The 72,089-nt window shown below is 31.3% G+C and overlaps 1 protein-coding gene across 1 annotated transcript; it reads left to right on the top strand.

Annotated features, from left to right (window-relative positions):
- The first annotated feature begins 30,844 nt into the window (after positions 1–30,844).
- LOC145839212 (RIB43A-like with coiled-coils protein 2) lies at positions 30,845–54,491 on the top strand. The gene is made up of 9 exons (XM_082946818.1): positions 30,845–30,850; positions 31,250–31,331; positions 33,895–34,072; positions 34,526–34,692; positions 38,765–38,883; positions 39,589–39,728; positions 40,844–40,931; positions 41,413–41,579; positions 54,269–54,491. The coding sequence occupies exons 1-9, from the start codon at positions 30,845–30,847 to the stop codon at positions 54,348–54,350; spliced, it is 1,029 nt and encodes a 342-aa protein (XP_082802944.1). The 3' UTR covers positions 54,351–54,491.
- The last annotated feature ends 17,598 nt before the right edge of the window (positions 54,492–72,089 follow it).

Raw genomic sequence — 72,089 nt, 5'->3', positions numbered from 1 at the left:
GGTATTTGATATTAATAATACTTTTTAAGTTTTGCCTGCATTATTATTAAATAAAATAGAAAAAGTTTACAGTTTAAATACTTGTTTTTCGCATAGTACATTTATTACTTTTTTAAGTAACAAGTTAGTGTTTTTGAATTTTTTTTTATTTTTTTTTAGTAACTTAATACAGTATTTTTTAAGGTAACAAATTTTTGTTAGGTTAAACTATATTGTGACCTAATGGCTAGGTTTTGGAAAACAACACTTATGATCATATTTGTTTGGTTTGTACAATCTTTTTTTTATTAATTAGTTATTATTAACTAGACACTTTCAGTAAAGAAAAATATAGTTTTAAGCGTTTTAAAATATTATAACTTATATATAGAGTTTAAATATTTTAATAAAAGCCCTTACACTTTTTTCTTTGTTCTAAATAACTTTTTTCAAGTTTAAACAACGTTCTTTTTCTCTTACTTTGTTTAGTTTTTTAGTTTATATTGCCCATATTAATAATTGCCCATATTATATTGCCCATACAATTACACCGCGGCAAAATTGCTTGAAATTCTTCTGCTCGGCGATGTACTTTTCGTGGTGCTTTCTGACGTTGCTCAGTTTCTCGCACCGGATCAGCAGCGACTCGAGGTACCTCTTGAACGCCCGTCGCCTGCCCCATTCCCGCTCTATTTCAACCAATCCGGACGCCGCTTTGTCGAAGAAACTCCCTTCGATGAAACTCGTTTCTGCGCAGTCGATTTCACTAACTCTTTCAGGTGTAGGCTCAAAATCATTAAAAAATTGTGTCCGAAAATTTGCATAATTCTCTTCTTTTCGAATATATGAGCTCTCTTTCTCTGGACTTTTTGCACACAAATTCACACTTGCAACCGAACTGACGCGTATATATACTAGCTTCGGCATAGCTACTTCGATAAGAAAACAAGAGGCGTTTATGAACATACGACCTCGAAACAGTGTCGAAACGCATTGATTTCTTATGAGTTCTAATGAATTTCTATAGCAACATAAAATCAATAGACAATGCGACTTGGCGACTTGGCGCACTTGGCCACCTTGGCGCATGATAAGTTCTTATTGCAAAAATCTAAATACTTACTTAGCTTATCATTGATGAAATTTAGTTATTAATTAAATAAAAAAAACTTTGAAAGTTATTGTTTTAATTCAACTTAATGTTTTCAAAATCATATTTGTTGTTCAGCAAATTCAACTCTCGTTCTGCTTCACTCAAGCAAATTTTGCAGTTGTTACCTGCAGCGATCTTCCTGCTCACCCGCTGAACCTCAGGCACCATGGACTTCATTCCGCTCTCCCCGTTGACGAAACGGACCATGTTTCGAACGTCGAACTCGTAGTCGGGCGAATAGTTGCTCACGTTCGCCACACGGTGGTTGAAAAAGTTGCGTACGTTGCCGGCGTTTATCTCATAACCTAGCAGTTCGTCCACTAAAAAGTTCGGCTTGATGGCGGCGTTGTTTAAAAAGAACTCGTTGTCCGAACTGAACTTTTTAAACGCTTCCGAAGCCGCGTCTAACTCGTTGTTGATCTTCACAGAATAACCATTTGGCGCGATCCTGTCTTCTTCTCTCAAGCTGCTCAGCACGAAGAAAATTTTTCGAAAAAACGAAAAGTACCCGATGAACACGTTCTCCAGCTTGGCTTCCCCTCCTTCCTGTAAACCCACTCCCAAGCGACTTTCTGCATTCGATTGTGCTCTTCCTTCAGCGCCACGCCGCGGCAAAGTTGCTTGAAATTCTTTTGCTCGGCGATGTACTTTTCGTGGTGCTTTCTGACGTTGTTCAGTTTCTCGCACTGGATCAGCAGCGACTCGAGGTACCTCTTGAACGCCCGTTGCCTGCCCCACTCCCGCTCTATTTCAACCAATCCGGACGCCGCTTTGTCGAAGAAACTCCCTTCGGTGAAACTCGTTTCTGCGCAGTCGATTTCACTAACTCTTTCAGGTGTAGACTCAAAATCATTCAAAAATTGTGTCCGAAAATTTGCATAATTCTCTTCTTTTCGAATATATGAGCTCTCTTTCTGTGGAATTTTGCACACAAATTCACACTTCCAACCGAACTGACGCGTATATATACTAGCTTCGGCATAGCTACTTCGATAAGAAAACAAGAGGCGTTTATGAAAACGATGAACATACGACCTCGAAACAGTGTCGAAACGCATTGATTTCTTATGAGTTCTAATGAATTTCTATAGCAACATAAAATCAATAGACAATGCGACTTGGCGCACTTGGCCACCTTGGCGCATGATAAGTTCTTATTGCAAAAATCTAAATACTTACTTAGCTTATCATTGATGAAATTTAGTTATTAATTAAATAAAAAAAACTTTGAAAGTTATTGTTTTAATTCAACTTAATGTTTTCAAAGTCGTATTTGCTGTTCAGCAAGTTCAACTCCCGTTCTGCTTCACTCAAGCAAATTTTGCAGTTATTACCTGCAGTGAGCTTCCTGCTCACCCGCTGCACCTAAGGCACCATGGACTTCATTCCGCTCTCCCCGTTGACGAAACGGACCATGTTTCGAACGTCGAACTCGTAGTCGGGTGAATAGTTGCTCACGTGCGCCACACGGTGGTTGAAAAAGTTGCGTACGTTGCCGGCGTTTATCTCATAACCTAGCAGTTCGTCCACTAAAAAGTTCGGCTTGATTGCGGCGTTGTTCAAAAAGAACTCGTTGTCCGAACTGAACTTTTTAAACGCTTCCGAAGCCGCGTCCAACTCGTTGTTGATCTTCACAGAATAACCATTGGGCGCGATCCTGTCTTCTTCTCTCAAGCTGCTCTGCACAAAGAAAATTTTTTGAAAAAACGAAAAGTACCCGATGAACACGTTCTCCAGCTTGGCTTCCCCCTCCTTCCTGTAAACCTACTCCCAAGCGACTTTCTGCATTCGATTGTGCTCTTCCTTCAGCGCCACGCCGCGGCAAAACTGCTTGAAATTCTTCTGCTCGGCAATGTACTTTTCGTGGTGCTTTCTGACGTTGTTCAGTTTCTCGCACCGGATCAGCAGCGACTCGAGGTACCTCTTGAACGCCCGTTGCCTGCCCCACTCGCGCTCTATTTCAACCAATCCGGACGCCGTTTTGTCGAAGAAACTCCCTTCGGTGAACCTCATTTCAACTGAGTCGACGCTGTTCGTGAGCTCGTGCATCTTTTGAAGATCTTCTGACGAGATGAGAGTCTTGCAGCCGCTGAAGTCGAAGCTGACTCGGAACCGCTCGAAACCGAACGTAACGCCGACCCCGCTGAAACTCCTCACAGATTTTATCCTGTTGCAGTAATCCAGCATGGAAGACATGACTTCGCGCATCTGCTTCTCCAGGTAAAATTTCATCGTTCCGGAGCTGGCTCGCACTTCGGAGTGAATTTTCAGCACCAGTTCGAAGTACTTTGCGATTGTTTCGTACAGTTCTTCCATGCCTCGTTCGTGGAAGGATCTGAAGACTTTTTGGATTGTGTCCGTTCGTTCGATTAGGAGAAGAGCTTCTAGTTTGTCTTTGACGTTCATTTTACGCTTTTGTTGTATAGAGTTTGCTACGTAGTTTATAAGTTTTACTAAAAACAAAAAAGCTAAAAATATTGCTTTTTAACTATAATTAGAGCTAGAAGTACGCTTTTTATAAAACTTCAGTAATTGTCAAAAACAGCTTTGGTGTTATTTTTACTGTTCTTCTTTAAGAAATAGATGTTTATTCAATTTTTTTCTTTTAACTAATAAGCTTGTTTTTTTTTTTCTTAACAAAACTTTAGATAATAACACTTTAAAATTATATGTACTTTTTAGCAAAAATGTCAATATTTATTTTTACTACGATGCACTTTTTAAAAACAACTATTAAAAATATTTAATATATAGATGTATAAAGTTCATTGAACGACAAAGAAAGAGCTGAAAATATTTGATCCTAGGACCTGGTGCACGAAAAACCCTTGGTGATTGAATACAGTTTAACGTCTTGCCCAGGACGCTTAAGCTTTATAAGTTTTATTCTTTTATATTGTACTGTACTAGATGAAAAAATATTTGTCTACGTTTTTTTTTAATGTATAGCAACATATTTACCAAAAACTCTTTAGTTTTTAGATCATCCAGGTAGTATAGTAAAACTTTACTTGTTAATCTGTTTAATGCTATTTTTTCACAGAAATAAAGCTTTAAGCATTAATCTAACTGTAGTATTATTGATACTAATAGACTGTGGATTTCAAATTCTAAATAACTTTAAAAAGAACATAAAAATTAAATAAAATAAACTCTATTAATTCTAATTTATCAATATACTAGTCATATAACTTTTATTTCTCAACGTTAACTCATTAAATTAACTAAAAACGACATAAGATTTATACTTATATCACTTTAATTTTTAAATAGTATCACACAAGTAGTGCTTTAATCTCAAAATAATATGAAAGATTAAAAAAGATTGTTTTTCTTTGTACTCTGTAGTACAAAATGTTACGCAAAACGTACAAAAATTTACAGTATTTTTTAATAAATTTGTAGAAAGTACTAATGTAAAAAAAGTACTTAAACGTAATTAGAAATATCATTGTTATCGTAAATTGTATAAAACATTATGTGTATTATTTCTCAGTTATTCAAAGTATCTAAATAAGAAAGTTTAACAGTTAATTTTAGTTTGTTTTCACACACTTCTGCGTAAATAAGTGTTTTTTGAATTAAAACATACAAAATACTTTCAAAACAACACTTTTATTTACTAATTAGATATTCATAATAGTCATAAATATTATTTATTAAGCAATAGTCTTAAACTAAATAGTTTCAAATAATAGTTAACTTACGTTAAAAACTCTTTTTATTACTATCAAAGTACTTAGTGCTGCTAAAATTTAAATTAAATTTTTTAAAAGTGAAATGTAGGAAAAAATATTTCAAATTTTTATAACTCTAGACGAATAATCACTTCAATTCTATTAAGTTACAAGCAAAATAAGTCAAAGGTTTACAATTATTTATATACAAACTTCAACAACTAACAAAATTAAAATATATTGAAAAAACATGTTGTCTTTACATAAACAAGAGCTTTTTATACCATGACAACTTTAACCAGTAAACCCGTATATGTATTTCAAGTTTGTGGTCTATTGATACGTATCTATGGCTTGTTAACTTAGTAAAAAATATTTGCGGTTTCGGTAAAGTTATATTTATACATTTTTATATTAACTAACCATAAAATTAATAATTTTCAAAACCGTAGAAAGACTTTGATGTTTAAAGTAAATTTTGTGTAAAAAAGTTTTTTTACCACTTACTGTGTTTTGAAATGAAAAATTACTAATGAGAACTCTTCTATCAGTGCAGGGGAAATTTATTTGACCATCTGGTAATAAGATAACTGCAAAGTGGTTCAAACAGAGTTGAAAAATTCTGGTTAACATAAAGAAAATAAAACAATCATTTTCAAGTTTTGTTTGCTTTGTTTATGTCTTTAAACTCTTAAAAACAGTTTTAAGAGCGAAACAAAATTAAACAAATTTTTTGCAAAGCTAATTACTTGATATTTTGAGGTTTTTAAGTTTAATTTAAAACCGTCCAGCTGTATAAAATAGTTTCGTATTTTAAATAAATACTGCAATTATTGTCTTAATAGAAATATACTAATCAAAGTATTAACTATAAGCTTTCAAGCAATTTACTTTAACAACTGGCAAATGTTGTAAGCGTTCGGTCAAGGATTTTTTCAAATACAAGACTTTTCATTGTTTGTAAACTGGTGTAAATTGTACTTAAACGAAAGTTAATCTTTAAAACAATCTCAAAATTCCAAAGGTGCGATAATTTTAAAGGTCAACTCCAACGTTTTAAATTTGCAAATTGCTTTTATCAAAACTTAATGTCATTTTTATAGTTTTATATCTAAAAAATTAAGAACATTTACTTTATGCTGAAATTCATTTTGTACTAGAAAATGTATTATACATTTTGTAAATTACTATGTATAAGAAAGTAGCAAAACTTATAGTTTGATATAGCATTTATAAATCAATTTTTAAATGTTTATTTAAAATAAGTGTATGTTTTAAAAAATTAAGCCACAGCTAAAAAATATGCAATGTCAAAGTAAATATTTAAAATAAGTTTTACAATTAATTTAAATTTCAAAAACAACCTCTGTATTAATGTATTGTATGCTGACATAAAATCAGTTAAAATGTAAACATCTTACAGCATTAAGGATAAAAGCAATAATGAAAAACGTATTATACTATTTCCTAATGAAAAACGAAATTTAAAATTATAGTATTTTATTTTACACCTTATTACACCTTACTTATTTAAGGGGCTTACTTATAATATATTTGCCGCGGTATGTTATTTTCGATGTAATTTAGTTTGTAATGTTTAAGCTATTTCAAATAAACTTACTTTATTTAAAACAAACTTTTGTTTAAAAATCATGTTCTATTAATATAAAGCCAAAGTAAAACGATAAAAATTAAATTATGTTTTACTTATATGTAGTAGGTTAAAAACTCATTAATCAAGTAAATTAAAAATCAAAATAAAATTAATTAAGTAAAAATCATTTTTGTGAGTTTATATAAATATCACATTGTAACATTTAATCATAAAAATAATAAGTAGGTAGACAAGTTCAGTTTTTATAAAACTTCAAATTTATAGAAGTGTTAACATCGAAATAATTATAAATTATAAACAAAAACAGTTGAATGTTGAATTTACTTCTACAAAGTTTGTTTGTTGCAACAAGAAAACAATTTTAACGGATGTCTTTCTTTTACTCAGTTTAAATGCTACACTAAGTATTTAAAAAATGTTATAAAATATAATTAAGCTGTTTGTAGACTGACGAACAAAATGTTTTTAGATGTAACTGGCTGACATTTAGGTGTGACTGACAGTATTCAATAAAAACGAAATCCAAGTTACAGTTTACCAAAAGCTTACTTAAACTTGCTTCTAACTAACAACTTGAGTTTGTCTCGTGGCACAGGCTTGGCTCTAAAAAACTTTTACCGACTTTTTCATTTTTTTACCGAATATTTCAAACTAAAATAAAACAAAGTTTCGCGTTATTTTTTTTCTAGCCATTTGACAACAATTTTATAAAAAGTTCAATTTTTTTAGGATATTATTATTGCTTTTGTCGTCTGTACAAAATTTTTGAATTTTTTTTGAGTCAGCATGGTTTATTTAAATTAAAATACAACAAATGTACTGCGTTTTTAGCGTTTTCAAATTCTAGTGTTTCAAACTTCAAACTAATCATTAATAATATATTTTAGAAAAACGTAAAAAGAAAAAACGTAAAACATTTAACTTTTATGCAATTGTTATACGGTCGTAAATTTTTTACAACTCAGTTTAGTAACTTATTCTAGAGTAATCAGTTGAACATTAAAGAACTTAAATTGCATGTAAAAAATTGTTTCAAATTATTATTTTAATTTAAACATGTACAAAAAATGGTTTATCCTAATTGACAAGCTAATATTTTTAGTTTATGGTTTGTTAAAACATAAAAATAATTTATTTTCTATCCTTGAAGTACCTAGTTTATCACGACTGCTTTGAGACTATTTGTTATTTCCCACATATTTTCTAGTCTAAATATTGTAAATAGACTTAAAATAGGTGCCATCCATTTTATATCTGTGACAAAGGTAAGTATTATCATTGTATTTAATATTAATGATAACAAAAATATTGTGATATGGTAATGTTTTCTATAATTTAATAGTAAATATCATTATAATGTACTTTAAATCTTTATTTGATACACACAATTGATAAAATAATTTTATTTGAATAATTTTATCAAAATTTTTTATAAATTAATCATAACTGTTTTATATTTTAATATTAATTAGCCTCGTATTTAAATTTAGAAATGGTCAGAAAAAATTCCTAGTTGTTTTGCAAATTTAAATCAATTTTAATGGCTGATACTAATCAAGTTACATGCCACAATTATTCAGAAAATATATTTTCTCTGTAAAAACAATAATAGTCAAAAAGTTTATGTCTTTTTATAACCACTATGCTAAAACATTTAATGAACAAGAAAATGACAGGTTGGCCACACATTTAGGGTACTCAGGATATTTTATAATCCTAGTAAATCTCAGAATGACTTATGGTAACTCAGAATATTTTAACTTTTTTAAAATCCAGGATGACTGAGGACAGTTATGATTTTTTATGAAAACCTCACAGGGTTGCCACTTTACCTGGAAACCTTGAAAAACCTGGAATTTGACAATTTGGGCAAAAAAAAAGCTGGAATATTAAGCAAAAAACCTGGAATTTTAAACAGTTTTAACATGTTTAATTTAAAACAAAAAATATTTTGCATAGATAAACATTTTTTGTCATCATAAAAAATTTCTATATTAAATAAGGGAATAAAAGTAGCTTTCAGTATCTTTTTGATGTTTTTATACAATTTAACACAGTTTTCTTACCTTACTTACTTAACTTAAAACTAAAAATAGACCCAAAAATATGTACTTTTAAAAACCTGGAAGAAACTTGGAAAACCTGAAAAAAAATTAAAAAAACAAGTGGCAATCCTGATCTCAGGATAGTTTCAGGACTTTTAAAATTCTCAGGACAGACTTTTTTCTACATCAAGAATTAGGGTTGCCACTTAACCTGGAATCCTAGAAAAATGTTGAATGTGACAGTTAAGGCTAAAAAAACCTGAAAGTTGAGAAATCTTGAAGGAAATTTTAAACTTATATCACTAAAAAACCTGGAAATTAAAAAATTGTTAACATGTAAAGTAGTAAAACTTCAGTTTGATAAAAAAACCTATGGTCTAGATAACAAAATTTCTTATCATCAAAAGCTTTTTTCATCAAAAAATACATTTGAAGTAGGTTTAACACATCTTTTCAATAATGATAGACAGTTCTTTACCCTAAACTTTATTTCAAACTTAAAATATACAAAAAATTGTGTACTTTTAAGAACCTTGAAGAAATTTCAAAAAAAAAACTTGTGGCCAAACTGTTTTTTAAGTTTTTTGTTCAACTAATAATTATTTCATTAATTAGTTTGGCAGAGACATATACTCATAAGAAAGTTTTATATAGTCGATAATTCTGTATACTAATATTTTTTATTGAATAAAAGACTGAGCTGAAGTTTAAACGATATATAAATATCGGATATATACAATATATAACTGTCTTCTTATCTTCCACGACAAACCTTCATTTTATGTTCTTTTGTTTTAATAAATTATAATTATGTTCTTGTAAGTCGTCTTAGATGACCAAATAATTTGCAAACTAAACAAACTAATATTGACGTCATAATCGACTTATAAAAACGAAAAACCCGTATAAATCGTAAATCTACGTCTTACCTTCTTCGACAAACCTTTATTTTATGTTCTTGTGTTTTAATAAATTATAATTACGTTCTTGTAAGTCGTCTTAAATGACCAAATAATTTTCAAACTAAATAAACCAATATTGACGTCATCATCGACTTATAAAACCGAAAAACCCGTATAAATCGTAAATCTACGTCTTAACTTCTTCGACAAACCTTTATTTTATGTTCTTTTGTTTTAATAAATTATAATTATGTTCTTGTAAGTCGTCTTAGATGACCAAATAATTTGCAAACTAAATAAACCAATATTGACGTCATAATCAACTAATAAAAACGAAAAACCCGTATAAATCGTAAATCTACGTCTTACCTTCTTCGACAAACTTTTATTTTATGTTCTTTTGTTTTAATAAATTATAATTACGTTCTTGTAAGTCGTCTTAGATGACCAAATAAATTGCAAACTAAATAAACCAATATTGACGTCATAATCGACTTAAAAAAACGAAAAACCCGTATAAATCGTAAATCTACGTCTTACCTTCTTCGACAAACCTTTATTTTATGTTCTTTTGTTTTAATAAATTATAATTACGTTCTTGTAAGTCGTCTTAGATGACCAAATAATTTGCAAACTAAATAAACCAATATTGACGTCACAATCGACTTATAAAAACGAAAAATCCGTATAAATCGTAAATCTACGTCTTACCTTCTTCGACAAACCTTTATTTTATGTTCTTTTGTTTTAATAAATTATAATTACGTTCTTGTAAGTCGTCTTAGATGACCAAATAAATTGCAAACTAAATAAACCAATATTGACGTCATAATCGACTTAAAAAAGCGAAAAACCCGTATAAATCGTAAATCTACGTCTTACCTTCTTCGACAAACCTTTATTTTATGTTCTTTTGTTTTAATAAATTATAATTACGTTCTTGTAAGTCGTCTTAGATGACCAAATAATTTGCAAACTAAATAAACCAATATTGACGTCATAATCGACTTAAAAAAGCGAAAAACCCGTATAAATCGTAAATCTACGTCTTACCTTCTTCGACAAACCTTTATTTTATGTTCTTTTGTTTTAATAAATTATAATTACGTTCTTGTAAGTCGTCTTAGATGACCAAATAATTTGCAAACTAAATAAACCAATATTGACGTCACAATCGACTTATAAAAACGAAAAACCCGTATAAATCGTAAATCTACGTCTTACCTTCTTCGACAAACCTTTATTTTATGTTCTTTTGTTTTAATAAATTATAATTACGTTCTTGTAAGTCGTCTTAGATGACCAAATAATTTGCAAACTAAATAAACCAATATTGACGTCACAATCGACTTATAAAAACGAAAAACCCGTATAAATCGTAAATCTACGTCTTACCTTCTTCGACAAACCTTTATTTTATGTTCTTTTGTTTTAATAAATTATAATTACGTTCTTGTAAGTCGTCTTAGATGACCAAATAATTTGCAAACTAAATAAACCAATATTGACGTCATAATCAACTAATAAAAACGAAAAACCCGTATAAATCGTAAATCTACGTCTTACCTTCTTCGACAAACCTTTATTTTATGTTCTTTTGTTTTAATAAATTATAATTACGTTCTTGTAAGTCGTCTTAGATGACCAAATAATTTTCAAACTAAATAAACCAATATTGACGTCAAAATCGACTTATAAAAACGAAAAACCCGTATAAATCGTAAATCTACGTCTTAACTTCTTAGACAAACCTTTATTTTATGTTCTTTTGTTTTAATAAATTATAATTACGTTCTTGTAAGTCGTCTAAGATGACCAAATAATTTTCAAACTAAATAAACCAATATTGACGTCACAACCGACTTATAAAAACGAAAAACCCGTATAAATCGTAAATCTACGTCTTAACTTCTTCGACAAACCTTTATTTTATGTTCTTTTGTTTTAATAAATTATAATTATGTTCTTGTAAGTCGTCTTAGATGACCAAATAATTTGCAAACTAAATAAACCAATATTGACGTCACAATCGACTTATAAAAACGAAAAACCCGTATAAATCGTAAATCTACGTCTTACCTTCTTCGACAAACCTTTATTTTATGTTCTTTTGTTTTAATAAATTATAATTACGTTCTTGTAAGTCGTCTTAGATGACCAAATAATTTGCAAACTAAATAAACCAATATTGACGTCATAATCGACTTAAAAAAACGAAAAACCCGTATAAATCGTAAATCTACGTCTTACCTTCTTCGACAAACCTTTATTTTATGTTCTTTTGTTTTAATAAATTATAATTACGTTCTTGTAAGTCGTCTTAGATGACCAAATAATTTGCAAACTACATAAACAAATATTGACGTCATAATCGACGTATAAATCGTAAATCTACGTCTTACCTTCCACGACAAACCTTTATTTTATGTTATTATGCTTTAATTATTGTTAATTAAACAATAAAAAAAGCGCTCAAAAAGTTTAGTCTAATGGCCTGGTTTTAAAGTAAATTTTCGTTAATCATTCGTACACCACATCCTTATAAAATATCTTACGGGCTATTAGATTTGATTTTTTATCATTTAATTATTTAAATCTATAGTTATAAAATAATCAGTTAAACGAAATTAAAGAAAAAATAATTAAACGAAAATAAACTGAATTTTGTGTGTAAAAATGTACTTAAAAACTTGTTTAGTAACATAAGAAGTAAAAAATAGATTACACTTTAAACAAACTTGCAAAGAAAGTAATCAATACATATAGCAAACAATTGAGTACTTGAATGATACGTTACAACAACTTTAAAGAATGTAAAAATGTAATACGCTAAAATATCTTAACATTCAGTTTTATAAGTATTTTGTGCTAAAAGTGTTGTTTTTAGTTTTATCTTATAATATCAATTGAACAGCAAAAATAATTTCACAATCTAATAGATAAATTTACCATTGCATAATTTTTTAATAAGTTTAAAAAAGTGAATTCTACCATAACTGAACTTAACTTTTACAAATGAAAATAAAAAGATAAGTAATGTTAAAATTATGCTTCTAATAAGAAAACAAAACAACAATAGTAATATCAATTATCTTCTTTGAAATTATGTTCTGATATGTCATCTTGTAACGGCACTTAAATTGCAAATTAAATAAACCAAAAGTACGTCATAATCGACTTATAACATAAAAAAAAGGCTTTGCCTTAATAAAAAAGGAGTTTTAATAATTCTTTGTGTTGATGTGACGGAAATCTCCTAATATTTGCTGAGTCAGCATAAAAGAATTATAAAAACATTATGTTTAAAATATTTTTAATATGTCTGGGTAAAGTTGATTAGGGTTAAGAGTAATAAAAATATTACTCTTAACAAAAAAGTCTTACTTAAAAAAAGTCTATACATATTGTATAAGTAAAATATTTTTACACTAACATGATGACTGTTTACCGTATAATAATTTTTTACAAAATCATCTATAAACTCTTCACAATTCTTTTCGTTTTTTCCATCTCCAGTAGGTTTGACAGCCTTTAAGAAAATAACAATTTCTATTTTAATTTTCATTCTATTTCTTTAATATATGTATATATAGGAGCAAGTCAGAATAGCACGGAAGCCATCAGCTTAGTTTAAAGTACTAACAGTAAAAACTCAGTTAAGAGTTTTTTTTAAGAATAGGGTTGACACTCGTTTTTTCAAAATCTTTTCCAGGTATTCTAAATTTCTTCGAGATTTTTAAAAATACACTTTTTTGGGCCTATTATCAGTTCAAAAGTTAAGTTGAAGGTAAGAAACCGTGTTAAATAGTATAAAAACATTGGAAATATACTGTAAAGCTACTTTAAATATGCTATTTTAATTTTCAAAAAGAAGTTGATGACAATTTTTTTTTATTTATATGATAGAATTTTTGAGTCAAATCGAACTTTTACCATTGAACATGTGAAAATTGTTAAAACTCCAAATTTTTTTTTTAGTGATTTCTGTTAAAACTTAAAGTTTTTTTCAAAATTTACCAAATTCAAGGTTTTTTGCCTGAATTTTCAAATTCCAGGTTTTTCCAGGATTACAGTTAAAGTTGTAACCATGTAAGAAGATACATTAGCTTAAATCGATGTATGATATGGTTTATTTATGGTGTTTTTAACTTAAAAGTTATCTGTAAGTTTTTACTCGACTGATCAGAAATATTATTTTACCTTTTGAAAAATGAATCCATAAAAATTTCAATAGTTTTCGCATATATTAGTTTGTTAAGTTGATAATAATTATTAAATTGAACATAATTTAAATGTACACTTTATAAAGTAAATATAATGTGCATAAACTAACAAGAATGTTAATCGTCTTATCACTTTCTATTTTATCTTCGACTAATTCTTCACATTTTTTTTTATTTATTCCATCTTCTAGGAACTCGGTTACCTTAAAAAAAAAAGCTAACAAATATGCTTTCGGTCAGAAAAAAGAACACTATCTACAAATTCATAAATTTTTACTCACATTTGTGAAAGAATCGGTATTTTTAACAGTACATTCTTTTTCTTTTTCATAAACCTTCAAGAAGTATATTGCGTTTTAAATATAATAATTATATGATAAAAAAAAATTTCCTTACAATTTGGAAAGATAATTTTTTTTGGACAGTGATTTTCATCAACATTAACCTTTTAAAAAGTTATAAAACAATAAGTCAGCACCATTCTTTTTTAAAAGTTTTTGTCGTAATTTTGATTAAATAGTAAAGCTCTGAATTTGTTTTATATAATCCTAAAAATTTGTAATACTTTTATTAATAAATAAATAAATGTGAACAATTATTTGTATTTACTTGGTTACTATTCTTAGGCAAAGAATTTGTCTCTTCTACCACTATAGCTTGTTTATCATGTATACTTGTGACTGTTTCCATATTATTTTTTTGAGTAGTAGAAGAATGTTCATATTTTTTAGAATTTTTTACATCAGCTTGCTCTACAACTAAAGTTTTTTGAAAGCTTTTTGGGTTTTTTACTGAGTTCTTAAACTCATTTATTTCCTTTGTTAATAGCTCTTTGTTTTTTATCCACAGCCTCTTGAGATTTTTTAGTTTATTTACTTTAATATTTCTTGACTTAAAATTTCCTTTGTAAATACTAGTCAAGAATTTTTCAAAAGCAGAACCCTCGTTTACTTTCTGTTGTTCTAAAAAGTTTGATTTAATTGCAGCTTCTACAATTCTAGACCTGTTAGACTCAAACAGAAGTTGAATGTTAGTTTTCTTTTGTACCATTGCTATATTCAATATTTAATATATTCTGAAAAAAATTTTCAGTATTGGGTTGTATGCAAATTTCATTTAATTTATATTGAGTTGAGTCGGTGGTTTTTTGTTAAAATATGTAGAAATGTTTAATTTTTTTCACTGTTTTAAAACCTAAATTTGAACACGAGTGTGGAAGTTAGCTTGGGGCTTAATCTAAGTGTTACTTTACTGTTGGGATTTGACATAGTTATTACTTTACCTTAGACTAAGTATAACTAGATATCAATACTACTATAAATAACCAGACACAACAATTGTGTGGGTTTCTCTATTAAACAAACTTCAATGAACACAAAACCAATTGTAAAAATCACAAGAAATATTAAATATGTAATTTGTGTACTAAAAAACTGTATGATAACCACTATAAAAAACTCAATAATATTTTAAGAAATACTTAATATTAAATGCAAAACCAAGTGATGAAAAATACAAGAACTATTAAAGTATGTCACTTATGTGAAAAATGCATTATATCTAAGTACTGTAAAATATACTTTTAATAAATCACTTGTTGAAAATAAATCAAAAGAGCTATTAAAATGTACAGTAAGTTAATTACTAAACTTTCTTTAAATGATAATCTTTAAATATAACAAATACATTTATAAATCTATTTACTAAAACTTTATAAAACAATTTAATAACATATTCAATTTTCTTTTTTTAAATAGTCTCTGCAGCTCCTGGCGGTACTGTCAACACAGCTTAGTCTCGTATCCCTTACCAGCTTGTGACCAAAAACATTACATAAAAAATTTCATCAGTCAGTTTCATAAAAGAGAGACGCGCTCTCATTCTCTTTATTCTCTTTACTTCATAAAAGAAAACCGCGCGCTCTCATTCTCTTTATTATCTTTCTCACTTTTTGTTTCTACAGACTTTTCCCGGGCAAGAAATTTAAGTGCTCTTAATTAATAACAGCAATAACTCTTAATTTTCTCTTAGAAACAAAACGGTTTTCAAGTGAAACTTGGAATAACGTTACAAAATCCTTTTTTAATTCTTTAATATTTATACCCTTAACCATAATCCTCCTTACCCTAACTATTTTAATATTTTTATTACTCTTAACCCTAATCAACTTTACCCAGACATATTAAAAATATTTTAAACATAATGTTTTTATAATTCTTTTATGCTGACTCAGCAAATATTAGGAGATTTCCGTCACATCAACACAAAGAATTATTAAAACTCCTTTTTTATTAAGGCAAAGCCTTTTTTCATGTTATAAGTCGATTATGACGTACTTTTGGTTTATTTAATTTGCAATTTAAGTGCCGTTACAAGATGACATATCAGAACATAATTTCAAAGAAGATAATTGATATTACTATTGTTGTTTTGTTTTCTTATTAGAAGCATAATTTTAACATTACTTATCTTTTTATTTTCATTTGTAAAAGTTAAGTTCAGTTATGGTAGAATTCACTTTTTTAAACTTATTAAAAAATTATGCAATGGTAAATTTATCTATTAGATTGTGAAATTATTTTTGCTGTTCAATTGATATTATAAGATAAAACTAAAAACAACACTTTTAGCACAAAATACTTATAAAACTGAATGTTAAGATATTTTAGCGTATTACATTTTTACATTCTTTAAAGTTGTTGTAACGTATCATTCAAGTACTCAATTGTTTGCTATATGTATTGATTACTTTCTTTGCAAGTTTGTTTAAAGTGTAATCTATTTTTTACTTCTTATGTTACTAAACAAGTTTTTAAGTACATTTTTACACACAAAATTCAGTTTATTTTCGTTTAATTTTTTTTTCTTTAATTTCGTTTAACTGATTATTTTATAACTATAGATTTAAATAATTAAATGATAAAAAATCAAATCTAATAGCCCGTAAGATATTTTATAAGGATGTGGTGTACGAATGATTAACGAAAATTTACTTTAAAACCAGGCCATTAGACTAAACTTTTTGAGCGCTTTTTTTATTGTTTAATTAACAATAATTAAAGCATAATAACATAAAATAAAGGTTTGTCGTGGAAGGTAAGACGTAGATTTACGATTTATACGTCGATTATGACGTCAATATTTGTTTATTTAGTTTGCAAATTATTTGGTCATCTAAGACGACTTACAAGAACGTAATTATAATTTATTAAAACAAAAGAACATAAAATAAAGGTTTGTCGAAGAAGGTAAGACGTAGATTTACGATTTATACGGGTTTTTCGTTTTTTTAAGTCGATTGTGACGTCAATATTGGTTTATTTAGTTTGCAAATTATTTGGTCATCTAAGACGACTTACAAGAACGTAATTATAATTTATTAAAATAAAAGAACATAGAATAAAGGTTTGTCGAAGAAGGTAAGACGTAGATTTACGATTTATACGGGTTTTTCGTTTTTATAAGTCGATTGTGACGTCAATATTGGTTTATTTAGTTTGCAAATTATTTGGTCATCTAAGACGACTTACAAGAACGTAATTATAATTTATTAAAACAAAAGAACATAAAATAAAGGTTTGTCGAAGAAGGTAAGACGTAGATTTACGATTTATACGGGTTTTTCGTTTTTATTAGTTGATTATGACGTCAATATTGGTTTATTTAGTTTGCAATTTATTTGGTCATCTAAGACGACTTACAAGAACGTAATTATAATTTATTAAAACAAAAGAACATAAAATAAAGGTTTGTCGAAGAAGGTAAGACGTAGATTTACGATTTATACGGATTTTTCGTTTTTATAAGTCGATTGTGACGTCAATATTGGTTTATTTAGTTTGCAAATTATTTGGTCATCTAAGACGACTTACAAGAACGTAATTATAATTTATTAAAACAAAAGAACATAAAATAAAAGTTTGTCGAAGAAGGTAAGACGTAGATTTACGATTTATACGGGTTTTTCGTTTTTATTAGTTGATTATGACGTCAATATTGGTTTATTTAGTTTGCAAATTATTTGATCATCTAAGACGACTTACAAGAACATAATTATAATTTATTAAAACAAAAGAACATAAAATAAAGGTTTGTCGAAGAAGTTAAGACGTAGATTTACGATTTATACGGGTTTTTCGTTTTTATAAGTCGGTTGTGACGTCAATATTGGTTTATTTAGTTTGAAAATTATTTGGTCATCTAAGACGACTTACAAGAACGTAATTATAATTTATTAAAACAAAAGAACATAAAATAAAGGTTTGTCTAAGAAGTTAAGACGTAGATTTACGATTTATACGGGTTTTTCGTTTTTATAAGTCGATTTTGACGTCAATATTGGTTTATTTAGTTTGAAAATTATTTGGTCATCTAAGACGACTTACAAGAACGTAATTATAATTTATTAAAACAAAAGAACATAAAATAAAGGTTTGTCGAAGAAGGTAAGACGTAGATTTACGATTTATACGGGTTTTTCGTTTTTATTAGTTGATTATGACGTCAATATTGGTTTATTTAGTTTGCAAATTATTTGGTCATCTAAGACGACTTACAAGAACGTAATTATAATTTATTAAAACAAAAGAACATAAAATAAAAGTTTGTCGAAGAAGGTAAGACGTAGATTTACGATTTATACGGGTTTTTCGTTTTTATTAGTTGATTATGACGTCAATATTGGTTTATTTAGTTTGCAAATTATTTGGTCATCTAAGACGACTTACAAGAACATAATTATAATTTATTAAAACAAAAGAACATAAAATAAAGGTTTGTCGAAGAAGTTAAGACGTAGATTTACGATTTATACGGGTTTTTCGGTTTTATAAGTCGATTATGACGTCAATATTGGTTTATTTAGTTTGAAAATTATTTGGTCATCTAAGACGACTTACAAGAACGTAATTATAATTTATTAAAACAAAAGAACATAAAATAAAGGTTTGTCGAAGAAGGTAAGACGTAGATTTACGATTTATACGGGTTTTTCGTTTTTATAAGTCGATTATGACGTCAATATTAGTTTGTTTAGTTTGCAAATTATTTGGTCATCTAAGACGACTTACAAGAACATAATTATAATTTATTAAAACAAAAGAACATAAAATAAAGGTTTGTCGTGGAAGATAAGAAGACAGTTATATATTGTATATATCCGATATTTATATATCGTTTAAACTTCAGCTCAGTGAATAAAAGTATTTGTAAATTTATTCTAAAATTAAAACTGATTTATTATTTAATATTTATAACTAAAATCTTTAGTTATAATATAATATAACGACTCTTCTATATATAAATTATGACATTTAAGATATTGTTGTTAAATTTTGTTTGAGCAAATCGAGTTAACAATGATATTTAAACAATGTTTTTAAATCTCTTTTTTTTGACCCCCTTACTTTATATTGCCAATCCTCACAAAAGACAATTTTTTCCATTCTTTGGAAGGCACTGCTCTAAAACAACGTTTAAATCAAAAGTTGCATTCAAATCACATTCTGATAAGAAGTATATCTCCACTTCAAATTGTTGAATATAATTTTAGATTTTGTTCTCATATGTTTTAAGGGCAATGCTTAATTTTTAAATATTACCTTTTAGTTCACTTTTACATTGCAAACTAATTATTTTTTAACAGCTTACAAATGTGATGACATTGAAAATCTTAACTCCATTTTGAGATGGCTTTTGACTGCAACCTTTTCATTATTAGTTAGTTAATTAATAAAGTCTATCTAAAGTTTAATTTCTAAAATAAAGTAAATTCTTTTTTAATTTCTAAACACAAATTACAGAAAATATTTTTATTGTGTTTGTTAAAGAAGCTTTAAGATTATTATTAGCCACAAGTGTTTGAACACTTTTCTTTTATTTAAGCTTAACAAAATTTTATAATCTTTCAGATAACTAGTATAAACACAAATAAACCTGACTAGACTTAATGGTATATAAATTAATCAGAATCATGAATTTTAAGTTTAATAACATTATACCATATGTGTAATATTCTACTAGATATTAAACTGCAAAATAGTATTTTTACTTCATCAATTAAATATAATGTTAAGGGCACAGGGGCTAAACACTTTGGATTAATGTTTTTTTTTACATAAATGATTAAGCTACCAGTGACTTCAAGAAATTTAAGTAGTTTTGATAAAAAAAAAGATCAAAGTTAAAGAGTTTACTAGGTTCCTAGTGGGAGATGCAAATTAAAAAGGTAAAAGTAGATTAATTCGTTTAAAACATTTCTCATCCTACAGTTTTTGAGCAATCATTTCAGAAACTGTTCTGAGAACTATTTAATAAATTTTGAACAACTGGTAAAAAAGGATTTTCTATTGATCTGTTGATTAGAAAAAAAAATCTTTATCTATTTTCGTCTATATTTTTTTCATAATTCCACCTCTTTTACTTTAATCGCAATATTATAAAGGGATGTTTCCTGAAAATTTGAAGTGAATTACTTAAAACTAAAATGAAGGAACATATATTTTTAGTTATTTTTTTATTCAAGCCACTCATTGCTCTACAAAGTACTTCCGAATTCTCCGTTTGCTTAGTTTTTGGATTTTTTTTTAGTTTATTAAACTAGCAAAACAATTTATTTTATTACTTATCCTATCATTACAATAAGTGTTTAAGTATTAAATCAGTTTAGAATAAAATATTTATGTTGTAAGATAAGGTGTTTATTCAATGGTGTTTGCGTTATTCTATTTGTTATTTTTTAACTGAAGTCCTCGAAGTTGTCTGTTAGAATGTTTCAAACGCCATGGTCTTTTAATAAAGAAGTGTTTTTAAGTCTTGGCATGCAATACATCTTATGATCTAAACTGCTTCTTCTGCCCTTAGTGCTTAAAGTTGTTGGTAATTGACTGATAAGTTATCACTTAAAGTCCTGCTCTAGTTCATCACTTACTTAACCTTTAACAAACTTTGTTATGTATTTCTGTTATTTTTTTTGTATCAAAACGTTATTGATTTCTTTTCCATCAGGTTTTTAAGTATTTTCCTTGCAATCAAAAGTTTAAACAATTTATTTTATATAACTACTTGGTAGTGTGCAAAGTAATTAAATTGGTGTCCTATCTATTTCTGAACTTGCACATTAAATTTCACGGCAAAATTAAAATTGTAGAATAAAACATTCAGCAACAAAATTATGTTTAAATTACATAATAATTAAACTAGCACAACATCTCTCACAGCTTAATTAATAGAAAATCTGAATTTTTTGTTTGTTGTCATCTTTATACTTATGTATTTTTTTTTATAATGTTAAAAATAAAATTCATACTTATTTCAACTACCTTCTTTGAAAAAGTTTAACTTTGAGTAACAATAGTAAGTAATATAGTTTTATTTTAACAGAGCAGTGACGATATTGGATGGAACCTGGAAAGATTCACTAATCCATGGGCACCAGACGATTTTTGCAACTGTCTTTTTCGAAAATGTGAGTTAAGTATTAGAAGTAAACTGTCAAGACAAAAATGTACAAATATGTTTAGATTCATGTTCATTAGTAGACTTAAAAAAAGAAATAGATCAGTTTCTTAGCTGTAACTAAGAAAATAATAAGGTATAAGCTTCTAATAGTTTTTAACTTTAAAATTAGATTGAGAAGATAATAAGACAGATTGTAAGTTTATATGATTCATTATTAAAAGCAAAACTGTTCTGCCTTTAGTTTAAGTTTGTACCTAATGTTTCAATTTAATTTTTAAAACAGATTACGGCTGTAGTTTGTATGTTTTTTGTTTGTCAATTTCGTTTTTGATTCCGGTACCTTTATTTAGATGAATTTACTGTTGAGTGTTTTCTTAAACGTTTGTTTATTCAGTTTTAAAATCTGAGTCATTTCAAGTTATGTAAAACTTTAATTAATCGTTAAAAGTGATTGTTTTTTGTTTTATATTTTTCTTCAATTATTTTATTAACTCTTATTAGCATAAAGTTATTAAATAGTTTGTTGTAGGGTTGACAGCTTGAGTTAAATTTGTTTAAGGTTATATACAAAATTATGTGTGAATTAGTCTGAAATCCACTGTAGTTATTGTTATGTTTTGTCTTAATTTTTTTTGTTATGATGTTAAATGATTATTCAAAGGACTATGTTACTTATATCGTTGTGATTTTGCTTTCTATTCTCTATGTACTTTAATTACGTTTTTCAAGAGTTATTCATTATTGTGTCATTTTTAAAAAGATTGTATCAAGAAACAGTGTTGCAAAATACCTGGAAAATAGGAAAAACCAGGAATTTGACAAATTAGACAAAAAAACGTCGAGTTTCTAACTAAAATCACTAAAAAATCAGAAATGTCAAACTATTTTATATAAAAAGTAAGGAAATTTCAGTTGGATAAAAAGTGTTTATATCATTAAACTTATTCTTCATTAAAAAAACTTATTTGAACGTTTTACAGTATCTTTTTATCTCAATATTAAGATATTTTTTTAAACTTAAGTTTAATTTTATACTTTAAAGTGGTCCGATAAACTAATTTTTTTTAAACCTGGATGGCATTTACATAAAACTTTTGACAACCCAGAAAAAAACTGGATACTTTTTTAAGTGTACAATTTACACTCAAACTTTATTTAAAGACTATTACATCACATTAATCATTAAATCATATTAATGTACATTTGTATTTTAACTCGCGCCAATAGTTATTTTTTTCAGAAATAGATTATTTCGTACATTTAGATACATATGAGAGCTAGATAAATACAAATTTTTATAATGCCTAGGTCTTTTAATATTTTTTGTTGTGTTTTGCACTTAGTTGTTGTATAAGGCGCTTTATTTTTCTAAAAAAAGGTATTTCAAGTAAAATCATGTTAATAAACAATGATCTCAACAGCAGTTTCTCGCGGCTACGCCTGCTTGATGAGTACTAATAAGGACGAAACTGGTCGTACGTTGTCTCGGATGCTGTTGTTGTTGGTCGTGTGGTGGAGTTTATTATTTATTGTTGATGGCACGAACATCTCAACTTTGTTGATAATGCCCGAATTAAATATTGGATTAAATAAAAGTCAAAAAACGTTTATCTATTTTCACAATTAAAACTCTATATACAATCTATAAATTTTGAAATGTCTTATTTTTACAACTGTTTAAGAATTCTAAAATACGTAACTAAATGAGAGTGCGTAACCAAATGAGTGCGTAGATTCGTGAGAGGTGAATGTAATTCATTACAAATTTTATTGGGTTCATTCTGGCTGATATAAATCTTGTACAAATGCGTCACTAACAGTTTATTTAAGTTAAAATTTAAAGTGTTTTACTTCAAATACACGATAAAATCAATTTTTACAACTAGGCAATAAGTTTATAGTTACCTCATTGTTTAAATTTTTTTCTCAAACTTAATATTGTTAAATAATAGTTTTGGCGCACAATAAGTTAACAAGTTTTTTATTGTTCATTTGCAAGCTTTTATGACTTTCTGTATTAAATTTAGTGTTTGTTTTATTGTGTGCATTGCGTAATATAAATATCCGATTAAGTTTACAAAATAACCCAACGTTACCGGATAAGTGAGAAAGCACTGTACTGTGTTAATCTTTTAGAAATTAATTTTAGAATGTTTTTGTTAAATATGTCAAAGTTTTTAAAGTATTAAATATAGCTAGTGTATATACATTACAGTAAACTCTCGCGAATTTACGCACATTTGTCAGCAAAATTTTGTAGTTAAACGTGAGAATGTAACAATATTACAAAGTTAAAACAACTGAATATTTGCAAGATGTACATTTTGACAATCAAATATATTATTTTAAAGCATTTTGTTGTTAATTGAAAACATACAACAAATTTGTTGGTACATTAAAAGGTTTAAATTAAGTATACTTTTTGCGTATTTTAAGAAGTCTATTTAAAACGAGAGTGGATAGATTTGAGAGAGGTTATTGTATTTAAATAGTATTCTGACAAGTTATTGCTTCTCTAAATCTAAGTTTGTTTCTAAAAATTTTCATATAAAATAAAATTCAATCGATTTCATAACAATTAAAAGTTAAGGAACAAGAAATAAATTTCCAAATGATAATACTTGTATAAATTTATATATGAAATAAAAAAATAAATTTAATCAATAAATTTCTAGATCGATGGGTGCATACAAAATGTACAAAAAGTCTTCAGTCCTTATTGGTATAAGATCGGATAATTTCAACTGTAATCAAGGATACGCTGGTCAGTTTTCTTAATGGTTTTTGAGTTTTGTATTGCATAAGACCTATACGGATTTTTTATCAACTAAATATCAAGTTTGTTCGCGTTATATATAGTTATTATCTTTTTTAAGTGACTCAGCTTTCTATTTTAGTAAATGTATTTAACATTTGTATATATTTCTACAAAATGCTAGTTAGTATGTAATATCAAATAGTTTAAAACAATTTAAAGTCAGGTTCGTTTCAAAATCGTAATTTTTTACCAAAACCATTTATAGCTTGAACTGTTTTTGATAAATGATTAGTTTTTATAATGTATCCAATCACAAAACTTTTTTCATCCCCCTACTTATTACGCCCATGATAGCGAAAATGGTTTAGAGGGGATGTGTTGTCAAATTTGGGGAAACCCCGAATAGAGGTTCAAACTTTAATAAACATCATCGTTTCTAATAAAATTTTTAGAAAGTAGATTGAAGTCTGTTTAATACATTTAGTAATAAAAGTTGATTTTTATTTTGTAATTTACCTTTATAAAAAAATTAAGACAACTTGAATATTTTTCCACAAAACGCTATTCAGTATGTAAAATTAAATAAATATAATTCAATGCAAATAAGATTCAAATCACGGGCTTTAAAAAAAGTTATTTAATATGCAAATACTTATGTATAAACAACTAGAACTTAAATACTTGAAAATTGAATGTTTACAAGAACGTTATTTATTTCTATTTAAAAATGTTCAAAATGTAATATTTAATCATATTTTGTATTTGAAACGCTTACTAAAATGACCAATTAAAAATAGACATAGTTAAGTGAAAATCCAAAAGTCTGTTACTTAATTTTTGATCTTCATAGCACATTGTATGCAATTGAAAATATTTATATATATATATATTAATTTAAAATAATTTATCAACTAAAACATACATGATAAGTGCAAGTATCGAAATTTGTTAAACTTTTTTAACAATTTTCGATTTATTTCCCTTGCCAAAAATATCATCGTTTTAGTACTAATTGTATTTTATACTAGTAAAAACTATTATAATTAAATAAACTACCATTTCCATATTTATAACATAAAAAACTAAATAAAAGGCTGTCATTTTAAAACCCCGGGTTAACTTTATACAAATTCGTTCGTTCATTAATATCTAGTTAATTGTATGATTTAAAAAAGAAGCTTTGAACCATCATGCTTATAGCTTTATTTAATAAAAATTTAACACTAATTAATTAAAAATATTTAAGCGACTATCAATCAGTTTTAGGTTAGGGGATTTTTTATTGGTTCAGTCAAGAAGAAAGTTAAAAAATTGGTAAATAAAAGGTGCTAACCCTTCGGTGGCACCCTCTAGAAACTTAAGACATGAAAAAATTTATTTTCATAAATACAGTTAGTTGACTGATAAAAATACAACCAGAACCAAAAAAAACTTTCGGTAAAAAAAAAGACGCTCATCTTTCGACGAGCGTCTTTGAAAAATTATGGAAAGAAAAGATTGAAAAAAAATTGAGCAAAAAAAAAGACGCTCATCTTTCGACGAGCGTCTTTGAAAAAAATATGAATAGAAAAGATTGAAAAAAAATTGAGCAAAAAAAAAGACGCTCATCTTTCGACGAGCGTCTTTATAAAAAATATGGAAAGAAAAGATTGAAAAAAAATTCAGCAAAAAAGGCTCCGATTTCGCCCGCGGGCGAAATCGGAGCCTTTTTTGCTGAATTTTTTTTCAATCTTTTCTTTCCATATTCCACCATTCCTACACTTTCCATTCGAAAATTGCATCCGACAACTTTTCGAAAAAACAGGCCCTCCCATGTTTTTAAATTATTTTCTCAAAGCTTCTGCTTCCCTCACAAAATACTTTGCTTTATTTTACCTCTGAACGTGAAAGCGACTGTGAGATGCAGCCGCTTCTCTGCCTGTCACATTTTGAGTGCTTCGCCTTTCGCCTGTGCACTTTCTTCTAACTCGCCTTCCCTGCTTCAGTCGCCCGGTTGAAGCTTCACCTTTACAAATGCACAGGTTCAATCATTCATATATATGCACTCAAACGTACTTTTAACTGGGCTGAATCATGTCAGAGCTTACTGCTTGCGAGAGCCGGCTTCTATGGCTGCTTTTGGACGGTACTTGCCTTCTCTCGCTCTAATTTCCCTCCTTACTCATTCAATCAGGTCTGCTATACGACCTTTGGCCGATTTAACGGCCTTTCGATGGCAGCTTAAGTCGACGGCCAGTCGACTCAAGCTATAACGAATCTCTGCCACCAACCAACCCGCCTCGACGACTTGACGCCTACCCGTCTCGACGTCCAGGGATTTCTTCGTTAAATGCATACAAGCCTTCACATTATAAAATCCCTAAGCTTCAAGTCGACCGAACGCACAAAAGCGTCTCTCTTACTAGTGTAACATCAAGCATACGCGTATGATGCTCAAATGTTGCTCTTGAAAATATTTTACTAGGCTACCTCAAGAGAGTCAAAATTTTACCTTCAATTTTTTTTCATTACTTGTTTGTACATACATAAAACTTGTATAATTTAGTTTTAAAAGAATTATATGACTTATGTATTTATACGTACTTACTTACGTACACATTTTTAATGATATTTAATTAGTTTTATATTAATTACTGTTTATTTTGACTATTGAAATATTAAATTATTGTATTTATCTTTATTTGTTACACGCTTAGGTAAGGTGTATTTATTTGGGTAAAATATTGATAATTATTAGAAAAATGGTTTATGGTTTCAAATGTATTGAAGTACTGATTTATTACTGATTTATCTCGTTTTCAAAACAATGAAATTCATCATTTGGTAGTAACTAATTAAAAAACTTACTGCTTCAGCCTACTCATTCTTAAAAGCTGTTCAGTTTTACTTTTTAATTATGAATCTTGAAACCATACAGTTGTACTTTGGTATTTGATATTAATAATACTTTTTAAGTTTTGCCTGCATTATTATTAAATAAAATAGAAAAAGTTTACAGTTTAAATACTTGTTTTTCGCATAGTACATTTATTACTTTTTTAAGTAACAAGTTAGTGTTTTTGAATTTTTTTTTATTTTTTTTTAGTAACTTAATACAGTATTTTTTAAGGTAACAAATTTTTGTTAGGTTAAACTATATTGTGACCTAATGGCTAGGTTTTGGAAAACAACACTTATGATCATATTTGTTTGGTTTGTACAATCTTTTTTTTATTAATTAGTTATTATTAACTAGACACTTTCAGTAAAGAAAAATATAGTTTTAAGCGTTTTTAAATATTATAACTTATATATAGAGTTTAAATATTTTAATAAAAGCCCTTACACTTTTTTCTTTGTTCTAAATAATTTTTTTCAAGTTTAAACAACGTTCTTTTTCTCTTACTTTGTTTAGTTTTTTAGTTTATATTGCCCATATTAATAATTGCCCATATTATATTGCCCATACAATTACACCGCGGCAAAATTGCTTGAAATTCTTCTGCTCGGCAAGGTACTTTTCGTGGTGCTTTCTGACGTTGTTCAGTTTCTCGAACTGAACCAGCAGCGACTCGAGGTACCTTTTAAACGCCCGTCGCCTGCCCCATTCCCGCTCTATTTCAACCAATCCGGACGCCGCTTTGTCGAAGAAACTCCCTTCGGTGAAACTCGTTTCTGCGCAGTCGATTTCACTAACTCTTTCAGGTGTAGACTCAAAATCATTAAAAAATTGTGTCCGAAAATTTGCATAATTCTCTTCTTTTCGAATATATGAGCTCTCTTTCTCTGGACTTTTTGCACACAAATTCACACTTCCAACCGAACTGACGCGTATATATACGAGCTTCGGCATAACTACTTCGATAAGAAAACAAGAGGCGTTTATGAAAACGATGAACATACGACCTCGAAACAGTGTCGAAACGCATTGATTTCTTATGAGTTCTAATGAATTTCTATAGCAACATAAAATCAATAGACAATGCGACTTGGCGACTTGGCGCACTTGGCCACCTTGGCGCATGATAAGTTCTTATTGCAAATATCTAAATACTTACTTAGCTTATCATTGATGAAATTTAGTTATTAATTAAATAAAAAAAACTTTGAAAGTTATTGTTTTAATTCAACTTAATGTTTTCAAAGTCGTATTTGCTGTTCAGCAAGTTCAACTCCCGTTCTGCTTCACTCAAGCAAATTTTGCAGTTGTTACCTGCAGCGAGCTTCCTGCTCACCCGCTGCACCTCAGGCACCATGGACTTCATTCTGCTCTCCCCGTTGACGAAACGGACCATGTTTCGAACGTCGAACTCGTAGTCGGGTGAATAGTTGCTCACGTTCGCCACACGGTGGTTGAAAAAGTTGCGCACGTTGCCGGCGTTTATCTCATAACCTAGCAGTTCGTCCACTAAAAAGTTCGGCTTGATGGCGGCGTTGTTCAAAAAGAACTCGTTGTCCGAACTGAACTTTTTGAACGCTTCCGAAGCCGCGTTTAATTCGTTGTTAATCTTTAAAGAATAACCATTGGGCGCAATCCTGTCTTCTTCTCTCAAGCTGCTCTGCACGAGGAAAATTTTTCGAAAAAACGAAAAGTACCCGATGAACACGTTCTCCAGCTTGGCTTCCCCCTCCTTCCTGTAAACCCACTCCCAAGCGACTTTCTGCATTCGGTTGTGCTCTTCCTTCAGCGCCACGCCGCGGCAAAACTGCTTGAAATTCTTCTGCTCGGCAAGGTACTTTTCGTGGTGCTTTCTGACGTTGTTCAGTTTCTCGAACTGAACCAGCAGCGACTCGAGGTACCTTTTAAACGCCCGTCGCCTGCCCCATTCCCGCTCTATTTCAACCAATCCGGACGCCGCTTTGTCGAAGAAACTCCCTTCGGTGAAACTCGTTTCTGCGCAGTCGATTTCACTAACTCTTTCAGGTGTAGACTCAAAATCATTAAAAAATTGTGTCCGAAAATTTGCATAATTCTCTTCTTTTCGAATATATGAGCTCTCTTTCTCTGGACTTTTTGCACACAAATTCACACTTCCAACCGAACTGACGCGTATATATACGAGCTTCGGCATAACTACTTCGATAAGAAAACAAGAGGCGTTTATGAAAACGATGAACATACGACCTCGAAACAGTGTCGAAACGCATTGATTTCTTATGAGTTCTAATGAATTTCTATAGCAACATAAAATCAATAGACAATGCGACTTGGCGACTTGGCGCACTTGGCCACCTTGGCGCATGATAAGTTCTTATTGCAAAAATCTAAATACTTACTTAGCTTATCATTGATGAAATTTAGTTATTAATTAAATAAAAAAAAAACTTTGAAAGTTATTGTTTTAATTCAACTTAATGTTTTCAAAGTCGTATTTGCTGTTCAGCAAGTTCAACTCCTGTTTTGCTTCACTCAAGCAAATTTTGCAGTGGCTACCTGCAGCGAGCTTCCTGCTCACCCGCTGCACCTCAGGCACCATGAGTTTCATTCCGCTCTCCCCGTTGACGAAACGGATCATGTTTCGAACGTCGAACTCGTAGTCGGGTGAATAGTTGCTCACGTGCGCCACACGGTGGTTGAAAAAGTTGCGTACGTTGCCGGCGTTTATCTCATAACCTAGCAGTTCGTCCACTAAAAAGTTCGGCTTGATGGCGGCGTTGTTTAAAAAGAACTCGTTGTCCGAACTGAACTTTTTGAACGCTTCCGAAGCAGCGTTTAACTCGTTGTTGATCTTCACAGAACAACCAATTGGCGCGATCCTGTCTTCTTCTCTCAAGCTGCTTCGCACGAAGAAAATTTTTCGAAAAAACGAAAAGTACCCGATGAACACGTTCTCCAGCTTGGCTTCCCCCTCCTTCCTGTAAACCCACTCCCAAGCGACTTTCTGCATTCGGTTGTGCTCTTCCTTCAGCGCCACGCCGCGGCAAAACTGCTTGAAATTCTTCTGCTCGGCGATGTACTTTTCGTGGTGCTTTCTGACGTTGTTCAGTTTCTCGCACGGGACCAGCAGCGACTCGAGGTACCTTTTGAACGCCCGTCGCCTACCCCACTCCCGCTCTATTTCAACCAATCCGGACGCCGCTTTGTCGAAGAAACTCCCTTCGGTGAAACTCGTTTCTGCGCAGTCGATTTCACTAACTCTTTCAGGTGTAGACTCAAATTCATTAAAAAATTGTGTCCGAAAATTTGCATAATTCTCTTCTTTTCGAATATATGAGCTCTCTTTCTCTGGACTTTTTGCACACAAATTCACACTTCCAACCGAACTGACGCGTATATATACTAGCTTCGGCATAGCTACTTCGATAAGAAAACAAGAGGCGTTTATGAAAACGATGAACATACGACCTCGAAACAGTGTCGAAACGCATTGATTTCTTATGAGTTCTAATGAATTTCTATAGCAACATAAAATCAATAGACAATGCGACTTGGCGACTTGGCGCACTTGGCCACCTTGGCGCATGATAAGTTCTTATTGCAAAAATCTAAATACTTACTTTGTTTATCATTGATGAAGTTTAGTTATTAATTAAATAAAAAAAACTTTGAAAGTTATTGTTTTAATTCAACTTAATGTTTTCAAAGTCGTATTTGTTGTTCAGCAAGTTCAACTCTCGTTCTGCTTCACTCAAGCAAATTTTGCAGTTGTTACCTGCAGCGACCTTCCTGCTCACCCGCTGCACCTCAGGCACCATGGACTTCATTCTGCTCTCCCCGTTGACGAAACGGACCATGTTTCGAACGTCGAACTCGTAGTCGGGTGAATAGTTGCTCACGTGCGCCACACGGTGGTTGAAAAAGTTGCGTATTTTATTAGTTTTGTAAGTTTAGATATTTTATTAGTTTTGTAAGAATAATATGATATAAAATCGATAAATAATAATAAAATGAATATTTCATTACTAAATTTCTTGGAAATTAAGAAAATCACCAACAACCTATCTTCTCCTTTATTTTTCAAGCTATTGACCTCAAGATTTTAGAAAAAGTTTATTGCATTGTAAAAAAAAAATTTTGTATAGTAATAACTTATTTTTTTTTTAACTTTCACAATATGATTGTTTATTATTAAGTAAGGCTGAACTGAGAAAGTTTGAGAAATGTTGTTTAAAAGCTGTAGAAGAACAGAACATAAATTTTAAATAAATATTATTTTTTGTCCTTTTTACTTTGGTCCTTCCATAAAGAACCCAACGGACTAATTGACTTTGTCCGTCATATCTCAAAACTAGTTTTCATTATAAGAAACGGTAAAAATCAAGTGTTAGCCAAATTAAAGATCTTAAAAATAAGGTCAACATCTAAAAAGTGCTTGCTTCTAACTCTCTATGCCCTTTATACTTGAAACTGTTTTATGTTAATTCTAGATCTTATATAAAAACTAAATTGATTTTTAGGTAAAAATAAATTTTGATTTGGATAGCAAATTCTTATACCAATATTTTTCAATAACTTTCAGATTGATAAGCAAGGAATTGACCAGCAAATAAATGACAATAAAGTTATGCGAGAAACTGAAAAGGCAAGAAATGATGCTTATAGTTAGTTTTGTTTTTGTTGTTTTAAATATTTTATAAATAGATTATACTGAAATATTTTCTTTACAAGCAATTATTTGAACTGTTTAATAGTAAAACAATATTGTAATAGTAAATATATATGAATAATAGTTACTTTAAAGTTTATACTTTAAATAGTTGTTCATTTAAGTTTGAAAATAACAAGCATTAATTCGTTTTAATGAAAGTTTTAATAAGTAAAAGAAAATGTGTTTATTTACTTTGTTGTTTACATGTTTAAAAAAGCAGTAAGGGTATTTTAAATTGATAATTTCTTTGTAAAATTTCAAATGACTTCCAGCAAGTTTCGTTCATACCTCTAGTTGAGTATCATGGTTTTTAAGCATATGTTGTAAAAAGAAGTATAAATCTTTTTTGTACATATCAACCTGTTTTTGTACATGTTCCATAATTTTAAATGGTTTATTATATTTTATATTTATATTATACAAGCAAAACTTAGTTGTTTTGTACAAAAGGTATATGTTTTTTTACATTATCTTCATCGAATGGATACAACTTTTTAAATTAAGAAGAAATTAAAATTACAGAAAAGCACAATTTTTAAGGACATAGGGATGTTCCAACTTTTTTTTATATAAAAGTTAACATAAGACCTTATATGAAAGCTCTAATTATATAATATAAAATACTAATCACAGAATCACGAAATATTTTTTAACATCAGAAAAATCATCAGTTGTGCAAAAAGTTTCTAGTAAAAATGTATGGAGGAATAATTTTTAATTGCCAATTTTCTTGAATTTTTGAAAAGTTTATTAAAAATCTATCTTCTTCATTTTTTGGTAAATTAACCTTAGATTTTTAGGAAATGTTCCTTGCATTAATAGAAAAAAATCTTTTCTAATAATTTGAACATGCATACAGTTTAAAAATTTCATGACAAAAAAAAATCAATTAAAGATTTTATATTTTTGAACTTTTTTTACTTAAAGTAAAAATGTTCCTACAATAGAAGTGTTTATTATTTAGTTAAGATTAAATAGAAAAAGTTTCGGAAAGATTGCTTAAAAACTGTAAAAGAAGATAGGTTTTAAATGAAATAGTCTTTTCTTGCCTTTTTACTTTGGTCCTTATTTGAGGAACCTATTGAGCTTTCTGACTTTGTATGTTCATATATCAAACACTAATTTGCATTAAAAAAAAAACAGTAAAAATCAAATACTAACTAAATAAAAGATCTTTAAAATAAGATAAACATGTAAAAAAAAGCCTACTTCCCTATGCCCTTTTTTGCAAGGCTGAATAAAAAAATATTGTATGTTAATTTCTATAGAAGTTAATTTACATACTGTTAAAAGTTTACTTAAAGTCTTTTTTTTCAGCTTTGTTCACACAAAATTTGAAAACTCTTTCACACATTTAAGAAAAATTACTGTAAGATTTTTTCCTTCATTTTTTGAGCTAGAGACTCGAAACTTTCAGGAAATGATCCTTTTATAATTGAATGTTGGAATTTTATAAATTTAAAAAATAAAAATTTTAGATTATAAAAACAGAATAGAAGTTGTTTTTTTTTTTAATAAAAAACTTATTTTTTAAAATTAAAAAAGTTCCTGCATTTAATCTTTTTTAAATTTAATAAATTCTGTGAAAATTTGAAGAAGATTGCTCGAAAAATGAAGGAGGAGATAGATTTTTAGTGAAATGGTCTTTTTTCAAGTTTTTAGTTTGTGCCTTCCGTTAGGAACTTATTAAGGTCACCGATTTTGATCACTCATATCTCAAAAATTACTTTGAGTTTTTTCAAGCGGTTAAAAATTTCTGATAGCTCAGATAAAACTCTATAAAATAAGATCAACTTGTAAAAATTAAGGTGGACCCCCCTATTCTCTAACTGACGTTGAAATTTAGTTTACTAAAGATACTAAGCTGTGATAAAAATAAATAATTTTCAATAAAACCATATGGAGATTGAGACATTTTTTACATGTTTATCTTATTTTAAAGGCCTTTAAATTATCTAACAGTTGCTTTTTATAAGCAAAAAAAATTTTTGGATATAAAAATACAAAGTTGAGAGGTCAGTAATATACTTATGGAAGGGAAAAGTTAAGGGCATAGAGGTGGGAGTAAAACACTTTTTTTCACAATTTTATCTTAGTTTATATAGTTTTTAAAGCTACAAGATCCTTTTTGCAGATTTTGAAAATTTAAAATATTATAGCCGGTCAAAGTCAAACATTTGTCGGTTTGAGACATAGCCGGTCAAAGTTGAAGACAATTATAGGCTCCTTATAGGAGGGGCAAGCTAAAGCGGCTAAAATAGACTATTTCACTAAAAAAAATTTTTCTGCTACGTTTTTGAAGATAACTACCTCAAACTTTTAGTAAATGTTACTTTCAATATTTAAAAAAATCTGTTGCAAGGAATTTAAAAAATAACTTTTTTTTTTATAAAAGATAAACAAAAAAAACTTTTTCATTATTTAACAGTGAAAGACATTTAAATGCGTGTACTTTTACGATAAATAGTATAAAAAATTACTGATAACATTTCACTCAACTATTTTCAACCGAACAGTGAGGGACATGGTGAGAAACGACAACATAGCGGTGCTGCTGGAACAGAGGGAGGCGAAGGACGTGAGGGAGCTGAACAAGTGCGTCAACGACTTCAGGGTCAGGTACCAGCAGCCTGAAACGAGGAGGGAGTACGACCTGTACGATCCCAACTCCAAGAAGAAGGATCAGCCCGCCAGGTGACATTTTGTCAACGCTTCTTTTTATTTCAAATTTGAGCAACATATTTTTGTTTCAACGTTTTGGTTTGCATAGTTAACTTTTTAAAAAGTTGACTGCTTATTTATTTTTAAACATAATTTTTGGTTCTTTTTTCTCTCACACATACTAACCACTAAAACTTGTTTAGTTACAGGGAAAATTTATTGTAATTTCTATCAAAAGGGCTGTTTAGAAATAGATATATGACTCATAAATTTTTATAAAAAAATACCCCCTAAATTAAAATACGCCAGTAAGTATGTTTGCTGTTTTAAATTATTTCATAAAAATAGTTTTAACATGCCAATATTTAATAAATTATTAGTATGAACACATAAATTAATCTTTAAAATTCACCATTTAAGATGAATCAATTTAAAAATTTTAAATAAACTTGCTTTCCTGCTTTTATACGCGCCAATATCTCGCAGGATATCGGACGACGACCCGCGATGCACCTTGTCTTCCATGCAGAAGTTTCAGGGAGAGGATCTGTCTTCCAAGAGGCGCGAGAAGATGCAGCAGGAGCAGAGGAGGGAGTGGGCGATGCAGCAGCTGAAGGAAAAACAGAACGCCATCCAGCAGCAGAAGGAAGCGGGTTGGATGATTGTTTGTATATTTATTTAAATATGTATACATTTAGTTGATATATTTATCTAGAGGAATATACATATATAATTTAGTTTGTATATTTGTTTATATTGTTTTATGTTTTTTTAAATATGTATAACTTAGTTGTTTTGTTTGTGTGAAAGTATATACTTTAGTTTTATGTTCATGTATCTGTACATTGTTGAAAGAGAAATAGAACGCCATTAAGAATCAGAAGGAATGGTTGGATGAATGTTGTCACTTATATCCGGGTTTTTGGCTATCAGGGGGAAAACAAGTTAATGGGTAATTGACAATTAAAGGGGCATTGTTTTTACAAATACTGCCATGGGAACGATTATATGTTTTGGAAGCCCTGGTTTATATTCATAAAGATGTATGTTTAATATGTATAAAACCTTTATTTGTATATAAATATACATGTTTTATCTTTTATGTTTTATTTAATATGGGGGTCAGGACATTTTTTTATAAAACTAATATTGGCTTTTATATGAAAGCATAAAGTTTGAACTGTAAAAAGCTTACAAAATTAATCCCAATTTTATTTAACTTTAAAGATGTAACTTAAAGAATATTTTTTTGGACAAATATATGGGCCTTGACTTTAATTGTTAATTTTATTAGAAATTTCAAAATACTCTAAAAATCTGCTTAATTTTTTAAAGTTTTGATTTGTAAAGTAAACAATTTTTAAATATTATTCACACCATTACCAATTTCAAACTTTTGAGCTTTCGAAGAGTTAATTTAAGAGTTAGTGTTTTCGCGAAAAATCCCAAAAACATCCTCAATAAAAAAGTCTTATAGTATGTTCAAAATTTCTGCATTAGTGTAGTAGAAGTACTACTATTTTGTATAAAAACAAATTAACTGTTTAAATTTTCAAATTAAAAATAAATAAAAAATAAAAAGAATAAAATTGTTTACCTTTTTGTTTGCACTTTCCACTGGTAACTTACTAAACTCACTGCATATCTCTTAAAAATTTCTTTGATTTCTTGAGCTGTAAAGTATATGGCTAGCTACGTAAAAATTATACAAAGTAAGATCAACTTGTAAAAACAATAAAAATTATCTATGGCCATAGCTGTTGTAACACTTTTGATCAGAATAACTTACAAGAAAAAATATATTTATATATTTATGTATATATGTATATTTGCTTTTGACATACTCATCATAAAATTTTTCCAACCTTCTAACAATCTTTTATTTTAAATTAATTGTTTTAAACGTTTTATAACTTTTTTCATATTTTGGAATCATTTCTCAATTTAAAAAATGTCTGAAGTAGCTAAGTGTTTAAGAATATAATGAGTTTATGATCATTGTACATTGCATAAATTACATATTGTTTCTACTTTAGCCAAGACGACTTTTAACAAGTTATGTAATGATTTCGGTAGTAAAGTGTTTATATTTTCAGCAAGGATTGCAGATTTGTACGAAAAATTAAAATTTTTACTTAAAAAGAACCTTGTGGGCCATATTAAAAAAAAGTTACTTCACATGCTATGATTTTTTAATAATTTAGTTAACATATATTTAGGAGCAAATATTTTATGAAAAAAGTTAACATAAGCATCAAAGTTTACTTTCAATCAAAAAAAGCTTATTTTTAATTTTTTTTTCTTCCTTGCCTAAACATCTAAAGTTTTAACCTGCCATTATGCGGGCAAATCATTAAGTTTTAGTAAAACTGTCTTATTTTCTGAGCTTTAACTCTGCTACTTTCACAAAAAAAAAACGATGTGACTCTCAAATTTTGATCGCTTATACCTCTAATTATAATTGTAAAAGAAAGCTTTAAAGATATAAGCGATTAAAGTTAAAGAGTTACATATTTTTTTTGTGAAAGTAGCAAAATTTAAGCACTAAAAATAAGACTATTTTACTATGAATCTGTATCCTCTTTCTACAATTGATTAATATTCTAAAAAGCTTCCTCGTCTCTTATTTAAAAATTATATTAATTATTCCTAATTTTAGTTTTTTGTATTAAATTTTTGCTTTATAGCTTCAGATAAGTATATTCTGACATGTTTTTTTCTACCGAACACTTTGTAAAACTTGGTGTATTAAAAATAGCGCTTTCGATAAAAATAGTTCACTACTAATTGGATTTTAATAAATATAAGATCCTGTACAATTTGATTTCAGGAAAATGTTTAGTACAAGTGTGCTTTAAATTACCAAGACTTGTAACTTCAAGATATGGTTTTATTTGTTGCAGAAATTTTTCGTACATCTGAGTAGATGAGTGCAAAGTTGTATGAAGCTAATGACTTTAGTTCTTAGTTTTTAAGGCTTAGAATAAACTTTTATAAGTTCATAGTTGAGAATTCGAAGATTTCGAAAGGATAAATTTATGCGGAAATAATATTTGATTTACAATTAGCTATACAAGTATTTATGTTTAACTTTAATTAATTTCTAAACATTTTGGTTAACGTACTTGATTAAGTATCAATCAATCAGACAAGTATTTGAAGTAAACGAAATTTTAATTGAGTGCACTTGTTGTAGTTTGAATGACTTTCAACTTGTACTAATTGCTTCAATTGTCTGATTGATTTGGTGGTTTTTATTTTTGTGATTAAGTTTGTATGCAGTTGTATAGTTTTGCAAATTTGCTCCTATGAAAATTTAGTTTTAATAAAATTGTGGAATGTAAAAGCTTATTAAAAAAAGGAATGCTTATACTTATTTGTTTTAACTTTACAGGTATTAATTTGAAAAAATAAATTAAATTACAGACATTTTTTGTTAGTTATTTATTAAATTTTAAGCTTGAATATAAGTTTTGAGTAAACTTAAACACGAAAGTTTTTATTAAAAAAAAATTTAACATTTTCTCTGATATAGGTTAAATATCTTACAAAATATGAAAACTTCAAAGATGCTCTTTTTAAAAATATTTAAGCAACTAGATTGATTGGACAGAAATTTAACAATACAAATCGTATTTCATAATAAATATTTCAATGAAAAGTAGTATACTAGATAATTTCTGTTCAATGTAACAAAAAATAGCCTTTAAACATAAATACTCCATAACATTAAAAACATAATAAACTATTCTGTATACTCTTTTTACTATCTCTTTAAACGTTTAATTCCTCACAATACAAACTACGACCATTCTGAGTTATTATGAGTTTACTCTTTCAATGAATAGTTTTTTTTTTTACCAACCTAAGCTTAATAGTTAGATGTGTATTACAAGTATGTACTTTTTTTGTAATTATACATTTTATCTTTTAATATTTTCACTTTTAGTTTAATTTTACAATCATAGTATTATGTTTAGACCTTCTAGTATACTTTTTTGTTTTTTAATTTTTTTCTTTTAATATGGCTTTTTTAATTTTTTGTAATTCATACTGTATTTTTGTGTTTGTAGTAGTTATAAAACTTAATTTTGAGCAATGAACTGTATAAAATGAAAGATCCATTATGACATGTATCTAGTATAATAATTGCTAAAATACATTTTTTATTGATGTATAATATACTTGTATACATAATTATAGCTATGACTTGTTATTTGATACAATTTAAAAAGTTAATTCAAGTTGTTGTATAAAGCTATGAAAATTAGTGAAAAATTTTATTAGTTAAGCTTATGCATAATTTACAAAGTTTTAAAGGCAATTAAACAGTATAATTGTAACGTTTTCTTTTGCTCTGTATGTGTATATTTAAATGCGTTTAACTATATAATGATTTAGTTTCAGTTAACTTTTTTATTTAATAAGTTCTTGTTTTTGTTTATCTTGTGATTAAAAGTCAACATGTGTTTATTGTATTTTAAATTTACCAAGTAATAATTAAAATAAAACAAGTATTTTATAAGTTTTTTGATGTTTGCTGAAAAAAAGTCAAGTTTTTTTATTATCATTTAATTTATTTAAATTACTGGAGTTGTATTCTTTTATTCTAACTTTAATAGTCTTATAAAAATAATTTGTGTTTAACTTTTTAATAAAACATAATCTGCATCATTTTAAAAACGTATTGTTTTAATTGTACTATTATTTAAAAAAATACTTCAGACCGATTGTACGATTTGAAGCGTGTGGAGCAAGACATGAGGTCTTTGGAGCTTGAAGCCGCAGAGAGGGCCACCAGAAGAAACATCGCGATATCGGAGAAGAACTTCAATTTGAAACAGGTTTGAGTTGCTTGTACTAGCATTGTATCTTAATATCTTATGATACTTATCGTAATCTTTAAAATATTACAATTTTTACAAAAACGTGTTTTGTTAGTAAAATTAATACTATACTTGGTAACAATCTAGGAGTCAACTAGTTTGTAAATAAAATCTTTCTACAAAGTGTTCTTTGTTTCTAAGCTTCAATAAATTGAATTAAACAATTTAGATATTTAGCGAAGAATAAGTTAAAAGAAAAATATGAAAGTTATTCTAGTACGAACATGAATGTACTTGAATAGCTTAAAATTAACTTTAAATGTTTACATTTTCTAACAGGTTTTAAAGGATTTAAATAAACTCAAGAGACTCAGGGTAGCTTAATAACGTCTATAAGATAATTTTTTGACTAAACGAGTTGCAACTCTGTGTTTGAAGTAAATTAAACTTAACTTCTATTGAAGCTAAACTGTTCTAGTATAAATATTGATATCACGAACTATTTAAAACTGAATTTTAATTTTCTTATATCTAGACTTCTATCTAGACTAAAATTATTTGCATTTTTTCTGTTATATTTTTATATATAAAAAACGCATATGAGTAGTTTTATTTTCACAAAAGCAAGTCAGCAACGTTATTTTAAACTTTAATGAAAGATAATCTAAAGCTTTAATAGACAAAATTTATTTTTTTAAATATTTTTAATTTTTTTCTACCAAGGCGCAAGAGAAGAGCATGCAAGACGCGAAGCAGAAAGAGCAGGAAGAAATGGACAATTACACGGAGATATCCAACCAGGCTTTCGGAGATTTCCTTACTGAAAACCCGCAAACAGCCATCAGCGCCCTCGGAAAGCATCGGTGAGTGTTGTATTTAATTTTTATTATTAATTTAATTTTTATTTGTTTTTACTTTATTATGAAATATATTAATTAAAAGTTTTTTAAATTCTATTCCATTTTTTATTAGTTTATTCCATTTTTAAGTTAATAAATTTTGATTTGTTTAATTGATTAGTTTTGTAGCTTTGTATTATCCCTTGCAAATTTATTTGTTGTAACCCTCGAAACTTATCCAACTTTTAATGAAATTAAAAGTAATCGTGTATATTAAACTAACAAAAACGACGTAATTTAAAAATTTTGATTTGTGTCTGGAAATTTTGAAAGTATTTAATTATAATTTGATATAAATATTTTTTTTACTTTGATCAATAGCAAGTTTTATGCAGTAATCAGGGTTGCTACACACTCAGGGAACTCAGAGAATTTTTAGGTTATTAAAAATCTCAGGGAAACTCAGGGAATTTTGATTCTTTTTTTAACTCAGGGAAACTCAGGGCAGTTTTGGTTTTTTCTAAAAACTTTAGGAAAACTTTAAGATTTTTTTAAAAACCTCAGGGAAAATTTTTCCTTGATCTAGAATGAGATTTAGTTAATCCAGTTTCAATACTTTGTTCTAAAAAGTTAATTTGGTTAATATTTTTCTGCTTAATCAGAAACTTTTCAGCCTTACGGGTAGTTCTTCAATATTCTTAGGATTTTCTTTGTAATTTTTTAATATATAATAACATTTTTATAGATTTGAAAAAAAAAAAGGGAAACTCAGGGAAGTTTAAGTTTACTCAGTGAAGTTTCTGTTCACCAAGGAAAGATTTTTTGACTCGAAGAGTGGCAACTCTGAGTAAGAGAGATTTTTTAAAGCTGAAATTTTTTCAAAGTTATGATTATTATCAAAGTAATAGATAGTCAATATGTTTTTCCGAAGTAATAACTCATTAAATATTTTTTCAGAGTAATATGTCATTAAATATTTTTTCAGAGTTCAGAGTAATTACAGCTTTCATGCAGTAATAGAGACATTGTAAAGCTATTTTTTTTTTCTCAGAATTATAATATCATCTTTGTATCTGGAGTAATAAAATTAATAACATTGTTTTTTTTTCAAAGTGATACCTCATTAAATATTTTTTCAGAGTGATAACAGATAGGTGGAAGGGAATGTCGGATGCCCAATTGGAAGAAATCAGAAAAACTCAGGAAGCACAGCGTCAGGACAAAATTGTCAGTTTAATTATGTTTTTAAATATAAATTATTTCCAGGTGTTTTTTCCATACTACAGTTGTTTTGCTAGGCTAGAGTTCAATAGTTTTTGCTATTTAAGCTTTAGTAAAATTAAAAGATCCAAAATAAAGCGACTGTTTCAAAATATGTTTGGAAGTATCTTTTAATGCATTTATAAATGTAATCAAGGTAAATAAAATCAATTTACCTATTGTCCTTTATTTATACAACCTTTAAAAAAACAATACTAATTATGAAGTAAGTTTATAACTTAGGAATTTTCTATGAAAATATAATTCTAAAACAAATAAGAGTTGTACATTTGGAAGTCTATCCATTGAATTTCTTATATCTTGCCAATTTATATTCTGATAAAAATAACGAAACATCATCAATGAGTATGACAAGATTTTGTATGCACTTCACTACTCAACTAATTGTTTGTACTCATTTTGTTTCACATTTTCAACTTGACAACAGAGATCGAAGCAGGAAGAGTCGCAGATGAGCCTGGAGTGGGATCGCCAGCGCATGATCGAGACGAAAGCGGGAACGCTGATGGAGCAGCGTCAGGAGAGGCTGAGGAGGCAGTTGAGGAAAGAGCAAGACGACGCGAACAAGTACCTAAATCAGGAGCAGAAAGCGCAGTAAGTATTTATAACAAGTACCTCAATCAGGAGCAGAAAGCGCAGTAAGTATTTGTAACAAGTACGTTAATCAGGATGGCTCAGTAAGTATTTGTAACAAGTACCTCAATCAGGATGGCTCAGTAAGTATTTGAAACACGTACCTCAACCAGAAAGCTCAGTAAGTATTTGTAGCAAGTACCTCAATCAGGAAAGCTCAGTAAGTATTTGTAACAAGCACCTCAATCAGGAAAGCTCAGTAAGTATTTGTAACAAGTACCTCAATCAGGAAAGCTCAGTAAGTATTTGTAACAAGTACCTCAATCAGAAAGCTCAGTAAGTATTTGTAACAAGTACCTCAATCAGAAAGCTCAGTAAGTATTTGTAACAAGTACCTAAACCAGAAAGCTCAGTAAGTATTTGTAACAAGTACCTCAATCAGGATGGCTCAGTAAGTATTTGTAACAAGTACCTCAACCAGAAAGCTCAGTAAGTATTTGTAACAAGTACCTCAATCAGGAAAGCTCAGTAAGTATTTGTAGCAAGTACCTCAATCAGAAAGCTCAGTAAGTATTTGTAACAAGCACCTCAATCAAGAAAGCTCAGTAAGTATTTGTAACAAGTACCTCAATCAGGATGGCTCAGTAAGTATTTGTAACAAGTACCTCAATCAGGAAAGCTCAGTAAGTATATTTGTAACAAGTACCTCAATCAGTTTGGCTCAGTAAGTATATTTGTAACAAGCACCTCAATCAGGATGGCTCAGTAAGTATTTGTAACAAGTACCTCAATCAGGAAAGCGCAGTAAGTATTTGTAACAAGTACCTCAATCAGGATGGCTCAGTAAGTATTTGTAACAAGTACCTCAATCAGGATGGCTCAGTAAGTATTTGTAACAAGCACCTCAATCAGGAAAGCTCAGTAAGTATTTGTAACAAGTACCTCAATCAGGAAAGCTCAGTAAGTATTTGTAACAAGCACCTCAATCAGGAAAGCTCAGTAAGTATTTGTAACAAGTACCTCAATCAGGAAAGCTCAGTAAGTATTTGTAACAAGCACCTCAATCAGGAAAGCTCAGTAAGTATATTTGTAACAAGTACCTCAATCAGTTTGGCTCAGTAAGTATATTTGTAACAAGCACCTCAATCAGGATGGCTCAGTAAGTATTTGTAACAAGTACCTCAATCAGGAAAGCGCAGTAAGTATTTGTAACAAGTACCTCAATCAGGAAAGCTAGTAAGTATTTGTAACAAGTACCTCAATCAGGATGGCTCAGTAAGTATTTGTAACAAGTACCTCAATCAGGAAAGCTCAGTAAGTATTTGTAACAAGTACCTCAATCAGGAAAGCTCAGTAAGTATTTGTAACAAGCACCTCAATCAGGAAAGCTCAGTAAGTATTTGTAACAAGTACCTCAATCAGAAAGCTCAGTAAGTATTTGTAACAAGTACCTCAATCAGAAAGCTTAGTAAGTATTTGTAACAAGTACCTCAATCAGGAAAGCTCAGTAAGTATTTGTAACAAGTACCTCAATCAGGATGGCTCAGTAAGTATTTGTAACAAGTACCTCAATCAGGAAAGCTCAGTAAGTATATTTGTAACAAGTACCTCAATCAGTTTGGCTCAGTAAGTATATTTGTAACAAGCACCTCAATCAGGATGGCTCAGTAAGTATTTGTAACAAGTACCTCAATCAGGAAAGCGCAGTAAGTATTTGTAACAAGTACCTCAATCAGGATGGCTCAGTAAGTATTTGTAACAAGTACCTCAATCAGGATGGCTCAGTAAGTATTTGTAACAAGCACCTCAATCAGGAAAGCTCAGTAAGTATTTGTAACAAGTACCTCAATCAGGAAAGCTCAGTAAGTATTTGTAACAAGCACCTCAATCAGGAAAGCTCAGTAAGTATTTGTAACAAGTACCTCAATCAGGAAAGCTCAGTAAGTATTTGTAACAAGCACCTCAATCAGGAAAGCTCAGTAAGTATATTTGTAACAAGTACCTCAATCAGTTTGGCTCAGTAAGTATATTTGTAACAAGCACCTCAATCAGGATGGCTCAGTAAGTATTTGTAACAAGTACCTCAATCAGGAAAGCGCAGTAAGTATTTGTAACAAGTACCTCAATCAGGAAAGCTAGTAAGTATTTGTAACAAGTACCTCAATCAGGATGGCTCAGTAAGTATTTGTAACAAGTACCTCAATCAGGAAAGCTCAGTAAGTATTTGTAACAAGTACCTCAATCAGGAAAGCTCAGTAAGTATTTGTAACAAGCACCTCAATCAGGAAAGCTCAGTAAGTATTTGTAACAAGTACCTCAATCAGAAAGCTCAGTAAGTATTTGTAACAAGTACCTCAATCAGAAAGCTTAGTAAGTATTTGTAACAAGTACCTCAATCAGGAAAGCTCAGTAAGTATTTGTAACAAGTACCTCAATCAGGAAAGCTCAGTAAGTATTTGTAACAAGCACCTCAATCAGGAAAGCTCAGTAAGTATTTGTAACAAGTACCTCAATCAGAAAGCTCAGTAAGTATTTGTAACAAGTACCTCAATCAGAAAGCTTAGTAAGTATTTGTAACAAGTACCTCAATCAGGAAAGCTCAGTAAGTATTTGTAACAAGTACCTCAATCAGGATGGCTCAGTAAGTATTTGTAACAAGTACCTCAATCAGGAAGCTCAGTAAGTATTTGTAACAAGTACCTTAATCAGGAAAGCTCAGTAAGTATTTGTAACAAGTACCTCAATCAGGATGGCTCAGTAAGTATTTGAAACAAGTACCTCAATCAGGAAAGCTCAGTAAGTATTTGTAACAAGTACCTCAATCAGAAAGCTTAGTAAGTATTTGTAACAAGTACCTCAATCAGGAAAGCTCAGTAAGTATTTGTAGCAAGTACCTCAATTAGGATGCTCAGTAAGTATTTGTAACAAGTACCTCAATCAGGAAAGCTCAGTAAGTATTTGTAGCAAGTACCTCAATCAGGAAAGCTCAGTAAGTATTTGTAACAAGTACCTCAATCAGGAAGCGCAGTAAGTATTTGTAACAAGTACCTCAATCAGGATGCTCAGTAAGTATTTGTAGCAAGTACCTCAATCAGGATGCTCAGTAAGTATTTGTAACAAGTACCTCAATCAGAAAGCTTAGTAAGTATTTGTAACAAGTACCTCAATCAGGAAAGCTCAGTAAGTGTTTGTATCAAGCACCTCAATCAGGAAAGCTCAGTAAGTGTTTGTAACAAGTACCTCAATCAGGAAAGCTCAGTAAGTATTTGTAACAAGTACCTCAATCAGGAAAGCCCAGTAAGTGTTTGAAACAAGTACCTCAATCAGTAAAGCTCAGTAAGTATTTGTAACAAGTACCTCAATCAGGATGCTCAGTAAGTGTTTGTAACAAGTGACTCAATCATGAAAGCGCAGTAAGTATTTGTAACAAGTACCTCAATCAGGAAAGCTCAGTAAGTATTTGTAACAAGTACCTCAATCAGGAAAGCTCAGTAAGTAATTGTAACAAGTACCTCAATAAGGATGGCTCAGTAAGTGTTTATAACAAGTACCTCAATCAGGAAAGCTCAGTAAGTGTTTGTAACAAGTACCTCAATCAGGATGGCTCAGTAAGTATTTGTAACAAGTACCTCAATCAGGAAGGCTCAGTAAGTATTTGTAACAAGTACCTCAATCAGGAAAGCTCAGTAAGTATTTGTAACAAGTACCTCAATCAGGATGCTCAGTAAGTATTTGTAACAAGTACCTCAATCAGGATGCTCAGTAAGTATTTGTAACAAGTACCTCAATCAGGATGGCTCAGTAAGTATTTGTAACAAGTACCTCAATCAGGAAAGCTCAGTAAGTGTTTGTATCAAGCACCTCAATCAGGAAAGCTCAGTAAGTGTTTGTAACAAGTACCTCAATCAGGAAAGCTCAGTAAGTATTTGTAACAAGTACCTCAATCAGGATGGCTCAGTAAGTATTTGTAACAAGTACCTCAATCAGGAAAGCTCAGTAAGTATTTGTAACAAGTACCTCAATCAGGATGGCTCAGTAAGTATTTGTAACAAGCACCTCAATCAGGAAAGCTCAGTAAGTATTTGTAACAAGCACCTCAATCAGGAAAGCTCAGTAAGTATTTGTAACAAGCACCTCAATCAGGAAAGCTCAGTAAGTATTTGTAACAAGTACCTCAATCAGGAAAGCTCAGTAAGTATTTGTAACAAGTACCTCAATCAGGAAAGCTCAGTAAGTATTTGTAACAAGTACCTCAATCAGGATGGCTCAGTAAGTATTTGTAACAAGTACCTCAATCAGGAAAGCTCAGTAAGTGTTTGTATCAAGCACCTCAATCAGGAAAGCTCAGTAAGTATTTGTAACAAGTACCTCAATCAGGAAAGCTCAGTAAGTGTTTGTATCAAGCACCTCAATCAGGAAAGCTCAGTAAGTGTTTGTAACAAGTACCTCAATCAGGAAAGCTCAGTAAGTATTTGTAACAAGTACCTCAATCAGGATGGCTCAGTAAGTATTTGTAACAAGTACCTCAATCAGGAAAGCTCAGTAAGTGTTTGTATCAAGCACCTCAATCAGGAAAGCTCAGTAAGTATTTGTAACAAGTACCTCAATCAGGATGCTCAGTAAGTATTTGTAACAAGTACCTCAATCAGGATGGCTCAGTAAGTATTTGTAACAAGTACCTCAATCAGGAAAGCTCAGTAAGTGTTTGTATCAAGCACCTCAATCAGGAAAGCTCAGTAAGTGTTTGTAACAAGTACCTCAATCAGGATGGCTCAGTAAGTATTTGTAACAAGTACCTCAATAAGGATGGCTCAGTAAGTGTTTATAACAAGTACCTCAATCAGGAAAGCTCAGTAAGTATTTGTAACAAGTACCTCAATCAGGATGCTCAGTAAGTATTTGTAACAAGTACCTCAATCAGGATGCTCAGTAAGTATTTGTAACAAGTACCTCAATCAGGATGGCTCAGTAAGTATTTGTAACAAGTACCTCAATCAGGAAAGCTCAGTAAGTGTTTGTATCAAGCACCTCAATCAGGAAAGCTCAGTAAGTGTTTGTAACAAGTACCTCAATCAGGAAAGCTCAGTAAGTATTTGTAACAAGTACCTCAATCAGGAAAGCCCAGTAAGTGTTTGAAACAAGTACCTCAATCAGTAAAGCTCAGTAAGTATTTGTAACAAGTACCTCAATCAGGATGCTCAGTAAGTGTTTGTAACAAGCACCTCAATCAGGATGGCTCAGTAAGTATTTGTAACAAGTACCTCAATCAGGAAAGCTCAGTAAGTAATTGTAACAAGTACCTCAATAAGGATGGCTCAGTAAGTGTTTATAACAAGTACCTCAATCAGGAAAGCTCAGTAAGTGTTTGTAACAAGTACCTCAATCAGGAAAGCTCAGTAAGTATTTGTAACAAGTACCTCAATCAGGAAAGCTCAGTAAGTATTTGAAACAAGTATCTCAATCAGGATGGTTCAGTAAGTATTTGTAGCAAGTACCTCGATCAGGAAAGCTCAGAAAGTATTTAAAACAAGTATCTCAATCAGGAAAGCTCAGTAAGTATTTGTAACAAGTACCTCAATCAGGAACAGAAAGCTCAGTAAGTATTTGTAACAAGTACCTCAATCAGGAAAGCTCAGTAAGTATTTGTAACAAGTACCTCAATCAGGAAAGCTCAGTAAGTATTTGTAACAAGCACCTCAATCAGGAAAGCTCAGTAAGTATTTGTAACAAGTACCTCAATCAGGAAAGCTCAGTAAGTATTTGTAACAAGCACCTCAATCAGGAAAGCTCAGTAAGTATTTGTAACAAGCACCTCAATCAGGAAAGCTCAGTAAGTATTTGTAACAAGCACCTCAATCAGGAAAGCTCAGTAAGTATTTGTAACAAGTACCTCAATCAGAAAGCTCAGTAAGTATTTGTAACAAGTACCTCAATCAGGATGGTTCAGTAAGTATTTTTAACAAGTATCTCAACCAGGAGCAGAAAGCGCAGAAAGTATTTGTAACAAGTACCTCAATCAGGAACAGAAAGCTCAGTAAGTATTTGTAACAAGTACCTCAATCAGGATGGTTCAGCAAGTATTTGTAGCAAGTACCTCAATCAGGAAAGCTCAGAAAGTATTTGAAACAAGTATCTCAATCAGGAAAGCAAGTACCTCAATCAGGAGCAGAAAGCGCAGTAAGTATTTGTAACAAGTACCTTAATCAGGAAAGCTCAGTAAGTATTTGTAACAAGTACCTCAATCAGGAAAGCTCAGTAAGTATTTGTAACAAGTATCTCAATCAGGAAAGCTCAGTAAGTATTTGAAACAAGTATCTCAATCAGGAAAGCTCAGTAAGTATTTGTAACAAGCACCTCAGTCAGGAGCAGAAAGCTTAGTAAGTATTTGTAACAAGTACCTCAGTCAGGAGCAGAAAGCTTAGTAAGTATTTGTAACAAGCACCTCAGTCAGGAGCAGAAAGCTTAGTAAGTATTTGTAACAAGTATCTCAATCAGGATGGCTCAGTAAGTATTTGTAGCAAGTATCTCAACCAGGAAAGCTCAGTAAGTATTTGAAACAAGTACCTCAATCAGGAAAGCTCAGTAAGTATTTGTAACAAGTACCTCAATCAGGAAAGCTCAGTAAGTATTTGTAACAAGTACCTCAATCAGGAAAGCTCAGTAAGTATTTGAAACAAGTATCTCAATCAGGATGGTTCAGTAAGTATTTGTAGCAAGTACCTCGATCAGGAAAGCTCAGAAAGTATTTAAAACAAGTATCTCAATCAGGAAAGCTCAGTAAGTATTTGTAACAAGTACCTCAATCAGGATGGTTCAGTAAGTATTTTTAACAAGTATCTCAACCAGGAGCAGAAAGCGCAGAAAGTATTTGTAACAAGTACCTCAATCAGGAACAGAAAGCTCAGTAAGTATTTGTAACAAGTATCTCAATCAGGATGGTTCAGCAAGTATTTGTAGCAAGTATCTCAATCAGGAAAGCAAGTACCTCAATCAGGAGCAGAAAGCGCAGTAAGTATTTGTAACAAGTACCTCAATCAGGAACAGAAAGCTCAGTAAGTATTTGTAACAAGTACCTCAATCAGGAAAGCTCAGAAAGTATTTGAAACAAGTATCTCAATCAGGAAAGCAAGTACCTCAATCAGGAGCAGAAAGCGCAGTAAGTATTTGTAACAAGTACCTTAATCAGGAACAGAAAGCTCAGTAAGTATTTGTAACAAGTACCTCAATCAGGAAAGCTCAGAAAGTATTTGAAACAAGTATCTCAATCAGGAAAGCAAGTACCTCAACCAGGAGCAGAAAGCGCAGAAAGTATTTGTAACAAGTACCTCAATCAGGAACAGACAGCTCAGTAAGTATTTGTAACAAGTACCTCAATCAGGAAAGCTCAGAAAGTATTTGAAACAAGTATCTCAATCAGGAAAGCAAGTACCTCAATCAGGAGCAGAAAGCGCAGTAAGTATTTGTAACAAGTACCTTAATCAGGAAAGCTCAGTAAGTATTTGTAACAAGTACCTCAATCAGGAAAGCTCAGTAAGTATTTGTAACAAGTATCTCAATCAGGAAAGCTCAGTAAGTATTTGAAACAAGTATCTCAATCAGGAAAGCTCAGTAAGTATTTGTAGCAAGTACCTCAATCAGGAAAGCTCAGTAAGTATTTGAAACAAGTACCTAAATCAGGAAAGCTCAGTAAGTATTTTTAACAAGTACTTTAATCAGGAACAGAAAGCTCAGTAAGTATTTGTAACAAAGACCTCAATCAGGAAAGCTCAGTAAGTATTTGAAACAAGTATTTCAATCAGGAAAGCTCAGTAAGTATTTGTAACAAGTACCTCAATCAGGAAAGCTCAGTAAGTATTTGAAACAAGTATCTCAATCAGGATGGTTCAGTAAGTATTTGTAGCAAGTACCTCGATCAGGAAAGCTCAGAAAGTATTTGAAACAAGTATCTCAATCAGGAAAGCTCAGTAAGTATTTGTAACAAGTACCTCAATCAGGAACAGAAAGCTCAGTAAGTATTTGTAACAAGTACCTCAATCAGGAAAGCTCAGTAAGTATTTGTAACAAGTATTTTAATCAGGAAAGCTCAGTAAGTATTTGTAACAAGTACCTTAATCAGGAAAGCTCAGTAAGTATTTGTAACAAGTACCTCAATCAGGAAAGCTCAGTAAGTATTTGTAACAAGTACCTCAATCAGGATGGTTCAGTAAGTATTTTTAACAAGTATCTCAACCAGGAGCAGAAAGCGCAGTAAGTATTTGTAACAAGTACCTCAATCAGGAACAGAAAGCTCAGTAAGTATTTGTAACAAGTACCTCAATCAGGAAAGCTCAGTAAGTATTTGTAACATGTACCTTAATCAGGAACAGAAAGCTTAGTAAGTATTTGTAACAAGTACCTCAATCAGGAACAGAAAGCTCAGTAAGTATTTGTAACAAGTACCTCAATCAGGAAAGCTCAGTAAGTATTTGTAACAAGTACCTCAATCAGGAAAGCTCAATAAGTATTTGTAACAAGCACCTCAATCAGGAAAGCTCAGTAAGTATTTGTAACAAGCACCTCAATCAGGAAAGCGCAGTAAGTATTTGTAACAAGTACCTCAATCAGGAGCAGAAAGCTTAGTAAGTATTTGTAACAAGTACCTTAATCAGGAACAGAAAGCTCAGTAAGTATTTGTAACAAGTATCTCAATCAGGAAAGCTCAGTAAGTATTTGCAATAAGTACCTCAATTAGGAAAGCTCAGTAAGTATTTGTAACAAGTTCCTCAATCAGGAAAGCTCAGTAAGTATTTGTAACAAGTACCTCAATCAGGATGGCTCAGTAAGTATTTGTAACAAGTACCTCAATCAGGAAAGCTCAGTAAGTATTTGTAACAAGTACCTCAATTAGGATGGCTCAGTAAGTATTTGTAACAAGTACCTCAATCAGGATGGCTCAGTAAGTATTTGTAACAAGTACCTCAATCAGGAAAGCTCAGTAAGTATTTGTAACAAGTACCTCAATCAGGAAAGCTCAGTAAGTATTTGTAACAAGTACCTCAATCAGGAAAGCTCAGTAAGTGTTTGTAACAAGTACCTAAATCAGGAAAGCTCAGTAAGTATTTGTAACAAGCACCTCAATCAAGAAAGCTCAGTAAGTATTTGTAACAAGTACCTCAATCAGGATGGCTCAGTAAGTATTTGTAACAAGTACCTCAATCAGGAAAGCTCAGTAAGTATATTTGTAACAAGTACCTCAATCAGTTTGGCTCAGTAAGTATATTTGTAACAAGCACCTCAATCAGGATGGCTCAGTAAGTATTTGTAACAAGTACCTCAATCAGGAAAGCGCAGTAAGTATTTGTAACAAGTACCTCAATCAGGATGGCTCAGTAAGTATTTGTAACAAGTACCTCAATCAGGATGGCTCAGTAAGTATTTGTAACAAGCACCTCAATCAGGAAAGCTCAGTAAGTATTTGTAACAAGTACCTCAATCAGGAAAGCTCAGTAAGTATTTGTAACAAGCACCTCAATCAGGAAAGCTCAGTAAGTATTTGTAACAAGTACCTCAATCAGGAAAGCTCAGTAAGTATTTGTAACAAGCACCTCAATCAGGAAAGCTCAGTAAGTATTTGTAACAAGTACCTCAATCAGGATGGCTCAGTAAGTATTTGTAACAAGCACCTCAATCAGAAAAGCTCAGTAAGTATTTGTAACAAGTACCTCAATCAGGAAAGCTCAGTAAGTATTTGTAACAAGTGACTCAATCAGGAAAGCTCAGTAAGTATTTGTAACAAGTACCTCAATCAGGATGGCTCAGTAAGTATTTGTAACAAGTACCTCAATCAGGAAAGCTCAGTAAGTATTTGTAACAAGTACCTCAATCAGGAAAGCTCAGTAAGTATTTGTAACAAGTGACTCAATCAGGAAAGCTCAGTAAGTATTTGTAACAAGTACCTCAATCAGGATGGCTCAGTAAGTATTTGTAACAAGTACCTCAATCAGGAAAGCTCAGTAAGTATTTGTAACAAGTACCTCAATCAGGATGGCTCAGTAAGTATTTGTAACAAGTACCTCAATCAGGAAAGCTCAGTAAGTATATTTGTAACAAGTACCTCAATCAGGAAAGCTCAGTAAGTATTTGTAACAAGTACCTCAATCAGGAAAGCTCAGTAAGTATTTGTAACAAGTACCTCAATCAGGATGGCTCAGTAAGTATTTGTAACAAGTACCTCAATCAGGAAAGCTCAGTAAGTATATTTGTAACAAGTACCTCAATCAGGAAAGCTCAGTAAGTATTTGTAACAAGTACCTCAATCAGGAAAGCTCAGTAAGTATTTGTAACAAGTACCTCAATCAGGATGGCTCAGTTAGTATTTGTAACAAGTACCTCAATCAGGAAGGCTCAGTAAGTATTTGTAACAAGTACCTCAATCAGGATGGCTCAGTAAGTATTTGTAACAAGTACCTCAATCAGGAAAGCTCAGTAAGTATATTTGTAACAAGTACCTCAATCAGGAAAGCTCAGTAAGTATTTGTAACAAGTACCTCAATCAGGAAAGCTCAGAAAGTATTTGAAACAAGTACCTCAATCAGGATGGCTCAGTAAGTATTTGTAACAAGTACCTCAATCAGGAAAGCTCAGTAAGTATTTGTAACAAGTACCTCAATCAGGAAAGCTCAGTAAGTATTTGTAACAAGTACCTCAATCAGGAAAGCTCAGTAAGTATTTGTAACAAGTACCTCAATCAGGAAAGCGCAGTAAGTATTTGTAACAAGTACCTCAATCAGGAAAGCTCAGTAAGTATTTGTAACAAGTACCTCAATCAGGAAAGCTCAGTAAGTATTTGTAACAAGTACCTCAATCAGGAAAGCTCAGTAAGTATTTGTAACAAGTACCTCAATCAGGATGGCTCAGTAAGTATTTGTAACAAGCAGCTCAATCAGAAAGCTCAGTAAGTATTTGAAACAAGTACCTCAATCAGGAAAGCTCAGTAAGTATTTGTAACAAGTACCTCAATCAGGATGGCTCAGTAAGTATTTGTAACAAGTACCTCAATCAGGAAAGCTCAGTAAGTATTTGTAACAAGTACCTCAATCAGGATGGCTCAGTAAGTATTTGTAACAAGTACCTCAATCAGGATGCTCAGTAAGTATTTGTAACAAGTACCTCAATCAGGATGGCTCAGTAAGTATTTGTAACAAGTACCTCAATCAGGATGGCTCAGTAAGTATTTGTAACAAGTACCTCAATCAGGATGCTCAGTAAGTATTTGTAACAAGTACCTCAATCAGGATGGCTCAGTAAGTATTTGTAACAAGTACCTCAATCAGAAAGCTCAGTAAGTATTTGTAACAAGTACCTCAATCAGGATGGCTCAGTAAGTATTTGTAACAAGTACCTCAATCAGGAAAGCTCAGTAAGTATTTGTAACAAGTACCTCAATCAGGAAAGCTCAGTAAGTATTTGTAACAAGTACCTCAATCAGGAAAGCTCAGTAAGTATTTGTAACAAGTACCTCAATCAGGAAAGCGCAGTAAGTATTTGTAACAAGTACCTCAATCAGGAAAGCTCAGTAAGTATTTGTAACAAGTACCTCAATCAGGATGGCTCAGTAAGTATTTGTAACAAGTTCCTCAATCAGGAAAGCTCAGTAAGTATTTGTAACAAGTACCTTAATCAGGAAAGCTCAGTAAGTATTTGTAACAAGTACCTCAATCAGGAGCAGAAAGCTCAGTAAGTATTTGTAACAAATACCTAAACCAGAAAGCTCAGTAAGTATTTGAAACAAGTACCTCAATCAGGAAAGCTCAGTAAGTATTTGTAACAAGTACCTCAATCAGGAAAGCGCAGTAAGTATTTGTAACAAGTACCTCAATCAGGAAAGCTCAGTAAGTATTTGTAACAAGTACCTCAATCAGGATGGCTCAGTAAGTATTTGTAACATGTACCTCAATCAGGATGGCTCAGTAAGTATTTGAAACAAGTACCTCAATCAGGAAAGCTCAGTAAGTATTTGTAACAAGTACCTCAATCAGGAAAGCTCAGTAAGTATTTGTAACAAGTACCTCAATCAGGAGCAGAAAGCGCAGTAAGTATTTGTAACAAGTACCTCAATCAGGATGGCGCAGTAAGTATTTGCAACAAGTACCTCAATCAGGATGGCTCAGTAAGTATTTGTAACAAGTACCTCATTCAGGAAAGCTCAGTAAGTATTTGTAACAAGTACCTCAATCAGGAAAGCTCAGTAAGTATTTGTAACAAGCACCTCAATCAGAAACAAAAAGCTCAAAAAGTAGACATTTGGATTTAATGATTAGTGTTGTTCATATCTTTTAAATATGTTACTTGGACCAGCTACAAAAGTTAAGCTTTAAAAAACTGAATAGATTTCTTCTGAATATTATTATTCTTTTACTTATTAACAAGTTTTAAATTTAGTATTAAAAAAATAAATAAATTATTTTTAAACATATGCCTTAGTTTTAATTCTAAAAGGCATATTCAAATACATACGTTTATTATTGTTATTTAAAACTTACAGTGGCTGATCCTTTTTTTTAACCAGTAACTACTTGTAATTCATTATAGTACATGTTGTATAACTAACCAAAAATAATCCAATTACAAAGAAAATAACTTGATCACTTTTTACAGGGCGTATGTTTAAAATACTTTACGCTATCAAAGCATTTTTAGTTTGTGCTGTGAAACATACAATTTTATTTCAGTCAAAAGTTTTTGGACAAGGAAGTGTACATAAACCCGCCAACCGGCCAATACTTCATGCAATTCAACACAACAAGCCGATAAACACATTTTCGCCCTTTCAACACGTGTTCACTGTATCAAACACATCAGCAGTACTGTGACTTTTTCTGTAACATCTGATCCAAATTTTTTGTAACCGTTTTCGTATCGAATATTTGTCTTTTTTTTTTGGTGTTTATACTCTGTGACGTATGTAAAAATTTAATGCTTACAACATGTTTTACGATAAGTTTATCCAGTATAGTTAGAGTTACAAACTAAAATTCGTTTTGCTTATTTGTTTGAAACTTGATTTAATCTTTTTGGTACTTATCTCTGTTTAAAGTCGAAGTGTGACTTCAATTTAGAATTCCTAAAAGTTTGTAGCCTCAAAGACACAATAAAAGTAGATTTTCAGTTACTTAATGTATATTGTTTTGTTTAAATTTTGTTATTGAACATTAACTAAACAACCTGAACTTTACAAAACTATACAAAGTTTCCATAAACGTTTTTAGTTGGTCAAAGACTTTTGTTCTTCTGGTTTAGTACTTTAGGTAGGTATACATTGGCAGATACTTTTAACTAGGTTTAGTTTTTTAAATAATCTTAAGCTTAGCTGAAGAAAAAAATCACATCTAAAAATTTTTTAACTTAAAATGAATTGTTCAAACTGCAAAGTTTTTCGAAAACAAGATACTACAAACAATGAAAACCTATACATAAATTTGTTTTTTAGTTTCTTTAAACAACAAAAGAAACTCTTAATTTAAATATAATAAATATAAAAGAACATTTGATATTTTTAACCAATTTTATATGTTAAGCCTAAAATTTTTTCACCTAAGTTAATTAAAATTATTAAATAATCTTACATAAAGTAACGTAAAACTTTTGTGTTAGTTTTTCAATGTTTACAAACAGTTTTATGCTAGTGCTTTGCACCGTTTTGCAAAATATTATTGAATTTTTATTTTCCACACTACATTCAAGAAGCGGTTTTTAACACAACAAACTAACTTTTGAAGTTATTTTATGTGTAATATGTAGATGCCCTGTATTTTTTTAAACGAAATAAAAAATTTATCATAAACTTGTTAGGTTGGTTTTTGCTAACAAGCCAAATATAGTTTTAAGTCAAAACATTGAAATCTCCACATCGAAAATAAGCTTGTTTGTCAAAAATGAAATAGTTATATACACGTGTTTAAAAAAAGGTTTTAACCAGTATACAAGCTAATTTTGGTACAAGTTTTTGAATATAACAGTACAAAAGCTATACTCGATATATATTATGTGAAATTCTTTATTAGCTTTTCAAGTATCAAATAGATTTACATTCACATAAAATTTAAAATAGGAAAAAAGGAGTAATCGTTACTTTAATCAGATAAACGTTACTTTTAAGAGCAAAACCTTAGGATAGGTTGGCAACGTAAGTACCGCGACATATTTTATGGACAAAAGTTATTATTTAAACAAAATGTTGAGCTTTTGTATTAACTATTTTAAAATGTACTCCTAGTTTGATTTTTAGTACACAGTACTTATTCAGCAGCTTCTTTATCGCCATATTACATTTAAAGATTCTAGTAGCATAATTCTACAAAACTATGCGGTCAGCTAACTAGTTTTTTAAGTCCAAATAAAATAAACACAAAACAGCTAGTATTATTTAGACAAAAAATTACTGTTTTTTTTTTTTGAACAACGCAAGTTTCTTTCTTGTAATTTTCAGCATTATGACAAGCAAAGTTTTCAGCTAGCTTTATTAATTGTTGCTTTTGAGCTTATAATTTACTTCCAAGCTTTCTTATTTTATTGTCTAGCACACTTTTTGATAACTGATTGTTACAAAAATTGTCATAACCTTCCATTTTTTATGTTTCTCGTTTACTACTAAATAAAATTTATAGTTAGAAATACTACGGTTAGGATTGTATATTTGTACAAAACTAAAATATTTCAAAACGTATCTTAAAGTTATAATTTTAAAAGTTCTTTCCAAAAAAGTTTAACACAACTTTTTTCGATTGTAAAGTTTCTTAATTTTTAGACAACGTAAAAAATAAGTTAGGTAGAGTTTTTGTTTTACTTTAAAACGATTTATTTGTTTAATCATAAAGAGTTTGTGTTAAATTTGTTCTAGATTAATGTTTAATCGTAAAAAACAATTTGAATAAAGAAGCACACTTAAAAAACATAATCTTTTCAAATAACTTAAAATAAACAAGTTTATAAAACTAAATTTTCGCTTAAAATAAATCATTGAAGTAAAATAAAGTTATAATTTTTTTTTAAATTGTTTTATAGTAAAACAAAAGCCTAAAACAAATAAGAAAAAAATACATAAAAAAGCTTTACGGTAAATAAAAATCTATAATAAAAACCTTTTATCTTGTTATAACGTTGTTTTTCTTAGTTAATAGTAGGCCTACTTAAAATATTAATGCATAGTAAACTATAAAGTGGCGTAACAATTATTTGTCTATAATTAAGCTTAATAATAGTTTGTCATTTGCTTGTATCACTGTTTTGGAGATTGTTAGAAAAAATAATTTATGTACCACTTTTAAAGCAACAAGTTTTGCACAACAAGTCTACTTTATTATTATAACCTCACAATAAAATCGATACTTTTTTGTGTAACATTTTCTTACTCACTTTATCTTCTGTACAAATATGAGAAATCAATAGATAAAGTCAAAACAAGGCAATGTTAAATAATGATTTTACTAAGCTTTAAGTTTAATACAACTAGATACAAGCCTATGAAGTTGGAAAATTAGTAAAATATAAAACTTAGCAGTGTAAACGTTTAAATTGAAATAAGCCCTAATTAAATTGTATGTATCAGCAGTTAAAAATGTTATTTTATTTTGAACTAGAAACAAACTGCTTGATTCCAATTCAGCTATTCAAAGTCAAATTCATAACTTATGTTCCAACAAACAGCAAATACAAATGCAAATCAGTTAAATAAACTTCTTTTACTACTCAAAGCCAAATACAAAGCTTGTATTCCAGTAAGAAGTGAGTTGACTGCAAGCCAGTTATAAAAAAAAATGTTTTTCTAAGCTGCATCAGGAATGTGATGCAATTAGCAACTTTTTTGATTGATAATCGGCCGTTCAGTTTAAAGCTGATATTTAAGGAACTACTTAATAACAGGGATGCATTACAAATGCATTCCAACTCCAAAAAATTGTGTTGACTTTTTGAAATTCTAAATATCATAGTATTTTCACATCATTCCAGTATAAAGCTGTGTTTCCGAAAAATGGTAATGTCATCTTTTTAGGGGCAATTTTGGTTACCAGGGGCATTAGTTAGTAAGGTGGCGAAAATGAAGAAAGTAGTCAACCAGTAAAATCAGCGATAACTAATTATTGGGGCAGTTATTTTTTAGTATGTCAAGGGGGCATTACGAAAGTCAGTTTGGGAGTCCCTGGTCTAAAAAATTTTAAGTATAGCTATAGATAAAAAAAATTAAGAATAATCGGTCTCATTGCTAGTCAGTGTGTAATGTGTGAAAAATTAAAACAAAAGTAAATTTTTTATTGAGTAAATTTTAAAAGTGTTTTTTATTTTTCATTAGTAACTCTTTTACTCTCAAAATGTACTATTGCATTATGCTTTTAGTGTATATCAACACTTCTATGTTGTTTAACATTACTAAACTGATTATCAGCAAATAAAATAAGAATTATTCTACAATTTAAAAAAAAAATATTGATATCTAGTTATTTAGAATAAATTAGGTTTATTTTTCAGTATTTTTTCAAAATCTGTTGTAGTGTTTAATTTTTAATTTATTTAATTTGAATCAATATTTGTGATTAATCTTTATAGTTTTTACTTCATTAAAGTAATTTTTTCCCTTACTTTATTTATAATATTAAGGCTGTATTAAAAAGTAAAAGTTACAATTTAGTTGTTTTTTGTTTCTAAGATATATTATTTAATAAACTTAAGAGGATATAAGTTAGTTAATGAAGAATAAACCTAGTTTGAATATCAATAATTATCATATCAAGTGTTAAACAAAAAAAAAATCATGCTAAATCCAAAGCTAGTTTAACACTCATAACTTATTTTGATTTGATATGGACTTAGATTCAACACCCTAAATACTGATCATTGTATTCTAGTTTAAAAATAAAGAAATGAAATACGAATTCTAAGCAAACTTTGTTTTGGTGTAGCGAATTGAAAAAAACTTCTTACAAACAACCGAACACAACTAAACTCTGAAAGAACGTTTCAAAAATTAAAAAAATAGATAACTATCCCAATCCTGTTTTTGTAAGGGGTCGGCAGCAGTGATGGTAACAAGCGTCGCAAGTTAAATAGATCACTTTCAAAAATTCCCCGACTGTAGGATTTTTTAATCTCAAATTAAAATAAACTTTAAAAAAATAGCTATGGTAATTGTACTTCTATCTTAAGATTGATTTTCTCATTCTGTAGATCAGTGATCGGCACGCTACTTCGAATCCAAGAACCCTAAATCACAACATTAAAATTCTGTCTACCCCAATTTGCATTCTTTAGCTCCGCTAGTGTTTAAAAATATGTAAACACTTTTAATCGTTTTTTTTTACTTATACTTTGGTAACACCCAGTTAATTTTTACACGCTAACTTTAAATTTACCAGTTTACCCTATCCATTTCAATAAACTTTTAATATCGATGATCTAATTTTTACAACAATGTTTTACTTGTATCACCAAGGTCTAAAATACTAACTAGATTAAATTAATGCATTGCCACTACCCAAGTTAACAATCTACTTTAGTCTTGTTTAGTCTTGGTACTTTTTATTAAATAGTAAATTTAAATATTTACTTAAGTTAGGTTGAATATGTCTTAAATGTAGAAAGATTTAAAAAAGACTTTGTGGACAATGTATGCACAAAACAAAACTTGTTTTAATATACTATAAATTAGACATTAAAGTATTTAAAAAAAAATATGTATCAAAAATTATTAACTATAAACATATTAAAAAAAATTGAATTTGTTTTATTTTGAAGAACTTATGTACTTAATTTTAGTTAAAAAATTTAAACAAAAAACAGTAAGAATCAATTAATAATAATGTTGAATAAAAGATAAACTAACAAAAGAAAATAGTTTTCTACTTCATTTTTTTTAAAGCTAAAATAACTTAAAAAGAACTTCATTTCTTGTTATTGAAAAAAAAGGTAATATGTAAAAATGTTATTATAAAGTATTTCAATTTATAATCAAAGTGTAAAAAAAAAGTATAATGTAAAATAAGACTTATGTGATTTAACACTATAGTCGATTTCTTAGAACAAAAGTAATAAAAATTACGTTATGAAATTTAATCCAATGTAAAATATGAGAAAAGAATTAGCTACAATTTGTTACTTTAGCTGACTAGTTGCTATAGTGATAAAACAGCTGTAATTAGTGGTTATCAAACCTTACCATGCCTGGTCGGCAGGCATTTAGTGATCGCAAAATTTTGTAAAAGCAAAGCTTAAAAATAACAGTTTTCACCGGTCGCCATTTTAGTTTTAGTTCCAACGAGACCTATGTTTTACTTTTCGTTACATTTAGCGGATCCACTCTACCGGATCCAAGACCCAGAACTACTTCCGCCTGGAACCGGAGTCTTTGCTTGGAAATGGATCCGGCCGGATCCTAACTGAATTTAGCCGGATCCGGTTCCAGTTAGTTTGGAAAGACCTTGTTTTCCGCAATTAGTTTAGCTGGTTCAGCGTTCACTTAGTTTCTTGTGTTTTGAATGTTTAATATATATAAAAATTTGTCAAACGAAAAAGAATGATAAAAATTTAGTTAACTAATCATTGCAAGGTACATGAGTCCATTAGAATAAAAATATTATATGGTTTATTAAAGTTTCCTTGCATATTAGATTTTTTTAATGACTTTATAGTTTAGTTCAATTCATAAAATAATTTTATTTTTCATAAATATAAAACTTATACTAAAATTCTAATTTACTTTAGTTTACCAAAAGTCTTAACTGTTTTAATTCAATTTTTCATATTATTAACTTAAATGTATCAAATAATGTAAAAAGCACACTACCTTGATACCTTTAATCGTCTTTTCAAGGATATAAAACTATATAAACATAAAAAGCTTGCTTGCTTAAGATTCCATCAATGTATGAAATTGTCAATGTATAAAAAATGTTACAGAAAAATAGCAAAATTGACTCATTAATGGTTTTTATTTTATATTTTATTAATTATACTAAAAGAAGACAAAACTTTTGTTTATAAATAAAAATTTTAAGGAAAAAAATCTGTTCTTATTAAAAAAGTACTATCAAAGAAAATGTTTAAATATTTTGAATCTTAGGCTAAGTTTGATAGTATTTAAAATTTTGATTTAATATTATCGCGAAAAAATTATTTCTGTCTTAGTTATTACAGTGGATAGTAACAGTTTTGTAGAATAAGAATTAAGTTAAAGTTTTAAGCTTAATGTTTTTCATTTAGCGACTTTAAGTTAAATAGGACTAAAATTCTGTGAGAACAAAAAAGTTATTTTGCTTTATGTCGTGTAATTTTTAAGTCAAGTTAGACTTAATCATATATTCTTTGTTTTGTTTTAAAATTCAGTTTATATAGTACTAAACAATTTCAAACGTTTTAACAAATAATATTTATTATACTTACCATTTATTTTACGAACATATAAACTATTTTTTACTTGTAAATAAATAAGTTCATTTTATAATTTGCTATATTCTTAACACATCTTGCAGTTAAAAAGGTTGTGTATAGTTTGTTGCTATATTCAATAAATAAAAAAACTCTACTTGTGTAATTATAATATACATATATATAAATCAGGGTTTCTCAAAGTGGGCGATATCGCCCCCCTGGGGGCGATTTTAGTAAGTCGGGGGGCGATAATTAGTAAGGGGGCGAAAGGGTGGGCGATAACTAGTAAGGGGGCGAAAAGGGGGCGATTATGAAGTTTTGGGCTGTCATAAAATTTTTAATTTTTAAATTGCTAATTTACTAACTTTAGCTTGCTAGTAAATATTTGACCCTGAAGTAAAACTTAAAAAAAACAAGTTTATTTTATTTATGTAAAATATAGAGAAAAAAATCAAGTACTTATGACTCCTACTTTCAAGTAAATTACATATTTTCATTCATATATTTTGTTATTTAACAATTACATAGATCATAGACGATCGGAATCCCTCTCACCATTTTATAACCTGACATATATGTTATTTGAGATCATAAATTGTTCATAAAAATCTATGTTATATATTATAAGATGTAACGTTATAAGGCGTTAAATCCTGGAGATCCTGATAAGCTAAGCTTATCGGAATGTATACAACAGATGTTCTTGTGCTTAAACTTTATTTCAACTAACGGCGTTTCACTGCTCTCAAAAAAATTTAAGAACAGATCTACGGAGTCTATAAAATGTTAACACACATTAGAAAAAAAAGCAGAAAAAAGCATGTATAATTATGTATAGTATTTATCTTGGTAGTAACTATAAATGGACTTTATGGTTTAAAAACAAAGTTTGGGATAAAAGCATAAAATTATAAAATTGTCTACAAAAAAAACAAATTTAATAAAAGTAGGCACTAACCTCAAAAAGCTCTAAGAATAGGCAGGTTTTAAAAATAAAAATTAAATTGAGTTGTGCAGAAATGTTACGTCATAATAATTTTAACAAATTGTTCAATAATTTATACAGCTTAAAAACATGAAGTATTAAACTTGCAAGTATATGTGAGTTTTGTGAAATAAATTAGTACATAAATAGACAGAGTTATTTAAAGTAGAATCGTCGGTTATGGGGACAGATATTCGATAAATCTTGCCGCTTATTCAGAAGTAGGTCTTTATCTTCTGCTGCAATTACTGCTCTTTCTGTATTGCAAGTTGGGCAAATTCTACTTACTCCGTTGGATGCATGTTTGATCTTTGAAACAATACTCCACTCCATGTTTGGCCTTTTACCGTACCTGTGAAAAAAGCTCCAGACATAATCCGATAAACGCGTGCTTTGTTTTTTATTTATATTTTTAAAAGTATGTTTATGATTAGCATATCTATCCTTGAAACTACCTGCTGTACTTCCGATATAAATTTTACCTGGGCCCTTACTTTCAACTTTAACTTTATAAATTACATTTTTAATTAAACAATTACCTTTTAATGGGCAGTTATCTTTGTTTAGTTTACGGCAATTACATGTTTTAGGCATATTACTTAACTTATTACTATTAGGGTTAGTTGGTTTTGAATATTTATTTATAGTTTTATTGTTATGCATTTTACTTATACTTTTAGCGCTATTATCACTTACTTGTTCTAAGTTTTCTTTTATCATTTTAGAAATACTTCTAGTTATACGTTGATTATTATAATCTACACTTAACTGGGCTTATAAGAAAACAAATGTAACTTATTTTCTCAAGCCCTGTAAACTACTTTGAACACAGCTCAAAAGTGCATGCATAAGAAGTACCAGACTAAATTACATTTCGAACACTACTTTTTCGGCTCAAAAGTTTCTACTCAAGAGAAAAACTACTTTGTAAAATCGTGGGGGGCGATTATTTTCCGAATTTCTGAAAAGGGGGCGATTTAAAAAATGAGTTTGGGAAACCCTGATATAAATCATTTCGTTTTACTTTTAAAAAATGGTGTCTATGAATTTTATAAACATGGAAACTTTTTGGAAACTATATTTTTATTGAAATTTTTTCGACTGATTACAATTAAGTTTTAATGTTAATTTTTGTAGTTTTGAACGATGTTTGTTAATTTCAACTTGTAACATTTGTTATATAAGACGCAAAAAGTGTTATTTTTAGTTAAAGCGACAATCAATACTAAGTAATGTGTTAAATTTCAAGATATTGTTTATTCAGGTAAAATTTTAAAAAAATACAACTTTTTTACCAAGTTTAAAACTGTTTTTAACAGATTTTTACTGTATATCAGTTTAAGTAAAAAAAAAATTCATGTAAAACTTTCCTATGATAATATTTTCACTATAAAAATCACACTTTATAAAGTTACTTAATTTTTGTTAAACGAATGTTCTTAAGTGTTTTGCAAGTTCCAGGTAGTTCTAATTAGGTAAAATATTACGCTACTTTATTTTTACTTTTAACTATTAATTTTTCAACCTTATTTAAACTGCTGTTTTAAATTAAACTCCAGGAAAAATAACAGTTATCATAAAACTGTAAAAGTGTAATAAGAATTTGATATTATTGAACTTAAACCTATGTCTACTCCAGATATTGAGTTATAAAAATGACAAAAAAAAATCAGTCAGTCAGCTAAATTTTTGTAAACTGATTTCGTTATGTAGTAAAGCAAATTACAAGTCATGTTGTTCTTAGTAGCGTATAGTTCTTTTTTTATAATATTTTTATAACTATTTTTATATATAAACAATTTTATTTTAATTAATAAGTTTTCACTGAAAAATACTTTTATAAGTGTCTAAAAGCTTCATATACTTGTGTATATTTTTGTATTGTAAAAAAAAAAAGAGAATTAAAGAAAGACGTCATTTTGTTAACATAAATCTTATCTAGGAGTTTAAGTTGAGCCAGAAATGTAGAGATACAACTTTGAAAATCAAAAATTAGAAAATAAAAATTTGTATACTAACGTTGATATACGTTTATTCTACTACCTATAACTGGTTAATAGAAATAAAACGGTTATAAACTGAAAACATCGTCATAGAAAGTTGATGCATTATAGAATTTAAGAACACTTCAAAATGAGAACAAACTCATTAGCGAAACACTTTTATAAAACTAACAAAGAAAACACCGGACTCTCATCAGTCTTGTTCAAGATTTGTTGAGCAGAAACAGCATTGTTTACTTGCTTCTGCTAAAGAAAACTATTTTCTCTGCACATTGGGCAAGTGGGCGGTTCGAGCCGCGAGTGCTTCTCTCCCACCCACGTGACGAAACACTTTTTGTGAAAGCTATGCCCGCAGTGCAGCTTCACCACCGGTTTCCCCACCTTGAAGTACTTCACGCAAACCGTGCAAAACGGAAACTCAAGCTGCCCGTTTCTGTACGCGAAAGATTCAACGTTGCTGGTGTTGAGAAAATACAAGGCCTGGTATTTTTTGTCGAAATTTTCAATCGCTTCTCTAAACTCAATCTCGCTCGCTACGATTTTCGATATCCGGTTGCTTATGTTTTCAAAGTCGTATTTGCTGTTCAGTGAATTCAACTCTCGTTCTGCTTCACTCAAGCAAATTTTGCAGTTGTTACCTGCAGTGAGCTTCCTGCTCACCCGCTGCACCTCAGGCACCATGGACTTCATTCTGCTCTCCCCGTTGACGAAACGGACCATGTTTCGAACGTCGAACTCGTAGTCGGGTGAATAGTTGCTCACGTTCGCCACACGGTGGTTGAAAAAGTTGCGCACGTTGCCGGCGTTTATCTCATAACCCAGCAGTTCGTCCACTAAAAAGTTCGGCTTGATGGCGGCGTTGTTCAAAAAGAACTCGTTGTCCGAACTGAACTTTTTAAACGCTTCCGTAGCCGCGTTTAATTCGTTGTTGATCTGCACAGAATAACCATTGGGCGCGATCCTGTCTTCTTCTCTCAAGCTGCTCTGCACGAAGAAAATTTTTCGAAAAAACGAAAAGTACCCGATGAACACGTTCTCCAGCTTGGCTTCCCCCTCCTTCCTGTAAGCCCACTCCCAAGCGACTTTCTGCATTCGATTGTGCTCTTCCTTCAGCGCCACGCCGCGGCAAAATTGCTTGAAATTCTTCTGCTCGGCAATGTACTTTTCGTGGTGCTTTCTGACGTTGTTCAGTTTCTCGCACCGGATCAGCAGCGACTCGAGGTGCCTCTTAAACGCCCGTCGCCTGCCCCACTCCCGCTCTATTTCAACCAATCCGGACGCCGCTTTGTCGAAGAAACTCCCTTCGGTGAAACTCGTTTCTGCGCAGTCGATTTCACTAACTCTTTCAGGTGTAGACTCAAAATCATTAAAAAATTGTGTCCGAAAATTTGCATAATTCTCTTCTTTTCGAATATATGAGCTCTCTTTCTCTGGACTTTTTGCACACAAATTCACACTTCCAACCGAACTGACGCGTATATATACTAGCTTCGGCATAGCTACTTCGATAAGAAAACAAGAGGCGTTTATGAAAACGATGAACATACGACCTCGAAACAGTGTCGAAACGCATTGATTTCTTATGAGATCTAATGAATTTCTATAGCAACATAAAATCAATAGACAATGCGACTTGGCGACTTGGCGCATGATAAGTTCTTATTGCAAAAATCTAAATACTTACTTAGCTTATCATTGATGAAATTTAGTTATTAATTAAATAAAAAAAACTTTGAAAGTTATTGTTTTAATTCAACTTAATGTTTTCAAAGTCGTATTTGCCGTTCAGTAAGTTCAACTCTCGTTCTGCTTCACTCAAGCAAATTTTGCAGTGGTTACCTGCAGTAAGCTTCCTGCTCACCCGCTGCACCTCAGGCACCATGGACTTCATTCCGCTCTCCCCGTTGACGAAACGGACCATGTTTCGAACGTCGAACTCGTAGTCGGGTGAATAGTTGCTCACGTGCGCCACACGGTGGTTGAAAAAGTTGCGGACGTTGCCGGCGTTTATCTCATAACCTAGCAGTTCGTCCACTAAAAAGTTCGGCTTGATGGCGGCGTTGTTTAAAAAGAACTCGTTGTCCGAACTGAACTTTTTAAACGCTTCCGTAGCCGCGTTTAATTCGTTGTTGATCTGCACAGAATAACCATTGGGCGCGATCCTGTCTTCTTCTCTCAAGCTGCTCTGCACGAAGAAAATTTTTCGAAAAAACGAAAAGTACCCGATGAACACGTTCTCCAGCTTGGCTTCCCCCTCCTTCCTGTAAGCCCACTCCCAAGCGACTTTCTGCATTCGATTGTGCTCTTCCTTCAGCGCCACGCCGCGGCAAAATTGCTTGAAATTCTTCTGCTCGGCGATGTACTTTTCGTGGTGCTTTCTGACGTTGTTCAGTTTCTCGCACCGGATCAGCAGCGACTCGAGGTGCCTCTTAAACGCCCGTCGCCTGCCCCACTCCCGCTCTATTTCAACCAATCCGGACGCCGCTTTGTCGAAGAAACTCCCTTCGGTGAAACTCGTTTCTGCGCAGTCGATTTCACTAACTCTTTCAGGTGTAGGCTCAAAATCATTAAAAAATTATGTCCGAAAATTTGCATAATTCTCTTCTTTTCGAATATATGAGCTCTCTTTCTCTGGACTTTTTGCACACAAATTCACACTTCCAACCGAACTGACGCGTATATATACTAGCTTCGGCATAGCTACTTCGATAAGAAAACAAGAGGCGTTTATGAAAACGATGAACATACGACCTCGAAACAGTGTCGAAACGCATTGATTTCTTATGAGATCTAATGAATTTCTATAGCAACATAAAATCAATAGACAATGCGACTTGGCGACTTGGCGCATGATAAGTTCTTATTGCAAAAATCTAAATACTTACTTAGCTTATCATTGATGAAATTTAGTTATTAATTAAATAAAAAAAACTTTGAAAGTTATTGTTTTAATTCAACTTAATGTTTTCAAAGTCGTATTTGCCGTTCAGTAAGTTCAACTCTCGTTCTGCTTCACTCAAGCAAATTTTGCAGTGGTTACCTGCAGTAAGCTTCCTGCTCACCCGCTGCACCTCAGGCACCATGGACTTCATTCCGCTCTCCCCGTTGACGAAACGGACCATGTTTCGAACGTCGAACTCGTAGTCGGGTGAATAGTTGCTCACGTTCGCCACACGGTGGTTGAAAAAGTTGCGTACGTTGCCGGCGTTTATCTCATAACCTAGCAGCTCGTCCACTAAAAAGTTCGGCTTGATGGCGGCGTTGTTCAAAAAGAACTCGTTGTCCGAACTGAACTTTTTAAACGCTTCCGTAGCCGCGTTTAATTCGTTGTTGATCTGCACAGAATAACCATTGGGCGCGATCCTGTCTTCTTCTCTCAAGCTGCTCTGCACGAAGAAAATTTTTCGAAAAAACGAAAAGTACCCGATGAACACGTTCTCCAGCTTGGCTTCCCCCTCCTTCCTGTAAGCCCACTCCCAAGCGACTTTCTGCATTCGATTGTGCTCTTCCTTCAGCGCCACGCCGCGGCAAAATTGCTTGAAATTCTTCTGCTCGGCGATGTACTTTTCGTGGTGCTTTCTGACGTTGTTCAGTTTCTCGCACCGGATCAGCAGCGACTCGAGGTACCTCTTGAACGCCCGTTGCCTGCCCCTCTCCCGCTCTATTTCAACCAATCCGGACGCCGCTTTGTCGAAGAAACTCCCTTCGGTGAAACTCGTTTCTGCGCAGTCGATTTCACTAACTCTTTCAGGTGTAGGCTCAAAATCATTAAAAAATTGTGTCCGAAAATTTGCATAATTCTCTTCTTTTCGAATATATGAGCTCTCTTTCTCTGGACTTTTTGCACACAAATTCACACTTCCAACCGAACTGACGCGTATATATACTAGCTTCGGCATAGCTACTTCGATAAGAAAACAAGAGGCGTTTATGAAAACGATGAACATACGACCTCGAAACAGTGTCGAAACGCATTGATTTCTTATGAGATCTAATGAATTTCTATAGCAACATAAAATCAATAGACAATGCGACTTGGCGACTTGGCGCATGATAAGTTCTTATTGCAAAAATCTAAATACTTACTTAGCTTATCATTGATGAAATTTAGTTATTAATTAAATAAAAAAAACTTTGAAAGTTATTGTTTTAATTCAACTTAATGTTTTCAAAGTCGTATTTGCTGTTCAGCAAATTCAACTCCCGTTCTGCTTCACTCAAGCAAATTTTGCAGTGGTTACCTGCAGCGAGCTTCCTGCTCACCCGCTGCACCTCAGGCACCATGGACTTCATTCTGCTCTCCCCGTTGACGAAACGGACCATGTTTCGAACGTCGAACTCGTAGTCGGGTGAATAGTTGCTCTCGTGCGCCACACGGTGGTTGAAAAAGTTGCGTACGTTGCCGGCGTTTATCTCATAACCCAGCAGTTCGTCCACTAAAAAGTTCGGCTTGATGGCGGCGTTGTTTAAAAAAAACTCGTTGTCCGAACTGAACTTTTTGAACGCTTCCGAAGCCGCGTCTAACTCGTTGTTGATCTGCACAGAATAACTATTGGGAGCGATCCTGTCTTCTTCTCTCAAACTGCTTCGAACGAGGAAAATTTTTCGAAAAAACGAAAACTACCCGATGAACACGTTTTCCAACTTTGCTTCCCCCTCCTTCCTGCAAACCCACTCCCAAGCGACTTTCTGCATTCGATTGTGCTCTTCCTTCAGCGCCACGCCGCGGCAAAATTGCTTGAAATTCTTCTGCTCGGCAATGTACTTTTCGTGGTGCTTTCTGACGTTGTTCAGTTTCTCGCACTGGAACAGCAGCGACTCGAGGTGCCTCTTGAACGCCCGTCGTCTGCCCCACTCCCGCTCTATTTCAACCAATCCGGACGCCGCTTTGTCGAAGAAACTCCCTTTGGTGAAACTCGTTTCTGCGCAGTCGATTTCACTAACTCTTTTAGGTGTAGACTCAAAATCATTAAAAAATTGTGTCCGAAAATTTGCATAATTCTCTTCTTTTCGAATATATGAGCTCTCTTTCTCTGGACTTTTTGCACACAAATTCACACTTCCAACCGAACTGACGCGTATATATACTAGCTTCGGCATAGCTACTTCGATAAGAAAACAAGAGGCGTTTATGAAAACGATGAACATACGACCTCGAAACAGTGTCGAAACGCATTGATTTCTTATGAGATCTAATGAATTTCTATAGCAACATAAAATCAATAGACAATGCGACTTGGCGACTTGGCGCATGATAAGTTCTTATTGCAAAAATCTAAATACTTACTTAGCTTATCATTGATGAAATTTAGTTATTAATTAAATAAAAAAAACTTTGAAAGTTATTGTTTTAATTCAACTTAATGTTTTCAAAGTCGTATTTGCCGTTCAGTAAGTTCAACTCTCGTTCTGCTTCACTCAAGCAAATTTTGCAGTGGTTACCTGCAGTAAGCTTCCTGCTCACCCGCTGCACCTCAGGCACCATGGACTTCATTCCGCTCTCCCCGTTGACGAAACGGACCATGTTTCGAACGTCGAACTCGTAGTCGGGTGAATAGTTGCTCACGTTCGCCACACGGTGGTTGAAAAAGTTGCGTACGTTGCCGGCGTTTATCTCATAACCTAGCAGCTCGTCCACTAAAAAGTTCGGCTTGATGGCGGCGTTGTTCAAAAAGAACTCGTTGTCCGAACTGAACTTTTTAAACGCTTCCGTAGCCGCGTTTAATTCGTTGTTGATCTGCACAGAATAACCATTGGGCGCGATCCTGTCTTCTTCTCTCAAGCTGCTCTGCACGAAGAAAATTTTTCGAAAAAACGAAAAGTACCCGATGAACACGTTCTCCAGCTTGGCTTCCCCCTCCTTCCTGTAAGCCCACTCCCAAGCGACTTTCTGCATTCGATTGTGCTCTTCCTTCAGCGCCACGCCGCGGCAAAATTGCTTGAAATTCTTCTGCTCGGCGATGTACTTTTCGTGGTGCTTTCTGACGTTGTTCAGTTTCTCGCACCGGATCAGCAGCGACTCGAGGTACCTCTTGAACGCCCGTTGCCTGCCCCTCTCCCGCTCTATTTCAACCAATCCGGACGCCGCTTTGTCGAAGAAACTCCCTTCGGTGAAACTCGTTTCTGCGCAGTCGATTTCACTAACTCTTTCAGGTGTAGGCTCAAAATCATTAAAAAATTGTGTCCGAAAATTTGCATAATTCTCTTCTTTTCGAATATATGAGCTCTCTTTCTCTGGACTTTTTGCACACAAATTCACACTTCCAACCGAACTGACGCGTATATATACTAGCTTCGGCATAGCTACTTCGATAAGAAAACAAGAGGCGTTTATGAAAACGATGAACATACGACCTCGAAACAGTGTCGAAACGCATTGATTTCTTATGAGATCTAATGAATTTCTATAGCAACATAAAATCAATAGACAATGCGACTTGGCGACTTGGCGCATGATAAGTTCTTATTGCAAAAATCTAAATACTTACTTAGCTTATCATTGATGAAATTTAGTTATTAATTAAATAAAAAAAACTTTGAAAGTTATTGTTTTAATTCAACTTAATGTTTTCAAAGTCGTATTTGCTGTTCAGCAAATTCAACTCCCGTTCTGCTTCACTCAAGCAAATTTTGCAGTGGTTACCTGCAGCGAGCTTCCTGCTCACCCGCTGCACCTCAGGCACCATGGACTTCATTCTGCTCTCCCCGTTGACGAAACGGACCATGTTTCGAACGTCGAACTCGTAGTCGGGTGAATAGTTGCTCTCGTGCGCCACACGGTGGTTGAAAAAGTTGCGTACGTTGCCGGCGTTTATCTCATAACCCAGCAGTTCGTCCACTAAAAAGTTCGGCTTGATGGCGGCGTTGTTTAAAAAAAACTCGTTGTCCGAACTGAACTTTTTGAACGCTTCCGAAGCCGCGTCTAACTTGTTGTTGATCTGCACAGAATAACTATTGGGAGCGATCCTGTCTTCTTCTCTCAAACTGCTTCGAACGAGGAAAATTTTTCGAAAAAACGAAAACTACCCGATGAACACGTTTTCCAACTTTGCTTCCCCCTCCTTCCTGCAAACCCACTCCCAAGCGACTTTCTGCATTCGATTGTGCTCTTCCTTCAGCGCCACGCCGCGGCAAAATTGCTTGAAATTCTTCTGCTCGGCAATGTACTTTTCGTGGTGCTTTCTGACGTTGTTCAGTTTCTCGCACTGGAACAGCAGCGACTCGAGGTGCCTCTTGAACGCCCGTCGTCTGCCCCACTCCCGCTCTATTTCAACCAATCCGGACGCCGCTTTGTCGAAGAAACTCCCTTTGGTGAAACTCGTTTCTGCGCAGTCGATTTCACTAACTCTTTTAGGTGTAGACTCAAAATCATTAAAAAATTGTGTCCGAAAATTTGCATAATTCTCTTCTTTTCGAATATATGAGCTCTCTTTCTCTGGACTTTTTGCACACAAGTTCACACTTCCAACCGAACTGACGCGTATATATACCAGCTTCGGCATAGCTACTTCGATAAGAAAACAAGAGGCGTTTATGAAAACGATGAACATACGACCTCGAAACAGTGTCGAAACGCATTGATTTCTTATGAGTTCTAATGAATTTCTATAGCAACATAAAATCAATAGACAATGCGACTTGGCGACTTGGCGCACTTGGCCACCTTGGCGCATGATAAGTTCTTATTGCAAAAATCTAAATACTTACTTAGCTTATCATTGATGAAATTTAGTTATTAATTAAATAAAAAAAACTTTGAAAGTTATTGTTTTAATTCAACTTAATGTTTTCAAAGTCGTATTTGCTGTTCAGCAAATTCAACTCCCGTTCTGCTTCACTCAAGCAAATTTTGCAGTTGTTACCTGCAGCGAGCTTCCTGCTCACCCGCTGCACCTCAGGCACCATGGACTTCATTCCGTTCTCCCCGTTGACGAAACGGACCATGTTTCGAACGTCGAACTCGTAGTCGGGTGAATAGATGCTCACGTGCGCCACACGGTGGTTGAAAAAGTTGCGTACGTTGCCGGCGTTTATCTCATAACCCAGCAGTTCGTCCACTAAAAAGTTCGGCTTGATGGCGGCGTCGTTTAAAAAGAACTCGTTGTCCGAACTGAACTTTTTGAACGCTTCCGAAGCCGCGTCCAA

The sequence above is a fragment of the Thalia democratica genome, chromosome 6, assembly GCF_965202585.1.
Source record: "Thalia democratica chromosome 6, ktThaDemo2.hap1.1, whole genome shotgun sequence".
Classification (NCBI taxonomy): domain Eukaryota; kingdom Metazoa; phylum Chordata; class Thaliacea; order Salpida; family Salpidae; genus Thalia; species Thalia democratica.
Note: the sequence above shows the minus strand (reverse complement) of the source record. Positions and strands in the feature narration are given on the sequence as shown.

Excerpts from the sequence above, each read along its gene's own strand:
- LOC145839212 (XM_082946818.1), top strand. Across the intron at positions 40,932-41,412 it reads CACAGCGTCAGGACAAAATT|AGATCGAAGCAGGAAGAGTC; the intron begins GTCAGTTTAATT and ends ACTTGACAACAG. Across the intron at positions 41,580-54,268 it reads AATCAGGAGCAGAAAGCGCA|TCAAAAGTTTTTGGACAAGG; the intron begins GTAAGTATTTAT and ends ATTTTATTTCAG.